The following is a 69821-nucleotide window of genomic DNA, read 5'->3' on the forward strand; positions in this document are numbered from 1 at the left end:
GCCCCGGGAGCAGCACTATGCGGCCATAGAGAAGGAATGCCTGGCCATGGTGTGGGCCCTTAACAAACTGCAGCCATATCTATTTGGGCGGCGCTTCACCGTGTACACCGACCATTCGCCCCTGACGTGGCTGCACCAAATGAAAGGGGCTAATGCCAAGCTGCTGAGGTGGGCCCTGCTCCTCCAGGGGTATGACATGGAGGTGGTCCATGTGAGGGGGAGCGCCAATGTTATAGCGGATGCTTTATCGCGGGGCGGGGACCCTGAACTTCCCCAGGTCACTGGCTAAGTGACCCTGCTCCGTTCAGCCCCGAAGGGGGGAGAGATGTGACGAAGTGGGGGTTTTTCCTGTTTTCTGTGGGGTTTCAATGGTTTGCATGCAGAGGGGGTGGGACTCAGTTTCCCTGGGTGTTACTGGTTTAACGAGGTGAGGGGAGAGGGAGTGTGTTTTGCAGAGGACCGGAGAGAGGATGTGGGGACCCAGACGGTGGCCGGGAGGATGGATACCCCAGCGACCAGTGACCTGGCGACCTGGTGACCCAGAGGCCCAGCTGAGGAGACGCAGCCGGTTCTGGCCAGTGGGAGGACAATGGGCTGCAGAGTGAGGACCCAGTGACCTAACCAACCGGTTCCAGCCAGAGGGAGAAGCTGGAGAGGAGGCCCCGGTTTACGACCCTGTTTACCTGGAGGGAAGACAATGGACAGAGGCGGGGCCTGGGGCCGGTGATCTGAGATGCCCAGCTGGGAGCAGGGGGGCTCCGGGCTGGAGAGGGGAAGCAGGCAGAGCCCACCGGGATGCAGAGAGACTGGGATGTGCTGGGCTGAGGGAGGCCAGGCCTGAGGGTCAGAGAGGTTCCTGTGCTGTGTTCAACTCTCAATAAACCCTTCTGTTTCATGCTGGCTGAGAGTCACTCCGGTCTAGAGAACAGGGTTGCATCAACCCCTTCGGGGGTGGAGGCCCCGGGGGTCCAGAGCGCGTGGACTCCCTGAGGGGGCCCACGGCAGAGACAGACGTGCTAAGGCTCAGAGAGGTGCGGATCCAGGAGGTGGAGGGGCCGGACCCCGAGAGAGAGTGGACCCCCGAGAAGGGCTGTCTCACTAAAAGGGGCATCCCCCACGGACCGCACGGGGCCAAGAGTGGGCACGATCTGTGAGTCCGTGACAGCCTCTCGGCGGGGTCGTTTTGTTACAGCGCAGCTAAGTGGCTTTGCCATGTGTGCACCTCGCTAGTTACACCGCAGAAAGTTGCTTTACTGCGCAGAAACTTGGCAGTATAGACAAGGCCTAAGGGGCAGGAGAACTGGACTTTAATATTTGGGGAATAGGAAGTGATCCTGTATTGAAAGACGGTATTGTCCTGTGTACAGCCAGGGGGCAGTCACAAAAAGGCATTTCTCCTTCTCTTTGCCTGGGCCTGGCTTCTGTAACGATAACATTACACTAACAGACCTAGTGTAAGTGGTTTGAGCATTGGCTTGCTAAACCCAGGGTTGTGAGTTCAATCCTTGAGGGGGCCATTTAGGGATTTGGGGCAAAAATCTGTCTGGGGATTGGTCCTGCTTTGAGCAGGGGGTTAGACTAGATGACCTCCTGAGGTCCCTTCCAACCCTGATATTCTATGATTCTAGTGGTATTTAATTCCTGTTGCTGGTGACGTTTATGGGGGAGCTAGTAGCAACTCCTATATTTTGGCTACCTGACCCTTTCCATGATAAAATTGTCTCTCAGTCTTTTCTTTGAGATGCTCTCACCCCGCCTTTGTTTAAGATGGGTCTTTGATATTCGGCCCTCAGGCTGGAGAGTTGTCTTTTCTTTGTTCCATCAGATTCCATTCAGATATTGCCTAGATAGCAACCAGCCCCCGTTTGTCCTCAGGCCACAGGTGGAGAGAGAATCACTGACATAAACTGTTCAGAACAATCCCCATTTCCCCTCCGGCACTTGTGTTCCTGCCTGAATATCACTGAGCTCGAACCTCCCACAGTGCCGCCTCCTGCTGCCACCCCCAAAGCAGCAGCTCCAGCTCCTGTCCTGGAAACAAGTGGGAGCTGCTCTAGCAAGAGGTGTGGGCTTCCCTCACTGGGCACAGAACATGGCTCCAGCGGCCCATGGCACCTCTGGGCGATCACATGGAGCAGGACCTCCGTCCCACCCAGCCCACTGAGCCAAATAGCCCATCACCCACCCAGGACAACAACCTGCTCCTGCTGCCACTGAACATAATGCCGTGGCGCAAGGAGTAGCAGCCTGTGCTGAAGGTTCAAACACACAGAGGGACGTTGCACACTCAGCACATACTGGACGCCCTAAGCAGTGTGGGAACTAAACCTGCCAACCCTCAGGGAGCAGCAGTGGGGCTGCTCTGGACAGTCCATGGTGCGCTCTGTCTCTCAGGCCAGCGCTGTGTCGCTGTGACCCACACTCACTGAGTGCCCCACTCCCCCCTGCCACTCGTTTGGGCCCTCACCGGACATCATAGAGCGTGGCTCCCCGTCATCTCCCCAGCAGTGATGGGCTCACGCTCGGCACCGCAAGGCGTTTCCTCATCCTGAGAGCCATTCGCCTGGTCATCAGGGGGCGCTGCAGACCCACCCCCTGAGTCATTTCAATCCAGCGCTGGGAAAACCCTGCACTGACCTGGGACAGGGGGAGGGGGGGGGCGAATGCTGCTCTGGGAGACGCTTCCGCAGCTGTGCCCAGACCACACTGGGGCTGCGGAGCCTGTTTGGGTCGTTGGCTGGGTCTGTCTCGGGATGCCCATCTGTGACCCAGGGCAGAATTGGGCTCTGTGATGCCAGGACTGGCCGTGAGAGAGACCTGAGCCGTTCCATGGACGCCGATCTAAGGGATACGGACCCCAGGCCTGATGCCTGACACTCACCCACCTCCTGAATCGCTCTCCCCTGGGCAGAGGCCTCCCACCCCACCCCCGGCTTCACCCGCCCCAAAGAGCCATGTTTGCCTGGTGGGACTGAAATCCGTTACCTTTGAACCATCCCTGAGGGCAGGTAAATATTTGAGGGTAAACCAGCAAGGGGCAGTGACCTGGGGCCAGATCTCTGCATCCCTGGAGCTGACACCAAGCCGGCGGCAGCCTCACTGTGTAGGTGTCTGCAGTGCCTCTGTGTGTGTGTGTGTGTGTGTGTGTGTGTGTGTGTGTGACAGACTAGCCCTCTCTCCTCCCCCTCTTCCCAAACCCAGAGCTCCCTTGTGAGTCTCCCTGCAGGATCCAGCCAGTCCCAATCATTGCATATTCAGTGTGGATGGAAGAGACCAGGGCTGGAGCATGCTCAGCACAGATGCAATATACGGAGACTTTAGCGGCAAATATTCATAGCCTGATATTTTCCAAGGACAGAAGGGACCATTGTGGTCATCTAGTCTAACCTCCTGTATAACCCAGGCCTGAAAACTCCCCCAAAATAATTCCTAGACCAGATTTTATAGGAAAACATCCAAACTTGATTTCAAAATTGCCAGTGATGGAGAATTCATCACTCATGTTAAAAATGCTCATTGTATTTCCAGTCTCAATTTGTCTGCTTCAACTTCCAGCCATTGGATCATATTATGCCTTTCTCAGCTAAATTGAAGAGTCTGTTATCCAATATTTGTCCCCCGAGTAGGTGCTTATAGACTTACTGCTGGGGGAATTCTGCACCAAAAAATCCAAACTTCTGCACCAAAAAATCCAAAATTCTGCATATTTTTTGTCAAAATAATGCAATATAATCACACCAGTTTCATTTATTTGGTTAATTTATTTAAACTACTATACAGAAAAAAAATCACAAGAACTGTTCAGCATTTCCTAAACACATGAAAGTGAAGTTACAAATACTTGGTAATCAAGACCCTGCATTCCAGTTATAATCCTGGATTTTCATTTAAATTATCCGACTTTTATTTTGGTGTTTGGTGTTCTGTAAAGTAGAATGTCGCTTTAAATTGGTCAGACTTTCACACATAAAAGTCAGACAGTTTTGCTAATCACTGTCCTGCATTTTTTTTAACTGGATAAGTGAAATAGATCCTGAGCCGTAATCTAACCCCTTGTGCCCCTCTGGCTCAGGAAAAAAGCGAGAAAGCCCAGAGACCTTCCTAGCTGAGGATTCCGTTACTGTCATTTACAATAAGGCTCCTTTGCACCACTCTGGCAAGGGAAAGGAGCCTTAATTGACTAAGAATGGGAACAAACCATGGGAACATTAGCAGCCTGCCTGCTTAGTTGTTACATTTCTGCTCTGCCTCAGGGCCAGAGCCTGCTTCACACAGCCCTACGCCTCCCAGCCCGGGATGCAGCAACAGTGAGCAAGAGGGACCGAGTGTGTCTCTCACACTTGTTCGCATGCAGGCAGATGCCTAGCCTCACCCCCTTAATGCCTCTCCACGGACCCACGCCCAGCCTCCCTCCTGCCCCTGTGGTGATCTTCTCTCTGCTGCCGGCTGCTCCCAGCAGATGCGCCCAGGCTGCGGGGGAAGGGACACGTGTTCCACACAGATGTCTTTGCTCCCCCATTTTTCTGCGGGGGAGCCAAGAAATCTGCGGAAGGCATGAATTCTGCACCCCCGCAGAGGCACAGAATTCCCCCAGGAGTATAAACTGTAATCAAATCTCTCCTTAGCCATCTCTGTGGTAAGCTAAATAAATTGAGCTCTTGAGGATATCACTATAACGCAAAAAGAACAGGAGTACTTGTGGCACCTTAGAGACTAACAAATTTATTTCAGCATAAGTTTTCGTGGGCTACAGCCCACTTCATCGGATGCATGTTTCTAATCCTTTAGTCATTCTCGTGGCTCTTTTCTGAACTCTCTCCAGTTTGTCCACATCCTTCTTGAACGATGGACACTGGAACTGGACACCGTATTCCAGCAGTGGTCGCACCAGTGCAAATACTGTACAGAGATAAAATCACCTCTCTGCTCCTACTCCAGATTCCCCTGTTTATGCATCCAAGAATCACATTAACCCTTTGGGCCACAGCATCACATTGGAAATTCATATTCAGCTGATTATCCCCCACCACCCCCAAATCTGCTTCAGAGTCATCACTGCACAGAATCGAGTCCTCCATCCTGTAAATACGGCCGACAGTCTTTGTTCCGAGATGTGAACATTTACATTTTGTCACATTGAAACACATATTGTGTGCTTGCTCTCAGCTTCCCAAGTTATCCATAACTTATCAGTAACCTGCCTTCTTTGTTATTTACCACTCCCTCCATGTTTGTGTTGTCTGCAGTCTTTATCACTGATGATTTTAGGTTTTCTTCCAGGTCATTGATAACAATGTTAACTAGCAAAGGGCCAGGAACTGATCCCTATGCGATCCCCTGGAAACTCATCTGATCAATGATGATTCCCCATTTACAGTTACATTTTGAGATCTATCAGTTAGCCAGTTTTAAATCCATTTCATGTGTGCCACGTTAATTTTATATCATTCTTGCTTTTTTAATCAAAATGTCATGTGGTATCAAGTCAAACGCCTTATGGAAATCTCAGTACATTATATTGACAGTATTACCTTTAGCTACAAAACTTATAATCTCATAAAAACATTAAATTAGTTTGACAACATCTGTTTTCCATAAGCCCATTGCTAATTGGCATTAATCATGAGAGTCTCTTCTAATTCTTTATTAACCAAGTCCCGTATCAGCCACTCCATTATTGTGCCAGGGATCCATGTCAGACCGACAGGCCTCTAATTACCCAGGTCATCCCATTTACCTTTTTCAAGTATTGGCACAACATTAACTTTCTTCCAGTCTTCTGGAATTTCCCCGGTATGCAAGACTTACTGAGAATCAACATTAAGGGTTCAACGAGGTCCTCAGCCAGCTCTTTTAAATCTCTTAGATATAAGATCTCTGGACCTGTTGATTTAAAAATGTCTATCTTTAGTAACTCGTGTTTAACATTCTCCCCAGATACTAGTGGAATGTAATGAGTGTTCTCCCCTTCATATGATATGACAAATTCATCATTTTTTTCTCAAATGCAGAACAGAAATATTTATTGAACAGTTTTGCCTTTTTTGTATTCAGGAGTGGTGGCTGCTCCCTAAAAGTGGATGGGCCACCGGCACCGAACCATGGCCCCACCCCCACGCTTCCCCTTCCTCCTGAGATCCCACCCCCACACTGCCCCTTCTCCCTGAGGCCATGCCCTCATACTGCCATTCCTCACAAGGTCCCACCCCTGTGCTGCTGTTCCCCCTAAGACCACATGTCTTCTCGCTCCTCTCTGCCCCCTTCTCCCCCGTCGCTTGCCCTTACGGACAGTAAAAAGTGGGAGGGCATAGCTCTCCTACTTTTAAAAGTGATGGGGCCATGGCTCCCTGGGCCCCCCCCCTTTTCTGGCACCCCTGTCTGCTTTATTATTGATAATTCCACCATTTCATCTAGTAATGGACCAATACAATTTTTAGGGTTCATTTTATTCCTAATATACTTTAAAAATTCCTTCTTGTTGTCCTTACTGGCCATAGATTTCTTCATGTGTCACTTTGCTTCCCTTATCAATTTTCTACAGTTCCTAGTGTCTGATTTATATTCATTAATGTCAACTTCTGCTTTCTTCCCTTTGATATACATCATTTAAAAAAAATTATAGTTGCTTTCATGTGCCCTCTAAGCCAGGTCAGTTTTTTTTAACTAGTATGCTGCCTTCCTTGATTGTTGCTTCAGGGGCATCTAATGAAGTGTTCTTAAACAATTCCCAATTATCAGTCAGATTTTTCTAATTAAATTCTTCCTCCCAGCTGGCTTGGCTCATAATTGTTTTCAGTTTTGTGAAACAGGCCCTTTCAAAGCACCAAGTAGAAATATTACTGGTCTGGACTTTACTCTCTTGGCATATTGTAAATGTGATCAAGTAATAATCAGTTGTACATAGGCTACAGTTCATGGTTAGTTCTATGATCAGTTCCTCTTATCTCTCAAGGCGAGGGCTCATATAGAACACTCCAATGGCGGATGCAACACTTTTGAGTTAGGAAAATGTCATCAATGAGAAATTCCAAGGATGTTTTAGTACTAGTAGCATCAGACCTCCAGCATGTGTCACTCACATTGAAATTCCCCAGGATCACGCAGCTTTTTTTCCTACACTCTATCAACAGCTGCATAAGGAGCTGCTCATCCTGTTCCTTAGTGTGATTTGATGATCTGCCCCTGACATCAGCTAACCCCCCATCTTGTGCTGTATCGGTTAGGACAGGGATCCATAACCATAAAAGATCATTTTCTTCCAAGTTGTCAGAGACTCAGAAACAAGTCAGAGACACTCTACTGACCATGTGCAAATGGCAATTGTCTGTACTTTATAAACTAGCCAGATTTACATGGATTTTCATGGCAATAGGGGAAAAAATTCTCTTCCCCTAGCACAATCCCCCTGCCAAATTTTAATTCCAGGCTCCAAAGCATAGAAGTGCTAGAGCTCTTCAAAGAAATGGTCAGGAAAATGGATTACCCGTGTTAATGCTAACCGTGTTCTCAGAAATGCCTCAACTCGTTTTTGCTGAAAGTTACAAAAACATTCAACCCACAGCACAGCCTGAGCATGGAAATTTCATCCCTGGCAGTCCCAGTGTGGGAACGTTAGAAGCGATCGTGAATGGGGTTTTCATGACACATGCTCAGCAACCCCAACCTTCTTCTCATTTGCATTGCAGTAGTGGGGTCACTGCCAGAATCATAGGCGCCGACTCCATGGGTGCTGTGAGGCTGGATCACCCATGGAAAAATCAGCACCCACCAGCCGATCAGTTCCTCCCCCCTCCCTCAGTGCCTCCCACTCGCTGCCGATCAGGTGTTCAGCGGTGGGTGGGAGGTGCTGGGGAGAGGGGGAGGAGCAGGGGCGGGAAGAGGCAGAGCAAGGGGGCACGCTCGTGCGAGGAACAGAGGCAGAAAGAGGCGTGGGCATGGGCAGAGCCTCAGGGAGGGGGTGGAGTGGGGCGGGAAGAGTCAGAGTGAGGGTGGGGCCTTGGGGTAAGGGGTGGAGTGGGGGTGGGGCCTTGGGGCCGAGCGGGGGTTGAGCACTCCTGGGGAAAGCTGAAGGTCGGCCCCTATGGCTAGAACTCACTTTAACGAACTTGTGAGCAGGGTCTGACTGAGTTCTCCCCTAACAGCTTCCTGGGACGGGGAGAGACTTCAGGAGCAAACTGATTTTCCATGAACACACCTACTCTGCCCAGCTACCCAGCAGATAGAGCGGTGTTGCTCCAAGCCATCAACTCGGCTGGTGTTAGGTTAGAACTCACATTAGTACTGAATGCAGGGGTGTGAAATGCTGTTATCAGTGTGTTGTCATTATTGTATGAATAAAGGGCAGGAGAACTGTGCTTAACCTGTCTCCAATGAGGGGGTGCCCTCCGCTGAAAGGGCCTCGTTAAGCCAGGAGCTTGAATGCCAGACCCTGGAGAAAGTAAGAGGGGAGGGGACAGGTATCCCAGCCAGGAGATGTGAACTCTCCCTAAGGGTCCCCAGTCTGGTTTCAGCTGTTCCTCCCACCCTTCAAAGACAGAGCTAAATAGGCTCCATTAAGAGCCTTTTCTTATGTTAAAGTGCAGAAATGAGAGCTGAAATCACTTGTCATGAGACAGCATTTCTGCCCAGCCTGCAAAGAGCTGAAACTCACTAAGAGACTGACCAGAAGAGGTCACAGCAGACAGGCAGGTGACTGACAGTTGGCCGGGGAGCAGTGAGCCGGTGAATGAGCGGAACGAGCAGCTGGCGAGGCGGCCAGCCAGCACAAGTTCTCACATGGCAGAGCAAGCAAGGTGCCTTCTTCACGGGGTGGCAGGTGAACTCACACAGCTGCACCTCTGAACCCTGGGTCCTCACTGACCCGGACAACCACTGTGAGTGGGGTGGGGTGAGGGAGCAGAGAGGGGCACAGAACAGGAGCTGTGGCTGTAGAACTCAGGAACATGAGGCAGAAGGCAGAAGACTCTGCCCCAGGGACTCTGGGGTCGGCGTCCTGCTCACAGTTCTATGTCTATGAATCCTGCTTGTGGCATTTCCCCTAATTATTGTCAGGTGACTTCATTCATTAAACGTTTCCTTTCTACACTCAGACTCTGTGCTTGCGAGTGGGGCAGTATTGCCTCCCAGAGGCACCCAGGGGTGGGGTGTAATTTCCCCAGGTTACTGGGTGGGGGCTCGAGCCGGTTCTGCGTTGTTTTGTTGAAAAGGAACCTCTAGATATTGAACCCGGCCCTGGTTCCTGCCGGCCCCACCTGGCAGAGGGGTTACAAACTCATTTCTCAGCAAGCTCCTCCCCCCTGCTCCTCCCAGGGCTTTCCCAGCATCCTGGCTTCTGCACAACCACCGACCCCCAGAGGGGTCCCACCCCCTGCCGTGTAACCAATGTGAGGGGCCTCCTGGCCCACCTGAGCCTTTGCCAGGCAGCATCCTCTGACTCAAGCTGCAAGAACCTGTCAGAGCCTCGAATCCAGCAGCTGGGGGTGGAGGGTAAATATTGTCCTGGCTGCGTCCCCAGCCCCAGCCAGAGACCTGACACGACCCTTGTTTACCCTGGATCAAAGCGAAGCTCCAGCTCCAGAGTCTGTATCAGGGCAGAGCAGGCTGGTCTCCAGCACAGAGCGGGGGAGAGAGGGAGGAAGAAGGACCCAGAGGGGGGTGACGTGTGTGTGTCCCCTTGTGCCTGCCCGTCTGCCACCCCAGGAATGGGGGCCCCGGTAACCCCGGCCTGCCTGCTGCTCCTCCTGCACCTCACAGCTGGGACGTCTGCAGAGCCGTAAGCCCTGTCCGTGTCTGTCTGTCTGTCCACGTGGTGGGCGGTGCAGGGGGGTTGGAAGCAGCCGAGGGCACCGATGAGGGGGCTGCTCGATCCGAAACTGACGGGACAGGTCCATTCTCCCCTGGGAGCTCAGTCCCTGATGCTAGGTCCCTCCTGGGCCCCCCTGGTCCAGCCCCTCCCAGCGGCGGGGGAGGTTGGCTCTGGTTAAGGCAGTGACTTGGGGTGTGGAGAGCTGGGTTCAGTGCCGGCTCTGCTACAGACGCCCTGTGTACCCCCGGCCAGACACCGACCCTCTGACCCTCAGCTCCCCTCTGTACCATGGGGTGATGATCTGCTGCGGCCGCCTGCTCCCGTCAGCCTGTCACCTCCTCGGGCCACGGCCTGTCTCTGCCTGCGGGTCTGTCCAGTCCCAGCGCAGGGGGCCAAGGCTGGGCTGGGCCTCTAGGCACCAGTGAAATAGAACAGTAATTACCAACGAACCCAGTGCATTAAACGAACGTCTCAGCCAGAACCTGGGAGTGCCCCGAAGGTGCAAACACCGAAGGGTTCCTGCGAGAGCGGGTGGAGGCCCCAGGGTGCAAACTGGGTGGGGGTGGGGGTGGGGTTGTATCTAAGCCTGTTACTGCCTGCAAAGGGCTCAGGTGCTCAGTACAGCCCCAGACTAGCCAGCCCCCCCCCCCCCCCCCCGCGCCGTGCACAGGGGTCTCTGCTCACTCTCAGCGCCAGTAGCTGCTCCCTTCTGGGCAGACCGAGCAGCCGAGAGGCCGGGGATGGAGGGGGACTGAGCCCCTCTCTGTGCCCCGGGGGCACTTCCAGCTCCGCGGGAGGCAGACTGGGGCGGGGGATGGAAGGGGGGCCTTGCCCTGCCACTGACCTGTGCCCGTCGACTGAGCTCTGTCCCAGCAGAAGGGACACTCAGAAATCGGGAGTCAACCCCGGTCCTGGGGGAGGCTCTTGTCTGTCCCCTCCCCCACTGCCCCCAGTGCTTTCCCCTCCTCAGGCACTATGTGGTGGTGAGCCCAGCCGTACTCTACCACCCGCACACGGGGACGGTGTCAGTTGATCTCAGCGACCTCAACAAGACCGTCCGGGTGAGCGTCCGACTGAAGAGGGGGGATGGGCTCAGCGCTATCACCCTGCTGGAGAGAGAGGTCCAGGAGCCCCGTCTGCACGAAAACGTGCGCTTCCAGGTGAGCCCCCGCTTGCAACCATCGGCACGGCCCCGGGCACTGGCCATGGGCACGGAGCCCGTCAGCCCCGGGTCTGCAGCCCCAGCCCAGCCTCAGGCCCCGGGCACAGCAGGGCTCAGGGGACTGGCCATGGGCACGGAGCTGGTCACTCAATGGGCAGCTGTAGCCACAGAACTCGAGCCCATCCCTCAGCAGCGACAGGCAGGAGGGAGCGGGGATGGGGTGGGGGGTACAGAGAGCACCCTGGCTTCCAACTCCATCGAGCGCCCCAGGTTCATGCTTCCTCCCATTCAGGGCCCCCAGGCTGGGGAGGGGGTTTCCTGTGTTTGGGGGGCGGGAACAGGGACTCACAAACACCACTGCCCCCCCATGCGATAGCGGGTCTGCACCACGACCGGCCCGTTACCGGCTGTTGTGGCCTTGCTGGGGTTTCCCATCTGCAGGTTCCAGCCCCGTCCGGGGGGCAGCAGGAAGTGGCAGAGCTGCACGTCTCGATCCGGGGAGATGCCCTGCAGTTCTCTGAGCGGAAGAAAGTGCTGCTGCGGGCGCTGCAGCCCGGGACCTTTGTGCAGACGGACAAGGCCGTCTACAAGCCGGGACAGACAGGTGAGAGGGCAGGAGCTGCTGGAGGGAGTTTCCTGGGGCCCCATGCCCTTGGGATGGATTCCCGGGCTCTGGGGTCGGGCTGGGGGCCTAGTGAGGGATTCGGGACTGTCACTTGTAGGCCTCTGTCTGCACCCGGCCCCAGGGGAGAAGAGGCCCAAAGCCTGAGGCCTGTTTGGGGGCCTGTATGGAACCATGTGGGGGTCTCAGCCCGTCCTTGACGATGGCACAGACACTGCAGGGGGCACCGATCGGCCTCCCCGGGCAGCCTCCAGCCGACCAGGGCAGGGCCGTGACTTATTGGCAGAGGGCAGCGGGGGGAAGCTGGTGCTGCGCTGCCCGGGCTGGGCCCATTCTGTGGGTTCACAGAGGCCGTCAGTGCCCAGGGCATCCGGCTGGCACCTTCCCCAGCTGGGAATTCACAAAGACAAACCAAGCCGGGGCTGATTCCCGCCTCTGCCTCTGCTCCTTTCCAGTGAAGTTTCGAATCGTCAGTTTGGACAAAGATTTCGTTCCCAGTACCCGGAAGGTGAGAGCTGGGGGTGGGGGGCAGGTAACAGGGCCCTGGAGCACTGGCCACGTTAGGTTTGTCTACACCAGGCAGGCCATTAATCCGGTTTGAAATTGGACAGTCCTCTTCTTGGGTGATTTGCCCTCGTCCAGTGCTTGTGTCTGGTATTGGATGGGGGGTGCCATTTGGAAGAGCGCACTGCTCCGCCCCTGCTGGTGTGAACTCACACACACCGAGTGTGCGAGGTCACGCCAGCGGGGACAGGTCCACGCCAATCCTGGAAATCCCGGGATCTCTGGTATTCTGGGAATGCCTCAGCCGCCACCCTGGTCTTCACTGCTGCAGGGGGCGAGTCTCCCAGGGCAGGTTAACAGCCTTGCAGTAGCAGGGCTTGTGCTGGCCTGCTGAAAACAGCCGTGTGGAGCAGCCCCCTGGGCTACAGACCTAGCGCCTTGGGCAGTGGCCTCTGTTGTTTGCAGTCTCTTTACTGCGCAGAGAGTGTTGATTTCCCATTGCATGGAGCCGGAATGAGGGCGCTGGGCACCCACTGGCGTTAGTGCAGTCTGTGATTGGCTGTGGATGCCAGCCCCCTCCCCCCCCCCCCGGGGTGACAGTCATTAGCACCTTTCAGCCTAACCGTGCTGTGCGCTCTGAGTGAGGTGGCAGAATCGGGCCCAGTGTGGAAATACAGATTGACAGCTCCCCTCCCAGCCGCCTCGCCCGGGCACTGGCTGCAACGCAGACCCCCGGCCCTTAGACTGCCCCTTGGCAGAGACCCCAGCATCTCGCCCTGCTCCTCCACGCACACACCAGCCACCCACTGCCCTGTATCCGCCAACGCAGGGAGGGGGGCATGGGAGGGGCGAGGGCTCCAGCCTCAAGGGCTCCCCTTCCTGTCCCTGCTCTCTCGGTCACCCCCGCTGCTGTCCGCATGATCCCCCATGGCCCCAGAGACACCCCGGCCCTGGGGAGGTCACAGGCAGACCCGTGGGCAGTGGGGGGTGTTTCCTGTCCCTCTAACCAGCCATCTCCTGTCTGTTTGCTTTGCAGCTGCCCCTGGTGACCGTGCAGGTCAGTCTGTGCCTCTCCAGCCTCCTCCTCTTCCTGTCCGGCTCATCCGAGGGCCCCCAGGGGTGTTCAGTCGTGGGGATCCCAGAGGAGTCTGGGCTGTGACCACAGTGTCCAGCAATCCAGCGCTAGACCCCTCTGCCCTGCTGTGGGGGTGCAAAGGGTCCCAGAGCATAGGGCGTTTCTGGGCTGGGCCCCATGGAGGGCAGGGAGGGGACATTTGTGCCATCAGGTTACGTCCTCCCCACCCCGAGTTTGCAGCATCTGGGGCTGTCTGTCCGGGAGGCAGGTGTGTTTGAGCCTGGCTGGGATCCCTGCCTGAGTCGCTCAACCCGAATGTTCCCAGCCCCCGAACTCTGGGTCAGGCAGTGACTTGATCAGGCCAGTGGGGAACTCAGCGGGGAGCTCCCTTGGGAGCCTGAATGGGGGAAGGGCGGGGAGGAGGGAGGGTCTCTAGGAGCGGCTGGGGCAGAGGGGAGGGGTGGAGGTTTGGGGAGGCTGCGTGGGGAGAGGGGGGCAGGAAACATACCCACAGAGGCCTAGCACTGAGATGGAAACGGTCCCTACGGCAAGTTCCCTGGGCTTTGTCCAGGCTGGAGATGGGGTGTCCCTCGGGAGCCTGTTCCCCCCCAGAGGCGGTGCCCTTGGGTCAGGGCTGAGGGGCGCTGGCAGGGGCCCCCTTACCCAGCGGCTGCCTGATGGTGCCTGCTCCAGGCTAAGGAGAAGGATTTGAGCCCCGGGCATCGATCCAGCCCTGTCGGCAGCACGAGGTACTCGGGGGCTGCCGGGGAGAAGCCGTATGTGGGAGCAGCAGCTGAGCAGGCCGTGTTCTTGTGCCAGGATCCCAGTGAGAACCGCATCGCCCAGTGGCAAGATGTGACTCCACAGCAGGGCATCGTGGATCTGTCCCTCCCGCTGTCTGCAGAGCCGGCCCTGGGGACGTACACCATCAACGTGCAGAGGACGAGGTACTCGTTCAGCGTGGAGGAATACGGTGCGTAGTGGGTCCCAGGTCAGCGACCCAGGCCGTGGCTCCAGCACGTGGTGGGGGAGGGGGATTCCTGAGTCTCCCTGGGGCGAGGTGTCCGTGGGTCCCTGTCAGAGGGTCCCTGGGAGCTCATAGCCCTGGGACTGGCCCAGCCAGCTGCAAGCTCTCCTGGGCCTCAGCCACCCCATGCCCACTCCTCCCACAATAGGGCCCTGGGGGAGGGGGAATTCAGTCTCCCTCCCCTGCCCCAGTCCTGCCCCACTTTGCTCTAGGGCCCTGGGGGAGGCCTCAGGTCAGCGCGGCTGGGGAGATACAGAGCTGGGGATTTCACTATGGCTGGCCCCAGACACACCAACATCATGAGTCAGAACCATGGCTGTTCCATGTTTTTGGTCTGACTTAGGATTTCTGCAGCCCCCGGCCCCCGCCTCCCCCCAGTGTGTGTGGGAGGTGGATGGGGGCAGTTACCATGTCACCAAAGTTATCGTGGGAGCTGATCCTGGCTCCTGCTGCAGGAGCTCGCTGGCTGCTGGATGGGACGAAGCTTCCAGCTTCTCACCAACCCCCAGCATCTAACTCTGTCCCCCCAGCCCCACCTCAGCACCCACCCACATCGGCCCTGTGCCCTCCAGCCCCACCTCTGCCCAGCCTAGCACCTACCCACCCACATCTGCCCTGTGATGGGGGGAGGGATAGCTCAGTGGTTTGAGCATTGGCCTGCTAAACCCAGGGCTGTGAGTTCAATCTTCAAGGGGCCGTTTGGGGATTTAGTTGGGGATTGGTCCTGCTTTGAGCAGGGGGTTGGACTAGGGTCTCTTCCAACCCTAATATTCTATGATTCTAAGGTACTCAGAGCATCACAGCTAAATACATGGTGGAACAGATTGTTTAGCATAAGTAGGTAACCCACACTGTGAGAGACCATTCCAACCCTGATATTCTATGATTCTGTGCCCCCCAGCCCCACCTCTGCTCCTCCTGGAGCACAAGGGGCTCTTCACACAATTCCCCCACACCCTTCCCAGAGCGGGTGTTGCAGGGAGGGGGAGGGAAATGTCAGCGGCCCCCTCTCCATCCCCCCCCAAAAAAACCCTCCTCTGGCTCCTGCGGGGAAGGGGAGAGAAGAGCTCTGATGTCTCCCTTCAAACAGCTGCCACCTGCCCCTAAGCCCCCAACCGCCCCTCGCCCGAGACACCTGCCCCAGACCCTCCAACTGCCTCCCACCCCCACCCTCACCTCAGATACCTGCCCCTGAGCCCCTCCCCCCCCCATACTCCCACCCTTCCCCTACTGGCCAGTCCCCCATCCCCTGAGCAGGAGTGAAAAATGAAGCACCCCCAAACACCCCCCCTCCTTCACTGGCCCATCCCTGGGCTGCACATTCACCCAGCCCCAACAAATGGTCCCCTCCTGGGGCTTCTGGGCCTCGGAGCTGCCCAGCCAGCTCCTGTCAGTGTCCCAGGATGACCCAGACCCTGAGGGACAAACTGCCCTGGAGCAGCCCCCCGGCTCCTCTGGCCTGAGCCCAGGTGTGAATTTGGCCCTGTCTGGCCAGGCTGCCTGGCGGGGCCCTTCTGGGGACGAGGTCCCAGCCGAACACCAGCTCCCGGAGGGGAACAGCCGGGACCTCATCAGCTGGGAGAAACGCCCACGGCCCCTGGGCCCCCGTGGTCCCTGACATGTCCCCACTCTCAGCCCCACATGGACCAAGGCCCAAACCCAGGTCTCTAGCCCATGTCGTCCACTGCGGCCAGGCAGTGGGGGACAGAGGCTGTTTTTAAGTTTTATTGTCAGTGGGGTTGAAAAGACTCCTACCAGCTGAGGCTCCTGCTGCAGCCTCTTCCCAGCCCTGCTCCATTTCCGGACCCTTCCCCTTCCCAGCCCGGCCGGCAGGTTGGTGGGGGGGGGGCTGCAAGACCCGGGGAGAAGCTCCAAGGCCGAGGATCGCGATGAAGTCCCCGATCCAGGGCTGCAGGTCGGTTTCACCCCGACCCTCTCTGCCCCCCAGTGCTGCCCAAGTTCAAAGTGACCCTGGAGCTGCCCCCCGTGGTGACGGTGCTGGATGAGATGCTCCTGCTGCGGGTGTGCGGCCGGTGAGTGTGAAACCAGCCCTGCCGGGCCAATAAAGGGGGGGCAGGTACCGCCCTGGGCCTGACTCCCCTCCCCGGCCCCCTAGGCCAGGATCTGACCTGCTCCTTCCCTGCCTGCACCCCGCTCTGCCCCATGCTCATGGCCAGGCAGGGCTCCCTGGGGCTCTCACTCCCAGCCACATGACCAGCCTCACCCCAGCAGGGACCCCCCCCATGGGCAGGGGCGTTGGCCCCTTCCCCTCCCACTTACCCTCTCCCTCCCCTCTGCTAAACAGATACACCTCCGGGAAGCCCGTCCTGGGGAGGGTCCAGGCCAGCCTGTGTTCGGAGACACACCCATCATATCGCTGGTCTCCATCCGGTTTTTTTAAGGAGCCAAGCTTGACTCTGTGCACGGAGCTTACTGGTCAGGTGAGTGCGACTGGGGAGAGGGGAGGTACATGACATGCTGCTGGAGGAGGCTCCTCTCCATGTTTTTCTTACACTGGCCAGAGGGGGGCTGTGATTTCCCTTGGTGATGTTGGTGACATTGATGTAAAGCTGGTGTAAGTGCAGACGAATCAGGCCCTGGCTCCGTCAGGGTCCCCATCTGGCAGGCTGGGGGTGGGGACTGGCAGCTGTGTAGCAGGGCTTAGGGACTTATATGGCCCCCCTCACCACAATATCTCAGTGCCTCACTGATCCTCCTAGTCCCCGGGAGGCAGGGCAAGCTCCTGTCCCCATTGTACAGATGGGGAACTGAGGCACAGAGATGCTCGGGGTCCGTCTGCGCAGCAAGAACCCTGCGGCAGCATCTCCGAGCCCAGCTCTGCTGCCTGGGGCTTGCGCCGCGGGGCTAAAGGAACAGTGTAGACGCTTGGCTGGAGCCTGGGCTCCGAGACCCTCCCCCATACCCAGGTCTAGAGCCTGGACCTGACCGTCGACCTGCTGGTTTTAGCCCCGCAGCACAAGCGGGGTCAGCAGGGCTGGGCTCTGAGACTCGCGGCTGCAGGGTGTTTCTGCTGGAGCCGTACTCAGAGGGACTTGCAGGCAGCCTGTGGCAGAGCAGGGACTTGCCCCAAGGTCTCTCCAGACCTAGGCTAGTGCCCCAGGTTATGGGGCCGCCCTTCCTCATCATCAGCTCTCGTTAGGCGGGGGCAATGGAACGATACAGATCTCCCCGAATGCTCTCAGTCCCTGGGGGGTTAGTGGGGCGATTGGAATTAGCCAGCGTTACCACGACGATGGGGGACAAGCACCAGGGGATCTGTGATGGGCACAAGTGGCCAGGGCCTGTTTTACGTCTCATCCCACCCACAGCAGCTCCAGCTACACAGCGCCCCCTAGCGCCGTGCTGGGGTACTGGTGTCAGGGCTGACTCCAAGGTGAGAGCGCCCCCTGCTGCTGACTTCAGCCCCCAGATTTTCTTTGAGTGTCTCCCGGCCCAGCACTAACCAGGCCAAGCCCGATTAGAGACCTGCTGAGCTGACACCTGCGGGGCCTGGTGCAGAGCTGCTGCTAACGGGCTGTGATTCTCTCCCTCCAGACTAAGAGAAACGGCTGCTTTTCCAGAAAGGTGGGGACGGATCCTTTGGAGCTGTCCCACTCTGGCTACAGGATGAGCCTCCAGGCCAAGGCGTCTCTCGTGGAGGAGGGGACAGGTGGGATTGAAATCAAGCACACATGCACGCCCCCAGGCAGCCCCCAGCACTGAACCCCCAGGGGCAGAGGGGTCTCACTTGCACATGTGGTCATGTCATTCGTAGCCCAGCTGCTTTAGAGACAGGCCCAGAGGTAGCGCTGGGGGGTTGGATCTGGGGTTCTGGTTCAGCCCATCACTGGGATCGATCCCTCATGAGGAGCTCAGACCTGGGCACATTCACGCAAAGACTAAACACCCTCCCGCGAGTGGCCTCTGGCTGTGGACTGAGCTGGCAGAGCGGAGTGAAGGCCCAGCCTGTGTCGCTGGGTCCTCAGTCACGGCCTCAGTGACGTTAGCGCTTAGCGTTCAAAACTGCAAGTGCTAATCGCTTAGTAACGAACCCAGATAACTCCACATTTAACCCAGAAGAATCCTGATTTCCAGAGCGGCCGACATCCGTTTGGCTGAAAACTGTAACTGTGGGGTGGATACAACGTTACCCTCGGGTGCTGGCATCCTCGGGTGCTGGCATCAGCGATGGTGAAGTGGCTGGAGGAGAGCGGGTCCAGAATGGCAACGGGTCACTGGGCACTGCTGAAAACGGCCCTTTCTGGGGGCAGGCCCTGTGCCGAGAGGCCTGTGCACGGGGTCAGCTCTGGGGCCGTTCAGTAAGGAGCTCTCTGCTGGGGAAAGGGCCACAGAGCCAGGAGACTGCTGGCAAATGTCAAGTGGCTGGTTTGGGATTAAGCCCCAGGGGAAGGTGGATCTAAATTTTCTAGTTTCCAGATTCCCCAGGAAAATCCTTCTCCGCCCCCAGCCAAACCTCCCAAATTCTCCCCCAAATCACACCCTCCAGTCCATAGCGAGAGGGGGTAGAAATGGCTGTGCAGATTGTTATGGAGAGAAACTTGGGACGTAGTCTGAACTCTGGTGTCGCTCCCAGCACCTTCCTCCTATCGTCCCTCCCTCTCCTGCTAGGGGTGGAGCTCAACGTGACCAAGAGCTGTGACATCATGTCTGAAATCGCTACGGTGACCTTTGAGGACGCTGAAGCTACCTACAAGGCTGGAATGCCCTACACTGGCAAGGTAACGGGATTACTGGTGTGACAGAGTGGGATATGTCTGTACCAAACTGTAACCTCCACTCATGTTGACTGCTTGCTGGATGTGCTGCACTTCTGGTGTCCATGTGCCCCATGCACTGGAGTTCGGATGCTTTAGCTGTGCTCTCCGTGTCCTCAAGCCCCCCCTTACCGAGGGCACAATGGGGGTTGAGCAACCAGCCAACCCTCAGTTCCTTCTCACGGCCTCTGGCTGAGAGACAGAGCCAGCAGCAGTGTCCGGTCTCCTGCTCCGCTGAAGATTTTCTCTTTAAGTTTTGTAAAAAGTCATTTTGATAGTTAATAATTGTTACTGGAGATAGTGGTTTAGTTAGTTTAGCTGAACTCTCCTGTTGTAGGGAGGATTTCAGTCTTAGACTCCCTCTCCTCGGAGCAAAGAATGTCGGCCATACGTACAGGGTGGGGGAGTCTAGCCTGGGAAGCAGGGACTCTGCAAAACACTTGGGGGTCGTGGTGGATAATCAGCTGAACATGAGCTCCCAGTGCGACGCTGTGGCCAAAAGCGCTAATGCGATTCTGGGATGTATAAACAGGGGACTCTCGAGTCGGATACTCTGTATTTGGCAGGGGTGCAACTGATGCTGGAACCCCGTGTCCAGTTCCGGTGCCCACAATTCAACAAGGATATTGATAAATTGAAGAGGGTTCAGAGAAGAACCCCAAGAATGGTGAAAGGATTAGACAAGATGCCTTATAGTGATAGACTCAAAGAGCTCGATCTATTTAGCTTAAGAAAGAGAAGGTTAAAGGGTGACTTGATTACAATTTGTGAATATCGGGGAACAAATATCCAGTCTAGCAGAGAAAGGCCAAACACGATCCAACGGCTGGAAGTTGAAGCTACACAAATTGAAACTGGAAATAAGGTGTAAATTTTAAACACTTTACCGAGGTTCGTGGTGGATTCTCCATCCCTGACAATGTGTAAATGAAGACGGGATGTTCTTCTAACAGGTCGGCTCTGGGCATTATTTTGGGGCAGGTCTCTGCACTGTGCTATGCAGGAGGTCAGACTGGATGATGACAATGGTCCCTTCTACGCTTGGACTCTATGAATCCTGGGGGGGGGGGGGGGGGCTCTGAGGTGAGCAGTTCCTGTCTTCTCCAGGTACAGGGAGATTTAATCCCCAGGATTTAAATTATGTCCCTCATGTGGCTCTGCCATGCCCGGAACGACAGACACTCTAAGTATCTGTATTGTCTGGGTTCACAGACACACATTAGAGAGCAGTGCAGGGACTTCAGAGTCCTCCCCAAACAGGCTGTGAAATCCAGGGAGACTAGAGTGAAGGGATTTCTCCTGGAGAAGTCTAGGAGGCCAGGCTCAGTCCCTGAAGAGATGCAGGATCCTCCTAGGACCAATCACCCTTCAGTAAAAAGTACCCTGGCAGCCATCTCTTCCGCCTCTAAGGCTGTGCCTGCCCCGGTTAGCGACCTCGAGTGTGATGGACGCCATCCTGCCAAGGAGCACGGGAGTAGATCTCCTCCTCAGGTGCCTGCTACGTCACCTCTTTCTGTGTCACTTGAGAAGGGCAGCTCGAGGCCAATCCCTGGTCCCTCTGGCGCCCAGAGAGCAGGCGTCCTGAGTCCTTGGTTCTGGTGCTGGCTCATCCCTTGGCGCCCAGAGAGGATTTCACTTGGTGGTGGCCTCTCAGCACCACTGCTTGCGGCACAGTCATTGCTGCTGGTGCTGCTGCGGGTGCTTTCGGCACCACTGTTTGCCGCACCGACGCATCACCCCGGAGCTCTCGCCTTCGTTGCACCAGGTGCCGCTCTCCTCAGTGCCTCTGTTACCCGCACCTGTGGCACGGACGTCCCATTTCCTGCACTCAGCATCCATCGTACGGGTCCTTCCGCGCCGCTGCTGACAGTGCTGGATCTCGTTTCGCGTCCCGCACCGACAGGCACAGCACCAGGCAATTGGACCATTTCTGAACTCCCAGACGCCCCTTTGTTGGCTCCTTGAGGCACAATAGGGGAGATTTTAAAGGCCCCAGTAAGAAAAGCCACATCTAGCAGTCAGGGTTACCGGCCTAGTGGGTGGGGGGAAGCAGTAGACTCGATATATCCTGTTTGTAGTAAGGCGTTTGACATCCTCATAAGCAAACTAGGGAAACATGGTCTACGTCGGGGTCTCAACCTTTTCCTTTCTGAGCCCCACCCACCCCAACATGCTGTAAAAACTCCACAGCCCACCTGTGCCACAGCAACTGGTTTTCTGCATATAAAAGCCAGGGCCGGCGTTAAGGGGTAGCAAGCAGGGCAATTGCCCCATGTGGTGGGGCTTCAGCCCTCTGGCCTGGGCCCCAGCATGTCTCACACTGGCCCTGCTTGGTGGACCCCCTGAAACCTGCTCACGGCCCCCAGGAGGCCCTGGCCCCCTGGCTGAAAATCACTTGTCTAAATGAAATTACTGCAAGGCTGGTGCACAACTGGTTGAAAACCCCATACTCAAGGGGTAGTTATCAATAGTTTGCTGCACTCTGGGAAGACGTGTCTAGTGGGGTCCCACAGGGGTCAGTCCAGGGTCCGGTACCACTCAGTATTGTCATTAAAGACTTGGATAATGGAATGGAGAGTGTGCTTCTAAAATGTGTGGATGACACCACGCAGAGAGGGGTTCCTAGCACTTTGGAGGACAGGATTAGAATTCATAATGACTTTGACAAATTAAAGAATTGGTTTAAAATCAACAAGATGAAATTAATTAAAGACCAGTGTGAGGAACTACACTTAGGAAAACAACGAGGAGTCCGATGGCACCTTAACGACTAACAGATTTATTTGGGCATAAGCTTTCATGGGTAATAAACCCACTTCTTCAGATGCGTGGAGTGAAAATGACAGATGCAGGCATTATTATACTGACACATGAAGAGAAGGGAGTTGCCTTACAAGTGGAGAAGCAGTGTTGACAGGGCCAATTCAATCAGGGTGGATATGGTCCACTCCCAATAATTGAGGAGGAGGTGTCAATACCAAGAGAGGAAAAGTTGCTTTTGTAGTGAGCCAGCCACTCCCAGTCCCTATTCAAGCCCAAATTAATGGTGTTAAATTTGCAAATGAATTGTAGCTCTGCAGTTTCTCTTTGAAGTCTTTTTTTGAAGTTTGTTGAAGTATGGATACTCTTACAGAATATCCAGGGAGATTGAACTATTCTCCTACTGGCTTTTGTTTTGTGTCCATTTATTCTTTTACATAGGGACTGTCCCGTTTGGCCAATATACATGGCAGAGGGGCATTGCTGGCACATGATGGCATATATCATATTAGTAGATGTGCAGATGAATGAGCCCTTGATGGTGTGGCTGATGTGGTTGGATCCTCTGATGGTGTCGCTAGAGTAGATATGAGAACAGAGTAGGCATAAGAACATAAGAACGGCCGTACCGGGTCAGACCAAAGGTCCATCTAGCCCAGTATCCTGTCTACCGACAGTGGCCAATGCCAGGTGCCCCAGAGGGAGTGGACCAACAGGCAATGATCAAGTGATCTCTCTCCTGCCATCCATCTCCATCCTCTGATAAACAGAGGCTAGGGACACCATTCCTTACCCATCCTGGCTAATAGCCATTAATGGACTTAACCACCAGGAATTTATCCAGTTCTCTTTTAAACGCTGTTATAGTCCTAGCCTTCACAACCTCCTCAGGTAAGGAGTTCCATAAGTTGACTGTGCGCTGCGTGAAGAAGAACTTCCTTGTATTTGTTTTAAACCTACTGCCTATTAATTTCATTTGGTGACCCCTAGTTCTTGTATTATGGGAATGTAACCCTTCTGGCCATCTAAGTTGGCAGCAACAAGGGCCGGGTTCTGTATCTAGGGGTTCCGTTTCAATAACGCAATGCAAAACCGGCTCTAGCCCCCACCCAGTGACCTGGGACAATTACATACCACCCCCTGGGCGCCTCTAAGAGGCAATACTTCCCCTCTCGCAAGCACGGAGTCTGAGTGTAGCAGAAAATGTTTAATAACATGAGGTAAACGACATCAGCATTAAATTGGAAAAAACAACACAAACAGGATTCCTAACACAAACCATGAGCAAAAGACCCACCCCAGCAAATTGGGCCGTGTCCTTTCCCTTTGGTTCTTGAATCCAGCAACCCAAAAATCACCCAGAGTCCCCAAAGTCCAACACCCCCAAAGTCTCTTGGGTCCAGCAACCACCCAAAGTCCAACAACCCCCAAAGTCTCTGTCCCTGGTCAGTGCAGCCCCAGAGTAAAGGGGGGGCACACAGGGTGTTAAGGGGCACCTTACGTGATCTGAGGCCGACCGGCCATCTCTCCGTGGGGTTCCGCCGCAGCCTTCACCACGAGCCAGTCCACTTCCTGCCATCCCACAAACTGCTCTGCTCTACGAGCTGCTCCGCTCCGCTCACCGACCTGTGAGCCGCTCCAGCCATCCCCGCAAACAGCTCCACTTGCCGTTCCTTGGGCCACTTCAACCATCCCCGCAAGGCTCCGCGCTGCTCCGCCAGCCGCTTAGCAATGTAGCTTCAGGCTCCCCCACTAGTTAACACAGCACTCAGTGATCTCAGCTCTTAGTAACTTTAGCTCTTTTGTGATTTCAGCTCATAGTAGGGGAGCCCCAGTGCTGGTGCACCATTGGCCCAAAGCAAATTCAGCTCAGCAGCCTGTAATTAGACTCCTAATGGAATCAAAGTTAGCTCTGACATTCAACAGTGGAGAGAGGAAGGTGGTGCAATTGGTGTTGCAGGCCCTCAAAGGGCAGCCCATACCATTAGGTACAAACACCTGCCCCCATCCTTTCTCAAGTCACTGGGTTGTGGAACCCATGTCCCTTGTCTAGCAAGTGCTACTTAGGTGATGGTGAGATCCTCTGTCATAAAACAGTTTCATCGTCCTTGATTCACATAATCAGGGTAACAACACTTTATTCCTCCTGCCCCAATAACAGAGAAACTGGGGATCCCACCCCATCCAAAGTAACCACTATCAGTTGCTGTTGTCTCATGCCAGGCGGGTGGGTGTGCCTATGCAAACAAGATCAGCCCCTGGAGTTCTTTTCCACACTCGCCATAATTCACCACCAGATGTCAGGGTAGAGCTCATCCTGACTCTGCTTACAGGAATAAGTAAATAACTTTTCCTTATCCACTTTCTCCACATCACTCATGATTTTATATACCTCTATCATATCCTTAGTCTCCTCTTTTCCAAGCTGAAGAGTCCTAGCCTCTTTAATCTCTCCTCATATGGGACCCGTTCCAAACCCCTAATCATTTTAGTTGCCCTTTTCTGAACCTTTTCTAGTGCCAGTATATCTTTTTTTAGATGAGGAGACCACATCTGTACGCAGTATTCGAGATGTGGGCGTACCATCGATTTATATAAGGGCAATAATATATTCTCAGTCTTATTCTCTATCTCCTTTTTAATGATCCCTAACATCCTGTTTGCTTTTTTGACCGCCTCTGCACACTGCTCGGACATCTTCAGAGAACTATCCACGATGACTCCAAGATCTTTTTCCTGACTTGTTGTAGCTAAATTAGCCCCCATCATATTGTATGTACAGTTGGGGTTATTTTTTCCAATGTGCATTACTTTACATTTATCCACATTAAATTTCATTTGCCATTTTGTTGCCCAATCACTTAGTTTTGTGAGATCTTTTTGAAGTTCATCACAGTCTGCTTTGGTCTTAACTATCTTGAGCAGTTTAGTATCATCTGCAAACTTTGCCACCTCACTGTTTACCCCTTTCTCCAGATCATTTATAAATAAGTTGAATAGGATTGGTCCGAGGACTGACCCTTGGGGAACACCACTAGTTACCCCTCTCCATTCTGAGAATTTACCATGAATTCCTACCCTTTGTTCCCGGTCTTTTAACCAGTTCTCAATCCATGAAAGGACCTTCCCTTTTATCCCTTGACAACTTAATTTACGTAAGAGCCTTTGGTGAGGGACCTTGTCAAAGGCTTTCTGGAAATCTAAGTAGACTATGTCCACTGGATCCCCCTTGTCCACATGTTTGTTGACCCCTTCAAAGAACTGTAATAGATTAGTAAGACACGATTTCCCTTTACAGAAACCATGTTGACTATTGCTCAACAGTTTATGTTTTTCTATGTGTCTGACAATTTCATTCTTAACTAGTAAAAAGCAACAGAGGGTCCTGTGGCACCTTTAAGACTAACAGAAGTATTGGAGCATAAGCTTTCGTGGGTGAATGCCCACTTCATCAGACGCAAGTAATGGAAATTTCCAGAGGCAGGTATAAATCAGTATGGAGATAACGAGGTTAGTTCAATCAGGGAGGGTGAGGTGCTCTGCTAGCAGTTGAGGTGTGAACACCAAGGGAGGAGAAACTGCTTCTGTAGTTGGATAGCCATTCACAGTCTTTGTTTAATCCTGATCTGATGGTGTCAAATTTGCAAATGAACTGGAGCTTACTGTTTCTCTTTGGAGTCTGGTCCTGAAGTTTTTTTGCTGTAGGATGGCTACCTTTACATCTGCTATTGTGTGGCCAGGGAGGTTGAAGTGTTCTCCTACAGGTTTTTGTATATTGCCATTCCTGATATCTGACTTGTGTCCATTTATCCTCTTGCGTAGTAGCTGTCCAGTTTGGCCAATGTACATAGCAGAGGGGCATTGCTGGCACATGATGGCATATATAACATTGGTGGACGTGCAGGTGAATGAGCCGGTGATGTTGTAGCTGATCTGGTTAGGTCCTGTGATGGTGTTGCTGGTGTAGATATGTGGGCAGAGTTGGCATCAAGGTTTGTTGCATGGGTTGGTTCCTGAGTTAGAGTTGTTATGGTGCGGTGCATGGTTGCTGGTGAGAATATGCTTAAGGTGCCGTGACATGCCTAAATTTACCCAAGGCAGATTATCATATTGTATTCTTGACAGGTGCCCAGCCTAGAAAAGGTGTGTGATACTTTGTTGAAGGACTATCATGGAGAAGATCTCAGGATGGCAATCTAGTGCCATCAATTTTGATTGTCTCTCAACTACTGGTGTTATGCTTATGCTTATAAAAAGCACACAGGATCTTTTTCAGGGGAAAAGGCAATAAGCTGTGTTTATTGAAGATATACAATTAGCATATGCATTCAATCACACCACACACACACACACTGTCCCGCCAGTTGATGTTATAGTTACCAGTCCAGAGTCCGGATCAACCTAGTAGCCAGCTATGTTGATCACAGGTAGGGAGGAGCCGGCTTCTGTTGTTCGCGACATGATGCTCCGGGGAAGTCTTGGCAGGACGAACCCAAAGTTTCATGGCAAGGCACCCTGTTTATATAGTGATTTTTCTGCATTGGGACCAATGAGTTTTGCACCGTCATGCTGTAATCAATTGTTGTTTGATGAGTGCTTGTTTTCTTAAATTGTCCTTCTCATTCTTTATCACAGCTATCTTGTCCCCAGTGATAGGTGCCTGTCTCATCTTTAGAGTCGTCAATCTGCCCATTTCAACAGGGGCGTGTTGCAGCCTCCTGGCGCCCTTGCGTCTGTCTCCGGTTCCTCCCTGTACATCTGGCTCAGCGATGGCCTTCACGCTTATCTCTTAACACACACATTCCTCATTCACTCGCAAAACCGAATTAATTTCACAGAACATTTTGAACAGGAACATCAAATTGAAATGCAAAAGAAAAACAATCACCGCATTCTTTTACTTATTTTAAAATGCTAAACCTACAACAAATTGGTGACCCGCAAAAGACTGTCACTGCCTTGAAATCAGCACAGACACAGATTCTGGCTGATGTATCTCTACCAATAGCCCATTAGGCCATTCCTTTCTGCTATTCAAAAAGGGTGCCTGGCAAATCATACACCAATATATTTAATACATGCTACATTATTATTCTTTATCCTTCATTCTAAATTATATAAAATACAAACATAAAATCCTACTACTACACTGGCCCACCCCCGCAGAACAATGTTATTTCTACACAAGGGCCCACAGGTGGGGTGAGCACGTCTGGGGGAGGGGGAAGGAGTTTTCCAGCTGAGCACATAGCAGAAGGGTCTAGAGAGGCTCTACTTAAGAAGGGGCGCTGCTCTGTGCAGCCGTGCCGACCATCACCACATGCCAGAAGGACTGGCTGGAGAGAGACAAGGCGGGAGGGATTCTGCCCAGCCTGAACTGTTGACAAACCCCAGAAGTCACAGGCAGGGTGAGATCAGACTAGAGAAGGGTGCTCATCAGGACATTTGTTCTTTGGCAAAGATCTGTAATTCTTGAGCTGTCTAAGTGACTGTGGTTTAGAAATTCCTTAGTTAACCCCGGGTTCCTTGCTTGCTTACCACATTATCCCTAAGGGGTTAATCTTAAAGCCCAGTGTGGCCACAGCCCAGATGGGACTCAGAGGGAATGTGTGTAAGCAAAACAACGGAGCTGGGAGATCTGAGGCCCTGGTTTCAGGGCCTGGGGGCGGCTAGACTGCAGTGTCCCACATCCCAATGGAGGGCTCAGTCAAGGGGTCAGACAACTTGTCACTCCTCAGTGCTCACCCCAGCACCCCCAGCTATTCCAGTCCTGCCCCAACTTCTTCCCAGATCTGCTAATGCCCCTCAGTCCTCACCCCAACACCCCATCCCAGCCCTGGGCTTTCCCAGTGCATCTCAGGGCTGGATTGCATTGTCCCTTTCTGCACCCAGCCAGCTCTTTAGTACCTAGTGGGCAACACTCTCCCAGGAGTCTGCTCCCTTGAGCTGTGCGTCTCCCCGTTTCTCTCCCGGCTCAGATGCTTCTGGAGACAGCAGATGGCTCTGTGCTGAAGAATGAGAAGCTGCAGCTCTTTGTTAGCTATGGAGATAAGAATAAGAACCAGACCTTCCTGACCGACGAGTCTGGCAGAGCCTCCTTCGAGCTGGACACCTCCGGCTGGACCGGGAGCGTCAATCTGAGGGTAAGTGACGGGCCTCCGAGTCCCAGTGGGGCCCCTGCACTCTGCCTCTGTTACTGTGTCTGTGATTGTTGATGTTTATTACGGTGGTGCCTAAGGAGCAGCCAGGATCGGGGCCCCATGGTGCTGGGTGCTGCACACACTCAGCGTAGCAAACACCCCCTGCCCAAAGCACCTGCAGGCTGAATAGCCAAGACAGATGGTGGGAGGGGAAGGTGCAGAACCCACCAGCAGAGCCATCAATGGGGTGGTGCAAACGGCATCTTAGTGCCGCCACTTGTCTTCTCATTAATATTTGGGGTGGAGTTTAGTTAGGAAGGTCGCCCCCTTCGGGCAGCTCAGCTCAGGGGCTGCCCTATTGCTGCTGTTGGGCTGCCCCATTCGAACCGCTGGGGTTTTCCATGTCACTTTTACGGACGCAGGGCGAGGGGCCATGGGGGTGAGCTCAGCCGGCAACATCAGAGCCTGGCCTGCCCCAGCTGCATTCCTGTCCTGTGCTGGGTGCTCTGCACCCCGGTGAGCCCCATCGCTCTCTCTATCCCCCAGGGGCACTTCAAGCAGGTGGATGTCAGCTCTTTGAATGGGAGAGACTATCCCAGTTACCGGGATGCCGATCGTCACCTGGAGCCCTTCTACTCCAAGAGCCAGAGTTTCCTGAAGATCCGCTCGCTGGGAGGGGTGCTTCCCTGCGACCAGGCCCAGCAGCTCCAGGTGGATTACGTCATTGCTAAGGAGGCCCTGGGGAAGGGGTCCAGGAGCCTGGATTTCATCTTCCTGGTGAGCCCGTCCTGAGAGACTAAAGCATATGCGTGTGTGTGTGTGTGTGTGTGCGTGTGTGTGTGTGTGTGTGTGTGTGTGTGTGTGTGTGTGTGTTTGAGCAGGAGGTGTGGAATCAGCGCTGTGTCCCCACAGCAGAGCAGTGGGGAATCAAACGTTTCCTTTGAATTACCAGGGCTGGGCTAGATCAGGACGGGGCTTTTCCCCTTTCCCCACTAGGGGCTCTGGTTCCAATCTGGCCCCAAAGCGGGGGCTGGCTGGCCGGGGGGGGGCTGGGGAATGGGATACCTGCCTGAATGTTCTTCCTTGCACCCGCACCTCTGCTGGCTCAGTCCGTGGGGAGGAGAGGCCTCACCCTGCCCTGACTCCAGCCTGCGTGGCCACCCCCATGTCAGGGGTCAGCTCCCTGTACAGCATCAGCTTGTGACCAAGTGCGCCTGCGGCAGCCCTCACTGGAAATGCCAAGGTCAGGGCAGGCTGCAAAAACAAGAGCAGATTCTCCCAAAACTGGTGGTTCACACTGAAGTTAGACTCACCAACCAGTCGCAAACTGCTCCTGATCCCCCCCCCCCCCCCCCGCCACGTTGGTTATCTAGAAGCTAAAAAAGAAATCACACAGCCCCCTCTACTGCATTCCAGTTCTCTGGCCTCCAATCAGCACCTAGGTCCAGTACAGTGAATAGTCATTTAAAACCTCTGCTCACTATACAAAATGTTCTTCTGACCCCAAAGGGTCAGCCACATCACCAGGCCAATATTAGTTTGGATTTTACCCAGAATACCACGCTGCCAGCCAATCCTTTAGTGTCTGAAACAAAACGTTTATTATAAGGAAAAAAGAAAGAACAAGAAGAGAGTTGTTAAATGGTAAAACCATCACATACAAACAGAGACTTCAAAGTCCATATATCAGGTTCTGAGCAGTATTGGTGAGTTTGCTGGCTTGAAAGTCCCTCTGGAACAGATCCACAGCTTGGATGGGTCGTTCAGTCCTTTGTTCAGAGCTTTGTTTGTAGAAAAGTTACTCCAGAGGTAAGAAGCAGGAATGAAGACAAAATGGAGACGATGCAGCTGCCCTTTATATTCCTTTTGCCATGTGGTTTACTTTGTCCCAAACACAAGCTGCACAGCACATGGCATGGAAGAGTCAGCTTTAGACTTCTCTGTCCACCAGCCTGCCCCTACATGCCTTGCTGGCTCATAAGCTGTATCTCCTTTCAATGGGCTCACTGTCGGGCTGATGACCCGTGATGGGCCATCGAACAGGCTCGGCAGTGCTGATGCCAATCTGTCTGGGGGTGTCACCCAGAACCACAGCCTGAGTTTTGAAATACAGATGTACCACACAGACCTAGCACACAATACAAAGGTGATACAAACATATAAACAAGATCCTCATACTTGGCAAATCACACGATGTTCACAGACACCTTCCATGGCATATCTGGTCAGATTCCCTGCAATTTTATAATGTTGGTATCAACAATACCATAAAGTGTCTCCCAGATTCCACACAGCGTCACACAGCTCAGTGACTCCCGTCTCCTCCTCTGCAGGTCGTGGCCAAGGGAGCCATCGCCAGGATCCTCCACAAGGGGCTGGACCTCAGGGAGGGGGCTGGTAAGTGTGGGGGGAGGGGTCTGTGCAGATGGGGGGCACCCAGGGGGCTACTGGGGTTTGAGCCCCAAAGCAGAGGCCGGGCTGGGGGAGGGGGCTCTGCTGGCTGGGCCTGACTTCCCCTGGGTGTTTCCCACCATCCCTAGGGCTGAAGGGCTCCTTCTCCGTGGAGCTGCCCGTCGGCGCTGAGCTGGCGCCTGCTGCCAAGGTGCTGGGTTACACGGTGCTGCCCGATGGAGAGTTGGCTGCCGACCGCACCCGGCTGCACGTGCCCAAGTGCCTCCCCAACAAGGTGAGCCTGGGGCTCGGGCGGAGGAGCCTCTGGGGTAGGGGAATCGCTCCCTGCCCCATAACAGGAGCCCTGAGCAGGGGCAATGCTGGGTGCCCTCAGCCCCTCCCTTCCCCGGCCTTACAGCAGCGCCAGGGTCATTGCGGTAGTGCCAGCTCTGGTGAATTGATCACTAGCCATTTCGCCCCCGCCTGCAGGCATTCCCGCGGTGACGGGAAGAGCTCCGGCCCTCGCACAATATAGGAGCAAGTGCCTTCCTTCCTCCCCTCCCATTCCCTTCTCCCTGGCCCCAGCAAGTACCTGCTCCCCCAAACCCTTCCTGCCTCCCAAAGCCCACCCTGCTTCCCCCGCGGACTCAGCCTCTCACTCTGGGCCCAGCAAGTACCTGCTCCCACAAACCCTTCCTGCCTCCCCCAGCCCACCCTGCTTCCCCCGCGGACTCAGCCTCTCACTCCGGGCCCAGCAGGTACCTGCTGCCTGTCCCTGAGTTCCCGGGCGATACTCTGGAACTGCTCCCTACGAAGCCAGGCAGGACTCTGGTGAAGTCTCCTCTCTGTGAGCAGACTGTCTCCAGGGCAAGAAGCTCACACGGCTTCCACCTTCCTGGGTCTGACCTTGGAGCATTCAGCATATGCCCTCCGTGCGCTTCCCACAGTGAGTCCGCCCAGGCGGGGTCCTGGGGAAGCCAGAGGGTCCTGCCCCCCCACTTCACAGTCAGACGTGACTCTCAGCCAGCCAGTAAAACAGAGGTTTATTAGATGACAGGAACACGGTCTAAAACAGAGCTTGTAGGTACAGAGAACAGGACCCCTCAGCCGGGTCCATTTTGGGGGGCAGTGAGCCAGTCAGCCACGTCTGCACTCACTCCACGTCCCTAGCCAGCTCCAAACTGACTCCCCCTCCAGCCCCTCCTTCTCTGGACTTTGTCCCTTTCCTGGGCCAGGAGGTCACCTGATTCCTTTGTTCGCCAACACCTTTAGCTATCACCTTGCAGGGAGGAAGGGCCCCGGCCATTAGTTGTCAGGAGACAGAGTGTCGGCCATTTATGTACACCGGCCCTCCGCTCTGCAACAATTACACCCCCTTATCCCACCACCTAGAGACTTAAGAGATGCATAGGGGAAACTGTGGCACCCCAACAGTATTCAGAGGAAACATTAAGAACAGTCCCACTTCGTCACACTGCCTGCCTGCACTCTCCTGCCCCACCCCTCACTCTCCCTGTACCCAGCTCCCCAGAGCTCCTGCTTCTGTCCCTCCCATCCCACTGACCAGGACCCGGCCCCTCCCCGTCCCACGCTGGGCTCCCCGGCAGGTACCTGCTGCCCTGAGCCCTCCCCACTCCCCAGTCTCCGCAGCCACTTGCTCCCCCAACCCCCCAGAACTTCTGTCACCTCAATCCTACCCACTGCCCATCCTACAACCCGCGCCTGGCCCTGCTCACCCTGGGAGATTCCTGGGGTGGGGGGCAGGATATGATGGTCTGAGCCCCCTTCCCCTCTGGAGGCTTGCGGGGTGGCCAGCTGGCCATATTTCTTTAGAGGGCTTCTAAGGGGGCTGCTGCCCCTCCAGTTGACTGGGGCACAAGTGTCATGAGGGGAGGGGCCCCTCTCCTCCTCTGGGCCGGCAGCCGGCTCCCACTCTTAGCCAGTAGAAACTTCCCACCGTGAAGGCTGGGGCTCCCCTCTCTTGGTAGCCGGCAGGGGGACATCCCTGTCATTGAGAAAAAGCTTTTGCCAGGGACCAGCCGTCAGCCCCCTCCCCACTGCACATAGAGGTCAGTTGGGGGGAAGGCCCTTCCCCTCTGGGAGTCGGGAGGTAAAGATATAGAATTCCTCCTCTACCTCTCCCCTCCATCTTGTGGGGTCTGGCTGAGTCCTTCTGCCCCCCCCACTTCACCCCACTGGCCTGGGGGTAAGTGTGACCCTTCTGCCCCCCCCCCCGCCCCAATGCATTGTTACCTGGGGGCATTTCAATGCCCTCCTCGGCAATGCGGCTGCCCCCCCGGCAACTGGCATCTGCTTGATATTGGCATCATTGCTCAGCCTTACGCCGACCCCCCCAGGCAGTGCTGTGCACGTACAGACACACTCGGGGTGGGGGGCGGGGAGCGGAGAAGCCAGAGGACAGACTGCAGCCCAAGGCTTCGTCCTCGTCAAGAATCTCAGGACTTTTTGGGGGTCTGACTCATGAGTTTTTTCTGGTGGGGCTGGCGATCCTGTCGTATCCCTACCCCCCTGCACCTCCTATCTCCCCCCCCCCCGGGTGTCTATGAATAACTGCAGCTCCCTGAGCCGTCCCACGGGGCGCTGAATGAGCCTGGGCTGCCTGGACCCCTCACCCCCAGCACGGACTCCCAAAGCCCCAGCCCTTCAGCCAGCGGGGCCTGGGGCCAGAGTGACACTCGGTGCCTGCCCCCGCCCCTGCCCCTGCCCGGGCCTGTCTCCTCCTGCCCCTGGGGGTCTCTCTCCCCCTCCCCTGTGACGCGCTGTGCCTTGCCAGGTGAAGCTGGCCTTCTCGCAGGACCGGGCCCTGCCGGGCTCAGAGCTCCAGCTGCGGGTGCAGGCTGCCCCCGGGTCCCTGTGCGCCGTCCGCGCCGTGGATCAGAGCGTGCTGCTCATGAAGCCCGAGGCCGAGCTCAGCGTCGACACGGTGAGTCCAGAGCCCCTCGTCCGGCCCCTCCCCCGACGAGTCCTCCCCCCTCGCAGGGAGGGGCGATGCACGGCCGCTGGGGGACACCCCTCGAGGCCACCTCTCCCCGGTCTGGGGGCTGCTCCCATGGCACTTGTCACCCCCTAACTCTGGGGGGTCCCCGCTTGCCTTGCCAGTTCTCCCATCAGCCCTTGCAGTGCCCCCCTCCCGGCACCCCCTCCCCCCGGCTCTGGCTGGGAACATGGAGCTTGGAGCTGAGATAATGGCCGGGGTAACCAGAGCTTGCTCTTCAGGGCAGAGCTGGTCCCCAGGGGCGGGAGCAGGAGAATCCCCTCCCCTCCATGTACAGCAGGGGACATCTGGCCAGGTGCACTGTGGGAGTTGTCCCTGCCCGGGTGATGGAATCGCACTCGGCCCGTCACTGGCGCCTGCCGTCCAGGAGCTCACGGGCTCTGCACACGGCGAGTGGAGCCTCCCAAGCCCCTTTGGGCAGCAGGAGACGGGACTCGATGGGCCAGGGGCTGAGTCACGTGTCCCTGTGAGCCATGGTCCCAGGGCCAGCCCCCGATGCGGCCCCTCTCTGATCTGGACAGAGTGGGGGAGGGGCGCTAAGAGCCATTCGCTGCCCCACAGAGAGAAGCGGCACCTGCTCCTACCAGGTTCTCCCAGGGTGTTGGGAGCCGCGGGTCCCTCTCCTAGGGCTGTGGGGGGAGGTGCAGGGACAGACGCCCATGTGGGGGATGGGCAGGGTGGAGGGAGGTTTCCAGGCTAGAGATGAGGCTGGGGTGAGAGCGGAGGTTTGTGGGGTGATGTGTTAGTGGGAGGAGGGGCAGGAGCTGGCTCTGGGGTAGCTCGTGTCTTGGTTTCATGGCTGATGTTGTCTGTGTTTGTCTTTAGGTCTATAACCTGCTCCCCGATTTTCCCCAAGGAGACTATCCCGATGCAGTGCGAGAGCCTGAGTCATGTTATCATGGGTACCCAGGTAGCTCCGGTGCGGTTCTTAACTGCCGCGTTGGCAGGAGGAGGCGTCGCAGAGGGACTAGCAGCTGGACTCCCCCACTGCCTAATGTCTACAGCCTGTTTAAGGTAGGATTGGGCCTCACACTCCTCTAGCCTGAAAGGACTAAACTGGCTCCGATGTGCCCAGAGCTGCTGGTAACCAGGGGCAACATCCCACCAAACGGTCCGGCTTGTTCCAATGAATCCCCAGGGATGCTCCTAGCAAACTCAGGCCTGGGATACACCTCCCCAGCCACCTTCAGACACGGCCCAGGCCCTGAGACAGATCCCTGGCGTATCCAGGGAGCAGGAACGCCCCATCTCGCCCCACTCCTGGGCACAGGGATATTACATGTGGGGCTGGCAGCGCCACCTCCAGTTACAGTTCTCTGGCACTTCCAGTTAGAAGTTTTCAGTTCTTGTAACTTTGTCAGACTGAAACGGTTGGGGCCGAAATTTCCCCAGCCAGGGGTCGGCCTCAGGTTGAACTTTCTGTGGGGTTTCAGCTAACACAGCTCAGCAGTTGCTCAGAAGGGGAGGTGGGGAAAATACTCGGTTTTCCCATGATAAAATGAAGCTGTTTAATTGAGAAGCTCCCTGCCTCAGAGCAGAGACTTGACCCTAGGCCGGGAGGTCGCCCTGGGGTCAGGGAGGTGCCCTTTGCCTTTCCCATGACATGCAGCCCCCATTCGGCTGAATGGGAAGCTCCTGGGAATGGCAGGTCCCACATGCCCATCAGAGGCTTGGAGTTTGGCAGCATTATTCTGCGAGGAATCCCTCTGCACCGCGCCTGCTCCATCCCCTCCTACGTACCGACCGGCCTGCGCGCGCCTTCATCACAGAGCGACTGAGCCTGCTCCAGCCCGGGCCACGGGGGCAGAGCAGGGTTTTCCTGAAATGGCTCCTCCCGGCCAGCAGGACCTGTGGTGGCCCTGGGTGTGGGAACGGAGCTCCCGGAGACGGTGCCTCTGGTGCTCCCAGTGCTCCCCTGCCGGTCCCAGGCAGCCTGGAGGAGGAGGAAGCCACCTGAGTGAAATGTGCAGGGGGGCAAGGAGGGGGTGGGGGATGGATGCAGATGGGGCAAGGAGGAGTTGGGGGGATGGGTGCGGAGGGGGAAAGGAGGGGGTGGAGGATGGGTGCGGAGGGTGATGTCATCTTGCCCCGCCAGAGGGAGGGATGGACCATGTGCTCCCAAAACTCTCCGGGGGCTGGGAGTCAGGAGACTGGGGCTCTGTCCCAGCTGGGGCTGCTCTGAGTGCTGGCAGCCTCCCCAGGGCGTGGGAGCCCAGTCAGACGGCCATAGTGGAATGGGCCAGGACCTGCCCTCCCCCTGCCAGCGCCCGTACAGTGAGCGTGCTGCCCATGGCACCCAGCACCGTGCGCACCGCAGCATCTAGGGGCTGCCCAGTGGCCAAGTCACTCCCCAGAACTGTTCCCCAGGCGGGTGGGGGCGTTGGGTTCTGGGCACCAGGGGACCAGACAGATGCTGCCGCGGGGGGAGCTCGGGGAGCGCGGCCGGCCCCATGGGCGGGTGCTGCACATTGCAGGGGGGCGGCAGCTCTGCTCGAGCAGAGGTTGAGTATCGCTGGCTGTTTAAAGAGGAGTGTCTGAGTGCTCTGACATCCACAGCCTGGCCTGAGATTTGCTGTGCCTCATGGCAGTGCAGGGAGGGGCTAGTGGGCCACATGTGGGGTCATTTGAGTGGGGGGGGCCAAGATACAGCCCCCCCCATAAAATGGGTTTACACGACCACCCTGTTCTCATCATGCTCTTTGCCCTGATTGGGGGGGGGGTGACCTGAACGGAGGCCCCAGAGAGTGGGAGGCGCATGTGCAGCCAGGCTGGGGCTCCGTGGAGCCAGCGGGTTTGCAGGCAGTCTGGTGTCACAGTGACCGAGGGGCGCCAGGGGATGTGCTGTGGCCTGTGGATCGCCGGGGTGCCCACGGGCTGTGAGTTCAGGCCCCACCCAGGGCAGGTTTGGGAGGCTGCAGGTTGCACCCCCCATAGCCTCCGCTCTGCAGCGGCTCCGTTGGGCAGTTTTGCCTGAGACCGAAATCTGGGGTTGAAGGCGACGTTTTCAAGGGCTGTAAGAGCCACGTGCAGACGCTGCTGTTCCTGCAGAGGGTTGCCAAGGGAATGAGCATTGAGCAGAGGGAAGGGCAAAGCCTCCAGCACCCGGTTAGGAGAATCCAAGCAGGCTGCTCAGGGCTGGACTGAGGCAGACTGGACCCTTCGAGGTTCACGTGCCCCTCTCCTCCTTTCGCAGGCACAGCTCTGTGTGATGGGATCCCCGGTACACCCTGGAACTGGGATACTGCTGTGCCCCCTTCACTCTCCAGCCTGGGCTGTCTCTCACAGTGCTTTGCTAGTGACAAGCAGCAAACCCCTCCAGGCGCTGTGATCACTCAGCACAACCGCATGTGGAGCCCCCCACCCAGCTAGATTGCGTGAATGCTCCCAGAGCCACATACGAATCACACAGAGAAAGGCACCAGCCAATCTCCCAAGCCCCCTGCCTTGCACCCCGGAACTGTACCGTCTTGCCCTGGTCAGAAGCCTGGCCAGTGTAAGTTTATTACCCAGCCCACCCCTCCCTCGATGTGGAGAGGGGACACACCAGCCTTTGTAGCCCTCAGCTGAGATTTCCCAAGACTTCAACCAAAACACCCTGTTTTCTGTAAAATATAAAACAGATTTATTAACTACAGAAAGATAGTGATTAAGTGATTATAAGTGGTGGGCACAAAAGCTCAGAGATCGTTACCAAAGAAAATAAAAGGTAAGTGCACAGTCTAAATCTTAAACCTTATTACTCCAGGCAGTATTTGGATCAAGCAGTTTTCTCACCCCACTAGAGGTTACAGTTCTTAACACACAGGCTTCCCCTTTTAAGCCTGTGTGACGATGCAGTTCTGGCGGAACCCAACTGAGAGTGCCAACTCAGGACAAATTGCTCAAACAGGGCAGTGACAGCCCAAGGCTGGGTTTTTTTTCCACCTCTAAGGCAAACCAAACCAGCCAGACTAAGGGGACTTCGGTCTCACCCCACTGGCTAACCGCAAGTCTCACAAGCAATCTCCTTAGACACTCCAGTTTCCCAGTATTACCACCAGTGCCACTCGTTATGGGGACAAATGGTTATGAAAACCAAGACCCCAGTAAAAGAAAAAGGTTCTCCTGATCCCAAAGGACCAAGCCCCAGACCCAGGTCAATATACAAATCAGATCTTACCCACAAATCACGCTGTTGCCAATCCTTTAGAATCTAAAATCTAAAGGTTTATTCATAAGAGGGAAAAAGATAGAGATGAGAGTTAGAATTAGTTAAATGGAATCAATTACATACAGTAATGGCAAAGTTCTTGGTTCAGGCTTGCAGCAGCGATAGAATAAACTGCAGGTTCCAATCAAGTCTCTGGAATACATCCCCCGCTGGGATGGGTCCTCAGTCCTTTGTTCAAAGCTTCAGCTTGTAGCAAAGTCCCTCCAGAGGTAAGAAGCAGGATTGAAGACAAGATGGAGATGAGGAATCAGCCTTATATAGTCTTTTCCAGGTGTAAGAACACCTCTTTGTTCTTACTGTGGAAAATTACAGCAAAATGGAGCCTGCAGTCACATGGGCCAGTTCCTGCATACTTTGCTGAGTCTGAAGGCATATTTGCCTTCTCTCAATGGGTCAATTGTATAGCTGATGGTCCTTAATGGGCCATCAAGCAGGCTGGGCAGAGCTAACACCAACTTGTCTGGGATGTCACCCAGAAGCATAGCATAAGTTTGTCATACAGACAGTATAGAGCCAATATTCATAACTTCAACTACAAAACTGATACACACATATAGACAGCATAATCATAACCAGCAAACCCTAACCTTGTCTTAGACACCCCATTTGACCCCCTTTATACAAGATTTGGGTGCCACTACAGGACCTTGGTTGCAACAATGATCTATATGGTCCCAGTTTATGTCAATAACGTCACAGCCTGGGACCAGTCTCCTCAGCTGAAGTCTTTGTCCTCCCAGTGTTCTTGTTGTTTCCAGGGTAGGTGGGGGAGGAGAAACGAGAAAGTATGATGCCACAGTCCCCTATTTTAGCAGCTCCGGATGCTTTTTCCTCTGTCTTCCTTCTCACATAGGATGTGGCTTTGAAAATTCTCACCAACACCAACACCAAGGAGCCCTGTGAACATAAACGCTTTATAACACGTCGTGCTGTCCTAACCTCGGCTGTCGGGCGGGGCCCCGCATTGTCCTCACTAGGTCAGTGGACTGGGCACTTCCATCTCTCTTGATCAGCAATTCCAAATGCCCTCTCTGCCCTCTGAGCGGAGACGGCCCTGTGGGCTCATAGATCGGGCCTGGGACCTGGGTTCTGATCCTGGGTGGGGTTTCTCCATTGTTCTCAATGGGGCCAGGGTGGGAGGGTTCTCCAGTGTTCTCAGTGGGAGCTGGGCACACGTGATCATCTGACCCTTCCAATTCAGCTCTGCTCCTCCCCCTTCGGCTGGAGGCTCTTTGAGGCAGGGCCTGCAGCTGCCTGTGGAGGGACGGTACCCGACCTCCTGCGGGCACCACCCCAATACACATGCTAATCACACTGTGCCAAGTGGTGGTGACCACGGCATCGGCCGGCTCCTTGCCTGTCTCTCTGTGACTCCAGCCCAGATACACTCACTTCACACGGAGACCGATGGCTTTTCTAGCTCCAGCCTCACGCGCTGCCCTGGGATCTGAGAGTCAAGCTGGCTGTTATGGAGATGATCACATCGAGTCTTGCAATGCCCACTCATACTCAGTGGTTGCGGTAGAAACGCACTGAGCCTTTCTAGGCCTCCATGTCCCAGCTGCTCAGTGAGGCTAATGATGTGACCTGCCTGGCTAGCGGCTCTTTGTGAAGGGCTCTGGGAGTGCAACGTACCCTTAACACTGCTCAGGGCAGAGCTGAGACTGAGCTCAGGACTCCCTGGCTCCTGCCCACGTGCTGAGTCCACCAGTGTGTGCTGCACGTAGGACACCCCCAGCCCGACACCTCCAGCCCCAGCCCTGCCAGCAGGGGTCAGTTCTCAGAGCTCCCGGGGGCCACGTGCAGCCCCCGAAATGTCCCCAAACATCAAGACTTTGCAGGTGCAAACACACGTGAATCATCGTCTGGATTTGCCCGCAAACCAGCGTGGGGCTCCCTCAACCCCCCTTTGTATCTTTTCTAGACATGATCCCTGGGGCAGAAATGGTGGATATTGCAGCAGGGAGCCCAGTGAGCAATATCCAGCCTGTGCCAGAACGCTGCACCCAGGAGGAGCCAGTGCCACATGCGTACTTCACAGAGACGTGGCTGTGGGACCTGGTGCCTGTGGGGTGAGTGAGGAGGTGTCACAAACCGTCCCTGAGGAGTGGCCTCCAGGCCATTCCTTGGATCCCGTCGTGGTCGGCAGGGTGTTTATCATCCCGACCCCATTGTCCTTCGTGGGGTTTTCATTCCCACGCGGTGCCCGGGAGCTCCGACGCTGAGAACATGGGAGGGGTTTGAACCCCCCGGAGGGGGGCATGGAGGGTGGCACATGTGGAACAAGTGGGAGGGGCCGGGCATCCCGAGCAGGGGGAATTGAGGCAGAGACCCAGGAATAGCCCCCTGACAGGGAGACGTGTCTGGCTGCGGAAGGGGGGATCCCCATCCCGTGGGACATTGAGCCCAGCCCAGAGAGTTCCGGGGCAGGGAAGGATTCTGCGCTAGCCGGCGTGGGGCGGAGGAGGGGATGAGATGGGAGCACTGACAGCTCTTCTCCTCTCTGCTGTCCGGGATTGGCCTGTTTCTGTGCCACTGCCTAGGCTCCAGCCCAGCGGAGGGTCGGGCAGGGACGTCTCCGGTGGCTGTGCTCGTGGGCGCTTCCCAGGGGGCGGCCGCGTGTCTGACGCTCTGTTTGTGTCCGTCCCGGTCCAGGGAGGGGGGCTCCAAGGACGTCCCAGTCTCGGTGCCCGACACCATCACGGAGTGGAAAGCTGGGATGTTCTGCACGGCGGAGGTCGGCTTTGGGCTCTCGCCCACGGCCACCTTCACGGCCTTCAAACCCTTCTTTGTGGAGCTGGCCTTGCCGTACTCCGTGCTCCGGGGAGAGACCTTCACCCTAAAGGCCACCGTCTTAAACTACCTGCGGCAGTGCATCAAGGTGAGCGCCGCCAGGGGCTGACCGGCTGGGTCTGCTGGGGCCGGTGAACTGGGGATGGGGAGCTGGGCAGCGGCGCAGGCCGGCGAGTGGCACCGGCAGTCACTGGCTGTGATCCTGTGACCACTGGGGTCAGCACATCGCGGTGAGGGGGCCTGAGCCCCAGAGGGGTCACGTCTCGGCTGGAGCTGTGTGTGTGAGCGCGTCCCCCACAGCCCTAAGGGGGCTCTCGTGTTGGCCCCACAGGTGCGAGTGACGCTGGCAGAGTCTGTGCAGTTCCAGGTGCAGGCGGGTGAGGACAGTGCCTACACCAGCTGCCTCTGTGCAGACGAAGGGAAAACCTTCCAGTGGGAGGTGACAGCGAGCAGCCTGGGTAAGGGGCGCTGGGGGCTCTGTGCCGGAGGGGAGGGGAGGGGCAGGGAAGGGGTGGGGGGCTCTGCAAGGGGGGGCAGTGAAGGGGTGCTGGAGCCTTTACAATTGGGAGGCAGGTAAGGGCCTATGGAGGCTCTGCGTGGGGGACAGACCGGTAAGGGGCATTGGAGGCTCTGTGCTGGGAGTGAGGAGGAGGGCACAGAACAGGGTCACTTGGGCTTGGTGCCGAGGGGAAGGGGAGGGGACAGGAAGAGCTGCGGGGAGGGGGGCCGAGGACACCCCAGCAGAAAATCCCCTTTCACGTTAACCCCTCTGCCAGGTGGAGCTGGCAGCAACAAGGGTCGGGTTCAATATCTGGGACTTCCCCTTAGCAGCATAGCACAGAGCCAGCTCAGCCCCACTCACTGGCAACGCCTCCACTGCTGCTGTCCGCAGCTGGCTCCCAGCTGCCGCTGTCTCTCTGCCGCTGAGCCACTGCGCCATAGCAGGGCACAATCCAGACTAATGAGCAGCTCTGTCACCCCTGCCTGGCCCCCTTGGGTGACTTCAGTAGCTCCCACCTGGGCCGCTCACACACAGCCCCAGTGTGCAAGCCGCACCCTGAGTGTCTGTGTGTGACTGCAGCCTGCCTGCCACTCCCCGGTTACACTCTGGCTCTTGCCACCCTGGGTTATACTGCAGGGCGACCCCAACGCCCCCAGTCCCAGATCTTCCTCCAGAACGGTCTGTCCTGTCTCCCCAGCCCTCTCCTGGCAATACAAGTTACATTGCGGCCGATATTCCTTTACAAGAATACCATGCACTCGTCCTGTCACCCCACATGGAGTTGCCCAGACACTTGGATTTAAACACACTGGATTAGATAAAACAATCAAACACATTCATGAACCACAAAGAGAGAGATTTTAAGTGTGTACAAGGAATGGGGCATAACAGTCAGAAATGGTTACAAGAAAAATAAAGAGAAGACGTTTACTCCTGGGTAAGAGGATCGGCTGCTGCTGGAAGTGGTGCGAGGGGCGCCGGGAGCTGGGAATACTGGTGCCGTGTTTAAAGACCCCGGACCACACCATCGTCACCCCGACCGCCAGAGCTATGCTGGAAAGGACCCTGAAGGACACCATCTGCTGCCACTATGCCGAGAATCTCAAGCGGAAGCCGGACCAGGGCAAGGTGTTTGAGGTGTCCAGCAAGTGGGACGCCAGCAACCACTTCCTCCCCGGGGCAGCTTCACCAGGTTCGCCGACTGGCCGTTAGTCCACAAGGCCTGACTCAACTGCGTCCCCCTCAATGGAGCCATCCGCCACGGCAACTGGGACAAGCGCTGCAGGAAATGTGGCTACGCAAACGAGACCCTGCCCCACGTCCTGTGTGGATGCAAACAGCACTCCGGAGTCTGGCGGCACCGACACAACGCCATCCAGAACCGGCTGGTGAAAGCCATCCCGCCGTCCCTGGGGAAGATCACCCTCGACTCCGCCATCCACGGGACAGACAGTGGACTGCGACCCGACATCGTCATGACGGACGCAGAAAAGAAGAAGGTCCTCATCGTAGACGTCACGGTGCCTTTTGAAAACCGGTCACCGGTCCTCAACGAGGCCCGAGCACGGAAGGCATCAAAGTACACCCTGCTGGCCGAGACTCTGAGAGCCCAGGGCTCGAGGTCCAAATACACGCCCTGATCATGGGAGCCCTGGGCTCGTGGGACCCCCACAACGAGTCGGTTCTGAGAGCGTGCGGAGTCAGTCGACGCTATGCCCGGCTCATGAGACAGCTCATGGTGTCCGACATCATCAGGTGGTCCAGAGACATTTATATGGAACACATCACAGGACACCGTCAATACCACACTGAGTAACTGAGACCGCCGACCAGGGAAATAACCCACTTCCTTCCCTGACGGATCCAGGGACGCACCCCACCCATGTACTTATCCGCTACACCGATACTGACTTGGACTCCTTATTCATTCCATGGGTGGCGTACCCGAGCCCACTTATCCACTGACACTTTAAAAACCCTTGCACCCCAATCTGGGTCTATGCCGGTTATGCGATATGTATGTATCTTTTCATCCTTGCAACCGATACCTGTAATCCCTCATAACCCAAGCCTGACCCAGATGTACAGTACCTTCCCTCTTAACTCGTGTATATTTAATTTAAACATTAACTTTAATAAAAATTTTAAATCTGTTCTTACCTGCCTTAACAAACTACATCAGATTCAAGCAAAGTTTCTCCTCACACGCTTCCAGCAGTCTGACTTACCGAGCCCTGTAGGTCAGGACCCCTCTGCCGTCCCGCTGGCCTCTGCTGCTTCGTGCTGCGATGTGACATTCTGAGGTTCCCCCCCTGAACGCAGCTGTCAGTGATTTCAGCGGGGAGGGGGCAGGTTCTGGGTGGCCATTCGCTGTTCCCACACAAGGGCTAAGGCAGAGAAACCCATTACACTCCACTCATCACTTCCCTCCGTCCTTCCCTTCCCCCCTTTCCTTCTCTCTCTTTTCTACCCCATTCTCTTGCTCTCCATTTCCTCTGCTTTGCTCTCCCTTCTTCACTACCCTCCCCCTTCTCCTTCCACTATTCTGCCCCCTCGGACATGGGCTCCTCTCTGCCTCGGGCAGGGGTGTTGGTCTGTCTAACGGGGGCGCTAACGGGGGCGTCTGCCGCCTTGCTCGGCAGGGGAGGTGAACTTCACCGTCAGCACCGAGGCTCTGCGCACCGAGGAGCTGTGCGGCACAGAGGTGGCCGTGGTGCCGGCCCAGGGGCGAGTGGACTCCGTGATAAAGCCCCTGCTGGTCCAGGTCAGTGTCTGGTCGGGGCCTCTGGGCAGAGCGGAGGGAGATCCGGAGCCTGGGTCTCACCCCCTGGGGGCCGTGGGCCAAGTCTGCACTTGTGATTGTTCTTTGTCCTGCCACAGAAAATAATGCCCCAGCACCGCACTGTCCGCGTCCCGGACCCCGACCTGCACTGCCCCATCACGCGGCCCCATCCCAGCGAGATCAGGGAGCTGGCGGGAGAGTCCTGGGACAGACAGAGATGGGGGTTAGCCCCAAGGGGGGTGGCTGAGTGTGACACATGGAAGAGCTCAAGGGGGCGGAGGGAACTAGCAGAGGGAAGCTCCGCGCTGAAGAGGAGGAAGCCGCGAGATCTGCTGGGCTGGGAACAGTCTCCCCGGGGAAGGGACGAGAGCCCCATCGCTGGGGCGCTGAGAGCTGGATGTGCCCGAGCCCCACAGCACGGGCTGTAGGGAATGATCCTGCCCTGGATAGGGGCACTGGCTGACCCAGCAAGCCCTGTCAGGCTGTGACGTGCGCGGTCCCGTCTCCTGACCTTCTGTCTGATGCTCCTTCCCCACAGCCGGGGGGGATCCTGGAGGAGAAGGCGCACAGCTCCCTGCTCTGCCAGGAAGGTAGGATCCCAGCGCCTGTGCGGGGCTCAGTGGGTGTCACTAACGCGGGGAGTCTCTTGGCTGCGGCACGTCAGTGATGGCTTGGCCACTGGATGGCCCAGCTAGGGGCCCGGGAGCCGCCAGGCCGGACCAGACCAGGGGGCATCCAGGCCAATGTCCTGCCTGGGACAGGGTCCAGGTCCAGCTGCTTGGGGAAGTTGCACCCCCAGTGGGCAGTTATGGAACCGTCTGCCATGGGCCGAAGGCTCGAGCATGTCCGGCTCCTCCTCCCGAGTCTCACTGGGCCCATAGATGCTGACTTCGTGGGTGCTCCGGGGCTGGAGCACCCATGGGGAAAAACTGCACCCACCGGCAGCTCCCCGCCCCAGCTCACCTCCGCTCCGCCTCCCCCTCCTCCCCTGAGCCTGCTGCCGCTGCTCCGCTTCTCCCCCCTCCCAGTCTTGCCGCGAAACAGGTGTTTTGCGCGGCAAGCCTGCGAGGGGGGGGAGGAGGGGAAATGCGGCGCGCCCAGGGGAGGAGGCAGGGATGGGGATTTGGGGAAGGGGTTGGAATGGGGGCAGGGTAGGGGTGGAGTTGGAGCGGGGCCAGGGCCGGAGGGGCGCAAGTACCCGCCGGCGCCAGGTAAAGTCGGCGCCTATGACTGGGCCCATGTTGCCCCAGCTCCCCTCCCCTGCAGCCTGGCCCCCGTGTGTACGATGCTCTCTGCAGAGCTCGTCACACCGGCTCTCTGGGGCCAGGAGAAGGACCGAGTCCCACAGGCAGGACCCTCTGCTGAGAACCCCCAGTCCTTGTCCTCAAGGGCACGTATGTGCCATGGTTGGGGGAGCTTGGGGTTGAGAGAGGGGCTGTGACTGGGCGAGAGCCCCAGACGGTGAGGAATGGAGGGATCTGATTGGCTGGAGACGGGCAGGTTCCCAACAGGCCTTTAACGGTGTGTCTTTGCCTTTGTGTTACGCAGACTCCGAAGAAATCTCCTTGCAGCTGCCAGCGAATGTCCTGGCGGGGTCCGAGCAGGCCCACGTGACTGTCCACGGTAAGGAATTCCTCTGCCCCATCCCTGCCAGGGCGCGGTGCCCTTCGCCAGCCAGCCCGTCTGTGGCCCAGCGCTCTGATCAGAGAGGCCGGGGCATCCTGGATGGAAAAGACCAATGAGGTCTAGTGGGTGTCTCGGGCCAGGGCAGGACTGGTCCCTGCAGTCTGTGCTCCAGGGCCTCGTCCGCAGCGAGGGGCAATAGACTCACGCGGTGATGCCATGAAGCTGTGCCAGGGCATTGGCGTCTTGTCCATTCATCACCACGTATCCACGTAACCCCACCAGGCCTGAGTTGAACTGGGGGCTCTGGCCCCCGCGTGCCAGGGCTCCACTGACGTGGTGTTAGGGACGGGGCAGCTGTTGTGCAGCCTGGTAATTCTCTGCTTCCCTGACTCCCTTGGTGCCAGGAGACATAATGGGCACGGCTCTGCAGAACATAGACCACCTGCTGGCCATGCCCTACGGATCCGGAGAGGAGAACATGGTCCGGTTCGCTCACAACATCAACACCCAGCAGTACCTGGAGAAGAGCGGGCAGCTGAGCCTGGAGATCAGAGACAAGGCCAAGGGTTTCCTCTGGAGAGGTGAGTGTCCTCCCGTCCCTGCGCCCCCAGGGCATGGCGGGGCCATGCGAGGGCCCTGTCCATGCCACCTCTGGGGCCCGGGTTCCAATCCAGCTCCAGATCAGGACCCTGGCTGGCTCTGGGGGTCAGGGAATTAGATCCTTGACCTTTCCTTTCTGGGGCACCAGTCCTGAGGCCCAGGTGATAAGGACTGTTTGACTCAGGGTTCAGAGAATGGGAGAGGAGCCCTTTCCCCTCTAGGGGGCGCTGGTTGGGATCCAGCCCCAGGTTGGGGCACTGGAGTTTTGGGGGATCAAGGCCCTATTCAGCCTTAACTTCGTCCCCCAATTCTAACCGACCCCTGGAATCTCTGAGTCTCAGCGTCGTGGGGGAGGGGAGGGCTAGTGGGCCCCACGGGGCGCAGGCTGGGGTGGATTCTAGCCCCTGGGAGTGAGCGGATCCAGGACTCGCTGTCTCTCTCCCATCCCTGCAGGCTATCAGCGCGAGCTGCTCTACAAACACAACGATGGCTCTTACAGCGCCTCTAGGAAGATTGACGCCAGGGGCAACACCTGGTGAGGGGCCGCACGGCACGGGCAAGTCAGGGCTCTGGGTGGGCAGGGCCCACCGGGCTGCAGCCTGACCCCCAGCCCCACTGCTATTCCAGTCCTGCTCCCCACACAGCTCTGCCCCATATACTCACTCGAAATCCCCCCGTTCCCATCCTGGGCTCCCCTGACAGCTCTGCTCACCCCCTACAATGCTGACCTACAGCCCCGTCCCCCACGCACCTCCCTCCTGGCCCGCAGCATCTCCTACAGAGTGTCCCTCTCACGGGGTCTCTCCCCACCCAGGCTGACGGCCTTCGTTCTCAAGTCCTTTGGCCAGGCCAGACCCTACATCTCCATCGACGAGAAGCACCTAGAGGACGCCCTAAGGTGGCTGCAGCGTCACCAACTGGAGAGCGGCTGCTTCCGCAGTGTGGGGAAGCTGTTGAACAACGCCCTGCAGGTGGGAGGCTGGGGTGATGGGGGAGGAGGGGACAAGCTGGGGAAGGGGGTGGGGGCCCCCCATGGCAGCTGGTTGTTGTGACCCGTGTCGGTTTTGGGGATTTCCCTGGGTTTTTGGAATGGCTGAATGGCTGGAACGGCCGGGGCAGCGGGTTATTGCACCGAACGAGGGAGCAGCCCTGGCCCAGCCCCCCTGGCTCCTGCACAGCTCGGTCTCCCCGCAGGCACTGAGCAGACCCCACACCCATTGCCTGGCACGGAGAGCCTGAGGGGCAGGGCCCAGCCCAGCCCTGAAGTCATGTGACTCCCACAACTCCCCATGCGGCTCAGTCAGAAGGGCGGTCGCGGTGCATCATGGGAGATGTAGTCCGGTGGAGCCGAGTCCATGGGGGAATGGGGGCACGAGGCCAGTGCAGCTGAATGTTGAACCGGTTTGCTGTGGAAGGTTTCGGTTCAGGTCACCAACCCGAGAGGCTGCGGTTTGGGCCCCGCTGCCCCACAGCAGAATGTTGCGTTTCTATTTTCCTAACGGAAATCGAAACGTTTCAGCAAATGTAACGTTTTCCTGCAAAGTTTTGGTTTTGTGGAAACTGCATCGTCTGTTGAGAAATCATTTCAGCAGGAAATTCCCACCCAGCGCAAGTCACAGCCCAATTCCTGCCACTGCCCCGGAGTTTGCAGGGAGCCGGGACACTACGGGAGGGGCCGGGGCTGTACCCGGCCGTTTGGGAGCTAGAAGGAGACAAATCTTAGGCAAAGTCCAGATTTCTGCACGGGGGGACGATTTAATGAGCAGGAACTCGCCCAGTGAGGGGCGAATCCCTCAGCCTCTGCAGAAACAGCTCCTGGTCTTCACAGGAAATCTGGCAAATGTCAGTTCAAACCAACTTCCCAGCCTCTGGTTCCAGGGGGGCTCAGATAGGATTTTATACTGAAATTTTATACAGCCTTGACAATGGAGCAGCTACCGCCTCTCCCTATAACAAAGCTGTGGAACTCACTGCCCCCCTGTGGCCTCCCTGGCTGCTATGACTTGGGGCAGCTGCTTGGGACACAGATGGGCCTGACAGGTCCCAGCAGGAGGCAGGACCCAAACCCAGCCACTCAGAGCGCTGGAGCCGGGTCTTGTCTGGCCTAATGGGCCTGTCCTGGGCAGCGGCTCACCTGCTCCGGGCAACGAGCCCTGCAGTTCGGTCTGAGCCGGCTCCCGGTGTCTCTCTCCTCCTCAGGGCGGCGTGGTGGACGAGCTCTCTCTCTCGGCTTACATCACGGCAGCGCTGCTGGAGCTGGGGCAGCCGCTCACGGTGAGGCCAAGCCCGGCTGTCCCAGGGGAGGGGCCGGCAGGATTCGGGCGGGTCAGGGGCTGTGGAGGGGCGGGTTGGTAGGGGGAGGGGAAGTCAAGAGGTCAGTGGGGGGTTGGTATCAAGGCGAGGGTCAGGGTGCTGTGGGGGACAGTGGAGAGGCGGGTTGGTGGGGGGAGGGGAAATTGACAAGTCCGGGGGGGTTGGTACCAAGGTGGGGGTCAGGGAGCTGTGGGGGGCAGTGGAGAGGGGGAAGTGGGGGGAGGGGAAGTTGACAGGTCAGTGGGGGGTTGGTACGAAGGCGGGGGTCAGGGAGCTGTGGGGGACTGTGGAGAGGCGGGTTGGTAGGGGGGAGGGGAAGTTGACAGGTCGGGGGGGTTGGTACCAAGGCGGGGGTCAGGGTGCTGTGGGGAGTTGGGCGGGGGTCAGGGTCGGAGGAAGATTCAGCAGCTTGGGGAGGGGCTGGGCTGTTTTGGTGTCTAGCGCTCGGGGGAGGGGGTCTGGCGAGGCTTGTGGGGTGCAGGGTGCGGGTGGCGGTGGGGGGATGGGTCGGGGGAGGTGACGACAGGCTGGCGGGAGGGGGTATTTGTGCCCCATGGGGTGGTTGCCGGGGGACACACCCAGGCGCGGGGCGTCTCCTCTGGCTGGCTCAGCCTGACGGGGAGTCTGTTCGGTGTCTCCCCCATCCCAGGACCCCATGGTGACCAGGGCCCTCCAATGCCTCCGGGAGTCGAGCACCAGCGACCTCTACACGCAGGCGCTGCTGGCCTACGCCTTCGGGCTGGCGGGGAGCACTGAGTTGCGGGACGCCCTTCTGCAGCGCCTGGCCCAGCACAGCGTCAGCGCCGGTACCGGCAGCACCTCGCTCTAGTGCTCTCCTCGCTGCCGGCCTCTAGACACAGGGCAGGGCCAGCTGCCCCCCACGGCCCTGCCCACCCAGGTGCCCCCTGCCCCGGGGCCTCCTCAGCCTGGCAGGGGAGCTGGGTCTCCGTGTCCCAGTCAGTCCGTGGTTTCTGCTGAGGCTGCCAGCGAGGGGCCGACGCGCTGGGCTCTGTCGTGGGGACACTTCTCCCCTCAGAGCTGGAGTGAGATCGTCCCGCCACTTCCCAGGGCCCAGCGCACGGAACGAAGGGGGACGAGGCTGGGTCGCTGCCAGGCTGGGGGGATCGGAGCTGAGAACCTAGAGGGGCAAAGCCCCATGTCCCAACCCAGCCCTCTCAAGCACCCGCGGCCAGGAGCGTGACGGGGTCCAGTGGGCTCAGAGTCCGTGGCGCAGGGCCTTGCGTAGGCAGCTCCCAAGGGGAACGGGCCATAACCGAGCCCTGGGTAGATGCCAGAGGATCCCAGCCCCATCCTGTGTTGGGGACATCCCAGCTGGGGAGTCCCTGCCCGAGGCTTCTCTCCTTGGCCCGGTTAATACTGGGAGGGGAACGGACTGCACTGGGCCGGGGCCGGGGCCGGGGCTGGGGCCGGCTAGGCCCTGCCGTCTCTGGGAGAGGGGGTTGTACAGGGAAGCAGGTCTCTGGCTGCCCCCTTGTCTGCCCCATGTCCCCCAGCTCCAGTTCCCCTAGCCTTTCCCTGCACAGATGCCCTTGGGTTTGTGCCACTCCTAGCCCAGCCGCGGTGTGAGCGATGCAGCCTGGGGCCAGCTCCCCATAGGGCGGGAGGTCCCATGTGAGGCCTGAGGCCCACTGGGAGCGTGGCTGGGGACCCAGGAGGTGACGCTGCACCGCGTTGGTGCTGAGCTGAGGGAGCCCTCGGCATGATGCCAGGGGGCACTTGGAGTGCCAGGTTGGGTCCCTCACACTCGTCATGAAGCAGCAAAGAGTCCTGTGGCACCTTATAGACTAACAGACGTATTGGAGCATGAGCTTTCGTGGGTGAATACCCACTTCTTCTGATGCACTCGTCATGAACACGCTCCAGTGATCTCTGTACGTCTCCTCGGCGCCATTCGAGCTCAGACTGAGCCGTGCCTGGAGCTGAGGCCTGACGCGCTCGGTTCCTGCCGGGCCCTGGGGAGACATCCCCCCACAGAGGGGAGCCACCTGCGTAGTCCGGGCGGCTCTGTCGTGTCTTGGCTCAGGTGAAAAGTCCCTTCTCTCCAAGCCCCAGCGCGGCAGCTGCAGCTGGTCTGTGCCCGCGAGTTGTGTGTGTCGCCTCCTGCCCCGCCCCGAGGCGTGTAAGAAGTGCTGGGAGCAGCACGTGGCTCCTGCCCCAGGGAGGGGAGAGGTGGGGGCTCTGCTGCTGGGGGCACCGAGGGGCCACCAGGCACTGGGGTAAAACAGCCCTCGGGTAACAGGACCTGTCTCCAAGGTCACAAAGACCCCGTGGAGAGCGGTGTTTACCAGGTGTCAGCGCCATCCATGCCCTTCACCTGGGTCATGCGCCCCTCCTGTCTCAGCCCCGGGGGCCCCTCATTCTGTCAGGGGCTCTCTGCCCCCCTCTAGCAGTGGTGGCACGAGGCATAAGTAGACTAAGCAATTGCTTAGGGCCCCAAGCAGATCATGGGGCGCCCAGTTTGGTATTACCCCCAAAATCCGTTCATCTAATGTAACGTGGCCTGTTTAACAGGGTGTCGGTTTGGGGGGGGGGTTGGGATTGTGATGGATAGGACCCCCCTTCTGGGATACCACCTGATGTACTGGGATTTCACTGAGCCTGCCAGGGTTCCCTCCGTGCGTTGCAGAATTAGGCTCTCCGGCCTCTTGCAGCACACACAGGTAGGGCAACACCCTGCTGCAGACACAGACTGACGTCAGCTCTGTGTGTGATGACTCCCCCAGCACTCACGTGCACACCCCTTTTGGGAGATAAACCCAGAGTAATACTGTCTTGCGCTGTATAGAAAAATCTCCACAGCACAAGCTCATAAAAATCCGCCCTCTTCCTCAATGTGAAGAGAGATGTTCCTGACTTCCTGCCCCCCCACCCCCCAGTTAGAAAGTGTACAAATTGGGTTATATTATAAATAAGAAATAAGTTTATTAACTACAAAAGGTGAATTGTAAGGGAATATAAGAGAGAACAGCTGGAACAAAGCAGATTACTGAGCAAATAAAACAAAGTACACAAGCTAAGCATAATATACTTAAGAAATAGGTTACAAAATGTAATTTCTTATCCTAAATGTTATTTTAGGCAGGTTGCAAAGTTTCTGTGGTTCAGAGTTCCAGTTATATTTCTTTTCAGACTGGACCCCTGTCTCAGTCTGGACTCCCGCCTTGCCTGCCCTCCAGGTGGCTTTAGCAGTCTTTCTTCTTGGGCAGACAGGCCATGGAGAGGAGCCCCACATTTGCCTTCCTCCCCACCCTTAACTAGGATTTACATAAGGCGGGAATCCTTTGTTTCCCAGACTTGACCCCCCTTCCCTTCCAGTGGAAAGTTGCAAGAAGTCCCAGGTAATGTTTAGTATCAGGTGACAAGACCACCTGACCTAGCAGTGTCACAGTTACATCCCTGGACACTTCCCAGGAGGGAGAGAGATTAGTATCTTCATGGTCTTGTTCCTTCCTGACGGCCCATCAAATCTGATGGCCTGTCCTCGGCGGGTGTCTTCCCAATACACACCCACTTGTAATGGTTACAGAGTCCATATGCCTAACTTTAGATACAGAGATGATACATGCATAAGAATTGGATAATCACATTCAGTAAATCAGAACCTTTCCAATGATATCTCACATGAGCCATCTTGCATAACGTGTATCTCAGTGATGTCATATTAGTCTCATAAGCATATTTTCATAAAGAATATGGAGTGCAACGTCACAGGGCTATTTCTTGGTTTGGGGCTATAATGCAGCTAATATTTGTAATGGGCTGGGGGGGGTGGGGGGAATATTCCTGTTAGGGCTCCATTGGGTTAGCACCACCTTTGCCCCCGAGCGGCCGCACCACATAGGTTAAGGGGTCACTTGCAGCCAGTGAGCCACCGGGACTGAGTTTTTAGCTCAGGCAGGAGAGGCTCAGGGGTTTTGAGACAGACATCCAGGGTTCAGTCCCTGCTGATGACCCACCCAGGGGTGTCGTGTTACACTTGTGTAGCCCTCCTGTGCGCTGTGAATCAGCTGCCGTGTCCTGCCCCAGAGGCGGCTGCATTCACTGGGGAGCAGGCGTCCCTCTGGCCCGGGAAGCCCCTGGGGCCCCTTTGGAAAGCAAACAGGTGACCCACTGTGCTGTAACTGCAGCCGTGGGGCTGCCCTTCTCTTGGCCCGTCTCCTAGGGGGACAGCTCTACTGGCAGAGGAAGGTGAAGGCCCTGCCCAGCCCCTATGGGAACCATGCCCCATCGGCGGAGATGACGGCTTACGTGCTCCTGGCCTATCTCTCCCTGCCCAACGTGTCTGCTGCCGACATGGGGACCGCTGTCCAGATCGTCCGCTGGTTCAGCAAGCAGCATTACCCCTACGGGGGCTTTGCCTACACGCAGGTAACACCCCTGCCCTCAGGTAAACCAGCGCTGGGGCCCTGGTGCAGGAAGGGGTTAGGAGCCCCCCGGGGACTGCATCTCAGAAGCTGAGCTGGGGCCCTTCTTGGGAGAGGGAGTCCTGGGTGCAGAGCCTCCTGTTCTCATGGACTGGGGCTGGGGCCGGAGTCACTGCTCTGCTGGGGGCTGGAACATGGGGCACCAAACACCCCCGTGGCCGAGGGGCCTGGCTGCCACCCCCCATGTCAGTCACACTTGAGCACTGGGTGTCTGCTGGAGGAGACCCAGCGGGTCCCGATCCTGCTGCAGTGAGTCTGAGCCGGGCTCCTCTCCCCAGAGCGTGACAGCAGCTCGGTGACTGTCCTCCCCAGGACACGGTGGTGGCCCTGCAGGCCCTGGCCAAATACGCAGCCCTGACGCACAGCGCGAGCGGGGCTGTGTCGGTGACAGTGAGCTCCCAGGCCGGGGCCCGGCAGCAATTCCACGTGGAGAACGCCAACCGGCTGGTGCTGCAGCGAGCAGCCCTGCAGGAGATCCCCGGGCAGTACACGGTGCGGGCCAGCGGCAAGGGCTGTGTCTTTGTGCAGGTGAGTGCAGGAGCCCCTGGGGACCAGCCGGCCCAGCGGTGACTGACTGTGCCTTTGCCCTGCCCCACGGCGCCTGGCTCTGGACCCAGGCTCTGATCTGCTGTGGCGGAGGCAGCAGGCTCTGCCCCAACCCTCTTGCTTGTCTCCCAGCTGACTCTGCGCTACAACGTGCCGCCCCCAAAGAGCGCTGCGACCTTTGACCTGTGGGTGGAGACGGAGCCGAAGGAGTGCACCGAGAGCGCCAGATCCCGCTTCAGCCTCGTGCTGCACGCCCGGTACGAGCCCCAACCCTCCACCCCTGCTGGGTCCGAGCGCCCGGGGGCAGGAGCAGGCCCCAGGCAGTGGGGAAATGGCCGGGGCAGAGCCGCCCCACTGGAGGGCTGGGACGGGGCAGGAATCGATCGTCGGGGGAGCCATCCCCCCACAGGGCTCGGGGCAGAGGCAGGGACCCCTTGGGATGTGCCAGGGACTAAAGGGCTGGTCCCGGGGCTGATCTAATGGACAGTTGGCTCCCAAGGAGCTCCTGGGGCCGGCGCTGCTTCCCTGGGGAGCTCAGGGCTGTCCGGGAGCTAGCGGAGCTCCCAGCCCAGAGCAGGCAGAGGGCGTTAGAGACGCCTGCAGGGCCGAGAAGACAGGAGGTCTCCCCTCCCCCTCCATCCCCCTGGGGTCTGTATCCAGGGCAAACCCCGATCTCAGCGCACGGCTCCTGTTGCAGGTACAGCGGGGAGCGCCCAGCCTCCAACATGGCCATCATCGAGGCCAAGCTGCCGTCCGGCTACACCCCCGTCAAGAGCTCCCTGCGGCAGGTGAGCTTCCCAGGGAGGAGAATAGGCCGGGCCAGTCACACAGCATGAAACCAGGGGCTGATCCATGGGGGAGAGCCAGAGCCCCAGGAGAGCACAGATTGCAGCTCTGACCCCCAGGGGGAGCTCCCCCTGCAGAGCCCTGCCCCCTGCCGTGGGGCACTGTGCAGCCCTGGGTCTCCCATCCAGTCACTGAGCAGGTCCGGACCCTGCTTAGCTCCCCCAACAATACAACGCCCATGTCTAGACTCCCGCCCCTCCCCCAGCAGACACCCAGTGCTCAGGTGTGACTGACATGGGGGGTGGCAGCCAGGCCCCTCAGCCATGGGGGCGTTTGGTGCCCCATGTCCCAGCCCCCAGCAGAGCAGTGACTCCGGCCCCAGCCCCTCCGTTCCTGGCTCAGCCGTTTCCTCCCTCTGCTCCTAGCTGGAGAAGCAGCGTTTGGTGAAGTGGCTGGAGGTGCAGAACGACCAGGTGACGCTCTATCTGGACCAGGTGAGTGCGGGAGGCTCGGGGCTCCGGGGGCCTGATGTGAACGGGGAGGGCGTGGCCTGCCCTGGCTCCACCCCCATTACGGTTGCTCTCGTGGGCTCTGTGTCACACGCCCGGCAGGGGGGTCACTGAAATCTCCCCTGGTTCCAAGTGACCCGTTTCCAGAAAGGACGGGGAGATGGGACCAGACTCAGCCAAACCCCAGGGAGGGCCATGAACGGAGCGACGGGGAGCTCAGGGTTGTGGGGCTGGAGCTGGCCCCTGAGTGTGATGAAAGGAGGTCACATTTTGCAGGGGGGTGGAACAGGGATTCGGGGTGAGCATTTTCTCACTGCTTCAGGCCGCAGGGGCAGGGGGAAGCGGCTGGGCCAGGCCGAGCCTCGGGGAGGAGGGGGTTCAAGCTGGCAGTGCAGACGTTCAGCCCAGGCGCTCGCTCTGTCGCTCTCTTGGCAGCTTACGAAGGAGGTGGCGAGTTTCACCTTCTCCCTGGAGCAGGATTTCCCTGTAAAGAATCTCAGAGCAGCCCCAGTGAGACTGTACGATTACTACGAGACCGGTGAGTCCCGCCCGAGATCCGCCACCTTTACAGACGCTCTCCTGGGCTCTGTGGCACAACCAGTGCCTGGATAGAGGGTGGTGCCATTGCAATCCCCCCTGCTCCGTGTCACCCGTGTCCATGGCTGATCTTAGCCCCCTGCACGGGCCTGGGTGCAGCACTTGGGCAGAGGCTGGCAGCCGACCCGCCGTGGGCCTGCGGGGGTCAAGCTGGAGACACCTGCTGGGGGCGTGTTCCCGGGTTTGATCTGTGGGGTTGGCTCACCTGGCGGGACACGGCAGCCGTGTGCTTGTTGGGCTAGTGGGGCGCATGGGGCTGGTGTAACTGGAGCCATCCCAGCAGGAGCAGGTGAGTCCCCCCTGTTCGGACTCACAGATCGTGCCCACTCTTGGCCCCGTGCGGTCCGTGGGGGGGTGCCCCTTTCAGTGAGACAGCCCTTCTCAGGGGTCAACTCTCTCTCAGGGTCAGGCCCCTCCACCTCCTGGAGCCGCACCTCTCTGAGCCTTAGCACGTCTGTCTCTGCCGTGGGCCCCCTCAGGGAGTCCCCTCGCTCTGGACCTCCGGGGCCTCCACCCCCCGAAGGGGATGATGCCCCCTGTTCTCTAGTCCGGACTGACTGTCAGCCAGCGTAAAACAGGAGGGTTTATTGAGCGTTGAACACAGCACAGGAAACTCTCAGGGCCTCAGATCTGGCCTCCCTCAGCACAGCACATCCCAGTCTCCCCTGTATCCAGGAGGGCTCTGCCTGCTCCCCCTCTCCAGCCCAGAGCCCCCCTGCTTCCCCGCTGGGCCTCTGATATAACCGGCCCCAAGCCCCGCCTCTGTCCATTGTCTTCTCTCCAGGTAAACTGGGTCGTAAACAGGGTCGCCTGGTCCTCCTCTCCTCTCATCTGTCCTCTGGTCCCCTCTGGCTGGAACCAGCTAGTTAGTTCACTGGGGCCCTCTCTTCGCAGCCCATTGTCCTCCCACTGGCCAGAACCGGCTGTGACTCCTGAGCTGGGACTCCGGGTCACCAGGTCACCAGTCGCTGTGGTGTCCATCCTCCAGGCCATTGGCTGGGGTCCCAAGGACCCTCTCCGGTCCTCTGTAACAACAAACTCCCTCTCCCCTCACCTCATTAAACCAGTAACACCCAGGGACACTGAGTCCTACTCCCTCTGCATGCAAACCTTTGGAAAACCAAGGAAAAAACAAGAAAATCCCCCACTTTGTCACACCCCCCCTTTCGGGTTCCCCACATTTCCTCTACCATCCAGCTTCTCAGACGCCCCCAGAACCCTTTGTGCTGGGCCCAGGAGGTGGCAGGATGGTTTCCCTGGGTGCCTGGAGGGGCGAGTGATGAAGCCCATCTGACTTACTTGGAGATGAGGGATGGGAGAGAGCGCACAGCCCCACTCAGACAGCTGGGGGCGACCACTCACTCCCTTCTAGGGTTCAGACATACAGCAGGGTTCCCCTGGGGGAGGGGTAACAGACTTTGCCTGTGTGGGAATAGGGGGAGGGGTTCTCATCCCCCCACTGGGTCTCTCCTCCATTCCTTACATCCCTTGCTGTTGCAGGTGAACACACAGAGGCTGAATACAGCGCCCCCTGCGGCTCAGGTAGGTATGATGCACCCACACACAACTCCAGTCCCCACAGCTTTATGGGTGGGGGGAGTCCGTGGGCTGGAGAGGTCTGTGTATGTTGTAGATGGCAAAGGAGGGGGAGATGGGAGCATGGAACCCACCAGGACCATGTGTGTGTGAGGAGAGACATCTGGGGGGAAGGGTCTATGTGGGGCACAAGGGAATCTGTCTTCAGGCTGGGGGGTGACTCTGAGGGGAGAGTCTTTGTGGGGGTTGGGAAGTTCTAGGGGGCCATGTCTACAGGTGTCTGCTAGGGGGGGTGTGATTTCGGTCCCATCTCAGGGGATGTTTGTGTTTGTTTTAAGCCCCTGACGCCGACATGATGGGAAATTCCCGCTGAAGCCCCCGCCCCTGCTGGGCAGCCCCCTCCCCTTCCGTCCCGAGAGCCCCGCGCCGGCAGCCGACACCCCAGGATCGGGGGGGCACGGACAGGCCTCGTCTCAGCTGCTGCTCTTCCCCGAACCAGCTGCACTATCCCCCTTAGCACCTTCTTCAGCCAACGCCTCCCTGTTCGCTCTGCTAACATCCCACCTGCTCTCCCATCTCTCAGCCTCCGGACCGGCCCACGTGATCCCAGCTGTCACACGCGGGGACCAGCGGCTGCTGTGGGGACCCCTGGGGTTTGCTGCCCGTCCTGCCTGGAGAGGCAGGTTCAGTGTAAAACAAAATAATAAACCCCTTATGTCTTTATGAGGCTGTTTTGTCGCTTTGTGCCTGCCCTGCTGCTGCTCCTCACACGGCTCCTGTGCATCCTTAGAGCAGCCAGATCCTGGGTCTGTGGCTCTGTCCCCTTCCCCAGCCCTTCGGTCATTGCTGTGGGGTTTGGCTTTAACCCTGGGTCGGGCAGCGTCAGTGACAGCCCCCTGGGTTCCAGCCCCACCTGGCAGAGCTGTTCTCGTTACACATGTCTACATGAAAATGAACCAGTTCAACTGAAGTTAGTTTTTTAAACCAGTTTACTTACACGAGTGAAAACCCCGGTGTGGATGCACTTATTGTGGTGTGCCGGAGAGTTATTTTAGTTTAGGTTCAATCAATTAGGAATTGAAGCTAAACCAGAATCAACTCTTCTCTCAGACCGACAGGAGCACCTCTACCGGCTTGCAGGGGTTGGACTAAACTGATTTTAAAAGCGAAGGCCTGAGAGAGGAAGGAATAGCTTGTCCGACTCCTTACAACTCTTGCTTGTTCTGTTTGTGTTTTGTTACCATCTGTTTAATTCCACGGACCAATGAACACTGTGGGGAAAGGCGATCTGTGTGAAAGGTCTATCCCCAATCAACCAAGGTGTGAGAGCCGAATGTACATGCTGTGGGATACCCAGCCAGTCCTCCAGAGACCCCAGGGCAGAGCAGACTCGACATTCCTGATACTTACAGGGTAAATAGGAAACAAGAAAAATAAATCCATAGACTGTTCAGACCCTCCCTATCCATCGTAAAGAAGCAAGAACTCTTCGTAGGCCCCTTTAAAAGCGGGAAGCTCATTTTCCCGTGTGCAGATGTTAAAGGCACCTGATGCAGTTTGTAGGTGCAGGGGCTTTCCTCAAGGCCAGAGTGTGAAAGATTCACCAAAGAGTCACGATCACAAGCTCAGTCTCAGTTGGAAAGGATGGCACAAATACGTCCCAGAGGGCTGCACGTGCCTGTCTAAGGGTATGTCTACACTGGCAGAGTTACATCACCGGCGGTTCCATCGCCGCTCAGAGAGCGCTGAAGGGAAACTGCGGTTGTGTGTTCACACTGTCAGATGCCTGCACAATAGCGTGTTCACACTTGAGGAACTTGCAGCAGTATTCGGAGTGGTGCACTCAGGGCAGCTATTCCCACTGAGCATCTCTTCCTCTTCTGCTGCTAAGAATTGTGGGAAGGCGGAGGGATCGCAGGGCATCCCGGGTCCTGTACCAATGCCCCATAATACATTGCTTCGTGTCCCAGCAATCCCTGTGCTTCCGTCCGCATTTGGCGCCATTTTTCAACGGTTTGTGTTCTGCGTGCCCTGCTTCTTCTGGCTGCAAGAATGGATCCTGCACTGCTGACCAATATGCTACTCGCTCTGAATAACATGTCACGAGTGGCAGTGGAGTTATTCCTTAAACTACAAAGGCAAGAGAAGTGTGACACTGATCTCGCCACGTGTAGTAGCTATGACACGAGATTGCTTGTGGCATTCACGGAGGTGCTGACCACAGTGAAACGCTGCTTTTGGGGTCAGAAAACAAGCACTGAGTGGTGGGATCACATCATCATGCATGTCTAGGATGATGAGCAGGGGTTGCAGAACTTTCGAATGAGGAAACACACATTCATGGGACTGTGTGATGAGCTCGCCCAAGTCCTGCGGTGCAGGGACACGAGAATGAGAGCTGCCCTGTTGTTGGAGAAGCGCGTGGTGATTGCACCATGGAAGCTGGCTAATCCAGACTGTTACCGATTGGTCGCTAACCAGTTGGGAGTGGAAAAGTCGACTGTCGGACTCGTATTGACGGAAGTGTGCAGGGCCATTAATCGCATCCTGCTGGGAAAGTCCGTGACTCTGGGCTACATGCGCTTCCCCAACTGTGGAGGGGCAACAGATGGCACACATATTCCAATTCTGGCAGCAGACCACCTAGCCACGAGTACATTAATCGCAAGGGGTATTTCTCTATGGTTCTCCAGGCGCTTGTGAATCACCATGGGAGTTTCACGGACATTAATGCAGGCTAGTCCAGAAAGGTGCATGACGCACGCATCTTTCAGAACACTGGTCTGTTCAGGAAGATGCAACCTGGGATTTTCTTCCCGGACGAGAAGATCACCATAGGGAAGTCGAAATGTCCATTGTGATCCTGGGAGACCCTGCCTATCCCTTAATGCTGTGGCTTATGAAGCCATACACGGGGAACTTTGACAGCAGCAAGGAGCGGTTCAACAACAGGCGGAGCAAGTGCAGAATGACTGTTGAGTGTGCTTTTGGCGTTTAAAGGCCTGCTGGTGCTGCCTATATGGGAGGCTGGACCTGGCCGATGACAATATTCCTATGCTTATAGCCGTGTGCTGTACGCTCCATAATAGTTGTGAAGGGAAGGGTGAAAGCCTTACTCAGGGCTGGACCGCTGAGGCTGAGTGCCTGGAGGCTGAATTTGAACAGCCAAAGACCAGGGCTATTAGAGGGGCGTAGCGCGGGGCCATAAGGATCAGGGATGCCCTGAGGCAGCAATTTGAATCTGAAAGCCACTAATATTAGTTGCTATGTTCGGGAGTGCAGTGCTTGTAATGCTAGGAGGTGATTGTAACAGGTGCAGACGATGCACTATGAAGGTTTAAGAAAATTGCCTGTTGCTTTGCAGGGCTCTGTTTGCTTTCAATTAATGGAATAAAGATTCTTTTCAAACCAAAACAATTCTTTTTTAAAAAACAACAACCGGAGGAGAGAAACAAACAAAAAACCCACATCAGCACTGTGGGGGATGGGGGAAGGGAGGGTCCCAGGAGGTGGTGGGATCCCAGGATGGTTAAAGGTTTGTGTACATCCAGGTATCATATGCAACCTTGTCCCCTGGAGTACAGTGCAGCGGGTACTGTACTTCAGCAGGGCTAAACTGCAGAGGGACGGGTGTTGAGTGCAGGGGGTACTGGGAGTCCACAGGGCTGGACTGTGATGGGGAGGAGTAGAATGCAGCAGGTACAGACTGGAGCCAGGAGGTTGATAAGTGTGTGTTGGCGGTGTCTGGGGGGAGCATGGGAAAGAGTTTTGCGACAACAGCTGCAGGGGAGGGCGGGCATGGAGCTGCTCTGTTTGCAGTGTGAGTAGTGCCTAGAGCATGTCCGCTTGGTGCTCCACAACGTTTAAGAGCCGCTCCGTGGATTCGTTCTGGCACGCCGCCTTCTCCTTTCGATCCCTCTTCTCGCTGTCCCGCCTCTCCTTCAATTCTTGTTTTTCGGCCGCGGAGTGCATCATGACATCACGCAGAAAGTCCTCTTTAGTTCTTTGTGGCCACTTTCTAATTCTGCGCAGCCGTTCAGCCGGCGATCACAAAGAGGGAGGCTGGGCTCCCAAGGTCATATCTGTGAAGCCAAAATGCAACATTTTACAGAAGCAGTATTGTTTGCAACACACAGACCAGTGATTCAGTGATTTAAAACACAGCCACTATTCACATACCTGTCAGTAACTGGCTGATCCCAGGCAAGCTCACGTGAGCCACAAGACCCCCAAACTGGTGAGTAACCACAGGGGCAGGGGAAATCCGTGTTCCAGGACCGTACTGTCCACTGGGCACGTGGCTCTTGGGGAGAGCCAGCACTGTAGGGGGGGGGCCTTATAATCATTCCTGTGCCCACATTTTCCACAGGCTGTGTTCATTATGGAAGATATCTCGCTGCTGAGGGTGAGCAGGGAATCAAGGGAGGGTCGTCTCCAAGCCCGCAGCTTCCGCCCTGGCCCTTATGCAGCTCGCCTGTGTGAGCAATGTCCCCTTTCCCCCCTGACAGCAGAGTGGTGCGGGAAAGTTACCCTTAATGGGGCAAGAAACAAAGCAGCTCTGCCAAATAACCTGTGGCAGCGGATTGCCCAGTATCTCCATGAGAGTTTCGTGGAGATCTCTGAGGCAGATTCCCATGAAGTGGGCGAGTCAATCAACACCCTGTTCCGCCGCTCAGACTGGGCATGTGGTGGTACATGCATCATACAGACAGAAGCCTGCTTTCTGCAACCCTCCTGCCCCCAACCACTCGCTTCAGCGATTCCCCAAATCAAAGCCACTTACCAGGGGCCTCCTCTCCTGTTTGCGCTTCGCCAAGCTCCGACAGCTGTGACTGGCTAGTCTCCTTTAGGGTAGAGAAGAGCTCCTGGCTGCTTGCACTTCTAACCTCCGAGTCGTCCTCTGCCTTTGGGTCCCCCTCCCCCTCCACATCCTCATCCAAGATTTCCTCCTCCTGACTCAGTGCACTCTCGACTGGCACGCGAGCCACCAAAGTATCCACAGTGGCCTTCACAGTGGAGGTGTGGTTGCCACCAAGTATTGCGTCCAGCTCTTTAAAGAACCGGCAGTTTGTGAGCACAGCACCAGAGCGGCGGTTTGCCTCCCGCACCTTGTGGTAGGCGTTCCGCAGCTCCTTCACTTTGACCCTGCACTGCAGTGTGTCCCGGTCATGGCCCCTTTCTGTCATCATGAAATCTGTCCATAGTGTTAGGCAAAAAGATTCTTTTCCCCAAGAATCAGGCAAGCACAGACAGTACTGGAGGGCTTTATTAATGGCACCGGGAAGACTGGTAAACAGCTTCAAAAGTATGGTGTAATAGTGACCAGTTATATACAATTTTTTATTTATGCATTTACATTTATTTTGTACTTACAGGGGCAAACATGGTTACAAAAAAAAATCTTAACAAATATAACAGTAAAAACAATACATACATATAGACCCATCCTAATTATATCAGTTATCTGTGACTGCTTTCGGGGCGAAGCAGTGGGGTGGGAGGTGGGCAGGGTGGGGAGGCGTAGGGATAAGTGCTTACAAATATCCGGGGGCCTTGAGGGTGGTCAGCATTGTCCTTTCTTACTAATAAGCTGAGGCACTGGGTAAATATTTAAGTACCTAAGTTATCACATATTGACAGAAACTATGTCCTTGCGTCTCAGCATTCTTATTTAATTTGCGGTTTCTGTCTTTTCTGCTGGCTAAATTTTAACTCCTTCCTGACAGTAGGTATCATAATTCCTATGGCTGGAGCACAGCTGGGACTGGACAGCCTCCTCTCCCCAAATGTCGATGAGGTCCAGCAGCTCGGCATTGCTCCAAGCGGGCGATCGCCTGGTGCGTGGAGCAGGCATGGCCACCTGGAAAGATGCGCTGAGACCACTGCACGCGTCACCGAGCAAACAGGAATGGGAGTTTCAAAATTCCCAAGGAATTTAAGGGGTGGGGCTCACAGTTGGTCACCTGAGGGCAGGGTGGTAGAGTTCAAACCGATGACCAGAGAGGTGAGAACAGGCATTGTGGGACACCTCCCAGAGGCCAGTCACAGCGCTGCAATTGACCAGAGTGCCTACAGTGGCACCGCGGCGCTGTAGCCCTGGCGCAGAAAGCTGTACGTCTCTCGGTGGGGTCGTTTTGTTACAGCTCAGCAACTGTGCAGTTCCTGTGCTCTAAATGACTTCGCCATGTGGGCACCTCGCTAATTACACCGCAGAAAGCTGCTTTACTGCACCGAAACTTGCCAGTGTAGACAAGGCCTAAGGGGGCAGGAGAACTGGACTTTAATATTTGGGGAATAGGATGTGCTCTTGTATTGAAAGACGGTATTGTCCTGTGTACAGCCAGGGGGCAGTCACAAAAAGGCATTTCTGTTTCTCTTTGCCTGGGCCTGGCGTAGTTGGGACACTAGCCAAGTCATAGCACGCATGGATGCATGATGTGATCCAGGACGAGATGCGCTGGGTGGAGACTGGGAGGCCCTTCATCCAGTCTGCCACAGCTACAAACAGCTGGGTCGTCCTCCTGACCGGGGACAGGGCCGGGTCGGGAGGGGCAGGACGCGCTGTCCCCAGTCGCTCGGTCCCAGCTCTGATTTCCAGGGGGCGAATGCTGCTCTGGGAGACGCTCCCGCAGCTGTGCCCAGACCACACTGGGGCTGCGGAGCCTGTTTGGGTTATTGGCTGGGGCTGTCTCGGGATGCCCAGCTGTGACCCAGGGCAGAATTGGGCTCTGTGATGCCAGGACTGGCCGTGACAGAGACCTGAGCCGGTCCATGGACGCCGATCTAAGGGATACGGACCCCAGTCCTGATGCCTGATGCTCACCCCCTTCCTGAATCGCTCTCCCCCGGGCAGGGGCCTCCCACCCCACCCCCAGCTTCACCAGCCCCAAAGGGCCCTGACTGCCTGGTGGGACTGAAATCCCTGTTACCTTTGAACCATCCCCGAAGACAGGTAAATATTTGAGGGTAAACCAGCAAGGGGCAGTGACCTGGGGCCAGATCTCTGCATCCCTGGAGCTGACACCGAGCCAGGGCAAGCAGGCTGCAGCCTCACTGTGTAGGTGTCTGCAGTGGGGGGGGGGGGGGAAGGGGGGTGACAGATCAACCCTTTCCTCTGCCTCTCTTCCCAAACCCAGAGCTCCCTTGTGAGTCTCCCTGAGGACCCAGCCAGTCCCAAGGATCCTATATTCAGTGTGGATGGAAGAGACCAGTGCTGGAGCGTGCTCAGCGCAGATGCAATGTACGGAGACTTTGGCAGCAAATATTCATAGCGTAATAGATTCCAAGGACAGAAGGGACCATTGTGATCATCTAGTCTGATCTCCAGCATAACCCAGGCCTGAAAACTCCCCCAAAATAATTCCTAGACCAGATTTTATAGGAAAACATCCAACCTTGATTTTAAAATTGCCAGTGATGGAGAATTCATCACAACGCTCGGTAAATTGTTCCATTGGTTAATTATCCTCCATGTTAAAAATTTTCATCATATTTCCAGTCTCAATGTGTCTAGCTTTAACTTCCAGCTATTGGATTGTATTATGCCTTTCTCAGCTAAATTGATGAGGCTGTTATCCAATATTTGTCCCCCAAGTAGGTGCTTATAGACTTACTCCTGGGGGAATTCTGCACCAAAAATCCAAACTTCTGCATATTTTTTGTCAGAATAATGCAATATAATCACACTAGATTCACTTATTTGGTAATTTATTGAAACTACCATACAGAAAAAAAAATCACAAGAACTGTTCAGCATTTCCTAAACACATGAAAGTTAAGTTACAAACACTTGGTAACCAAGACCCAGCATTCCAGTTATAATCCCGGATTTTCATTTAAATTATATGACTTTTATTTTGGTGTTTGGTGTTCTGTAAAGTAGAATGTTGCCTTAAATTGGTCAGACTTTCACACATAAACGTCATACAGTTTTGCTAATCACTGTCCTGCATTTTTTTTCAACAGGTAAGTGAAATAGATCCTGAGCCGTAATCTAACCCCTTGTGCCCCTCTGGCTCAGGAAAAAAGCGAGAAAGCCCAGAGACCTTCCTAGCTGAGGATTCTGTTACTGTCGTTTACAATAAGGCTCCTTTGCACCACTCTGGCAAGGGAAAGGAGCCTTAATTGACTAAGAATGGGAACAAGTCACTAACCAGGGGAACATTAGCAGCCTGCCTGCTTAGTTGTTACATTTCTGCTCTGCCTCAGGGCCAGAGCCTGCTTCACACAGCCCTACGCCTCCCAGCCCGGGATGAGCAACAGTGAGCAAGAGGGACCGAGTGTGTCTCTCACACTCGTTCGCATGCAGGCAGGTGCCCAGCCTCACCCCCTTAACGCCTCTCCACGGACCCACGCCCAGCCTCCCTCCTGCCCCCCCCGGTGATCTTCTCTCTGCTGCCGGCTGCTCCCAGCAGACGCGCCCAGGCTGCTGTGGAAGGGGGCGTGTGTTCTCCACAGATTTCTTGGCTCCCCCATTTTTCTGCGGGGGAGCCAAGAAATCTGCGGAAGGTATGAATATAATATAAACGGTAATCAAATCACTCCTTAGCCATCTCTGTGGTAAGCTAAATAAATTCAGCTCTTGAGGATATCACTATAACGCAAGTTTCTAATCCTTTCGGTCATTCTCCTGGCTCTTCTCTGAACCCTCTCCAATTTATCAAATCCTTCTTGAACGACGGACATCCTTCTTGAATGAATGACACCAGCAGTGGTCGCACCAGTGCCAAATACTGTACAGAGATAAAATCACCTCTCTGCTCCTACTCCAGATTCCCCTGTTTATGCATCCAAGGATCACATCAACCCTTTGGGCCACAGCATCACATTGGAAGATCATGTTCAGCTGATTATCCACCACCACCCCCAAATCTGCTTCAGAGTCATCACTGCACAGAATCGAGTCCTCCGTCCTGTAAATACGGCCGACAGTCTTTGTTGCGAGATGTGAACATTTACATTTAGTCACATTGAAACACATATTGTGTGCTTGCTCCCAGCTTCCCAAGTTATCCATAACTTATCAGTAACCTGCCCTCTTTTTTATTTACCACTCCCTCCATGTTTGTGTTGTCTGCAGTCTTTATCACTGATGATTTTAGGTTTTCTTTGATAACAATGTTAAATACCATAGGGCCAGGAACTGATCCCTATGTGATCCCCTGGAAACTCATCCGATCAATGATGATTCCCCATTTACAGTTACATTTTGAGATCTATCGGTTAGCCAGTTTTAAATCCATTTCATGTGTGTCATGTTAATTTTATATCATTCTTGATTTTTGAATCAAAATGTCATGTGGTATCAAGTCAAACACCTTACAGAAATCTCAGTACATTATATTAACCATCTTTTGTGACGAAGTGGGACTGTTCTTAATGTTTCCTCCGAATACTGTAGGGGTGCCTCAGTTTCCCCTATGCATTTCTTAAGTCTCTAGGTGGTGGGATAAGAGGGTGTAATTGTTGCAGAGGGAAGGGCCGGTGTGCATAGGTGGCCGACACTCTGTCTCCTGGCAAGTAATTCCTGGGCCCTTCCCCTCTGCAAGGTGATAGCTAAAGGAGTTGGAGAACAATGGAATCAGGTGACCTCCTGGCCCGGGAAAGGAACAAAGCAGAGGAAGAGGGGCTGGAGGGTGAGTCAGTTTGGAGCTGCCTGGGGACGAGGAATGAGTGCAGACGTGGTTGTCTGCCTCATTGCCCCCCAAAATGGACCAGGCTGATGGGTCCTGTTCTCTGTACCTACAAGCTCTGTTTTAGACCATGTTCCTGTCATCTAATAAACCTCCATTTTACTGGCTAGCTAAAAGTCACATCTGACTGTGTAATTGGGGTGCAGGACCCTTTGGCTTCCCCAGGACCCCGCCTGGGCGGACTCGCTGTGGGAAGCGCACGGAGGGCAGAGGATGCTGAATGCTCCAAAGGTCAGACCCAGGAAAGTGGAAGCTGTGTGAGCTTCTTGCCCTGGAGACAGTCTGCTCACAGAGAGGCGACTTCACCAGAGTTCTGACTGGCTTTCTGGGTTTGAGAGCATGGCCCGGGGACTCAGTGACACCTTTAGCTACCAAACTTATAATCTCATAAAAATATTAAATTAGTTTGACAAGATCTGTTTTCCATAAGTCCATGCTAATTGGCATTAATCATGAAAGTCTCTTCTAATTCTTTATTAACCAAGTCCCGTATCAGCCACTCCATTATTGTGCCAAGGATTCATGTCACACTGACAGGCCTCTAATTACCCAGGTCATCCCATTTACCTTTTTAAAGTATTGGCACAACATTAACTTTCTTCCAGTCTCCTGGAATTTCCCCGGTATGCAAGACTTACTGAGAATCAACATTAAGGGTTCAGCGAGCTCCTCAGCCAGCTCTTTTAAAACTCTTAGATATAAGTTCTCTGGACCTGTTGATTTAAAAATGTCTATCTTTGGTAACTTTCTCCCCAGATACTAGTGGACTGTAATGAGAGTTCTCCCCTTCATATGATCTGACAACTTCATCATTTTTTTCTCAAATGCAGAATAGGAATATTTATTGAATAGTTTTGCCTTTTCTGTATTCAGGAGTGGTGGCCGCTCCCTAAAAGTAGGGGGGCCAGTGGCACCGAATCATGGCCCCCCCCCATGCTTCCCCTTTCTCCTGAGATCCCACCCCCACATTGCCCCTTCTCCCTGAGGTCTGCCCTCATACTGCCATTCCTCCCAAGGCCCCACCCCCATGGGGGATCTTCCCCTGAGACAACACCTCGCCTTGCTCCTCTCTACCCCCTTCCCCCTGTCGCTCATGTGACGTTGTGCAGTCTATATGGTTTTATAAAAATATAAGTGAATATAATGTAACTGGAATATGCTTCATGCAAAAGGTCTCTTGTAAGGTATCATTACAAAGCTTATAACCTACTGAGTGTGATCATCCCATTTGTATAAATGTACCACTCTTGTATCTAAAACTGGAAATATAAAATATAACTCTGAGGGCCTATTGTAATTATGTAAAGTGTGGGCCATTAATGATCATAGAATCATAGAATATCAGGGTTGGAAGGGACCTCAGGAGGTCATCTAGTCCAACCCCCTGCTCAAAGCAGGACCAATTCCCAACTAAATCATCCCAGCCAGGGCTTTGTCAAGCCGGGCCTTAAAAACCTCCAAGGAAGGAGACTCCACCACCTCCCTAGGTAACGCATTCCAGTGCTTCACCACCCTCCTAGTGAAATAGTGTTTCCTAATATCCAACCTAGACCTCCCCCACTGCAACTTGAGACAATTGCTCCTTGTTCTGTCATCTGCCACCATTGAGAACAGCCGAGTTCCATCCTCTTTGGAACCCCCCTTCAGGTAGTTGAAGGCTGCTATCAAATCCCCCCTCATTCTTCTCTTCTGGAGACTAAACAATCCCAGTTCCCTCAGCCTCTCCTCATAAGTCATGCGCTCCAGACCCCTAATCATTTTTGTTGCCCTCCACTGGACTCTTTCCAATTTTTCCACATCCTTCTTGTAGTGTGGGGCCCAAAACTGGACACAGTACTCCAGATGAGGCCTCACCAATGTCGAATAAAGGGGAACGATCACGTCCCTCGATCTGCTGGCAATGCCCCTACTTATACAGCCCAAAATGCCGTTAGCCTTCTTGGCAACAAGAGCACACTGTTGACTCATATCCAGCTTCTCGTCCACTGTGACCCCTAGGTCCTTTTCTGCAGAACTGCTACCTAGCCATTCGGTCCCTAGTCTGTAGCTGTGCATGGGATTCTTCCGTCCTAAGTGCAGGACTCTGCACTTGTCCTTGTTGAACCTCATCAGGTTTCTTTTGGCCCAATCCTCTCATTTGTCTAGGTCCCTCTGTATCCGATCCCTACCCTCTAGTGTATCTACCATGCCTCCTAGTTTAGTGTCATCGGCAAACTTGCTGAGAGTGCAGTCCACACCATCCTCCAGATCATTAATAAAGATATTAAACAAAACCGGCCCCAGGACCGGCCCTTGGGGCACTCCGCTTGAAACTGGCTGCCAACTAGACATGGAGCCATTGATCACTACCCGTTGAGCCCGACGATCTAGCCAGCTTTCTATCCACCTTACAGTCCATTCATCCAGCCCATACTTCTTTAACTTGGCAGCAAGAATACTGTGGGAGACCGTATCAAAAGCTTTGCTAAAGTCAAGGAATAACACATCCACTGCTTTCCCCTCATCCACAGAGCCAGTTATCTCATCATAGAAGGCAATTAGGTTAGTCAGGCATGACTTCCCCTTGGTGAATCCATGCTGACTGTTCCTGATCACTTTCCTCTCCTCTAAGTGTTTCATAATTGATTCCTTGAGGACCTGCTCCATGATTTTTCCAGGGACTGAGGTGAGGCTGACTGGCCTGTAGTTCCCCGGATCCTCCTTCTTCCCTTTTTTAAAGATGGGCACTACATTAGCCTTTTTCCAGTCATCCGGGACCTCCCCCGATCGCCATGAGTTTTCAAAAATAATGGCTAATGGCTCTGCAATCTCATCCGCCAACTCCTTTAGCACCCTCGGATGCAGCGCATCCGGCCCCATGGACTTGTGCACGTCCAGTTTTTCTAAATAGTCCCGAACCACTTCTTTCTCCACAGAGGGCTGGTCACCTTCTCCCCATATTGTGCTGCCCAGTGCAGCAGTCTGGGAGCTGACCTTGTTTGTGAAGACAGAGGCAAAAAAAGCATTGAGTACATGATGGTTTGGAATCTTGATGACTCCCATTAACGAGGACCATTGTCTGCAGATGGCTATGTTTACCTGTTAGTCTTCCTGTATATGTGTGTGCTGACAAGTGGGCAATGAAGTCTTGCAGTGACATGTGATCATGTCACCAGAACTGGAATCCATCTTTAACCCGGTGCTTTTCCAGTGAGGGGGGGTGGAAACCCAGAGGGACAAAGGGTTCCCGCCTTATGCAAAAGATATATAAAGGGGTGGAAGAGAACAGAGAGAGAGAGAGAGGAGCCATCATGAAGAATCCCCTAGCTATCACCTGAGCTGCAACAAGAGCTGTACCAGGGGAAAGAATTGTGCCCAGGCCTGGAAGGTGTCCAGTCTGAGAAAAAACTGAGATTATCTGTATTCAGTTTGATTAGGCATAGATATGCGCATTTTATTTTACTTGGTGACTTACTTTGTTCTGTCTGTTACTACTTTGAACCACTTAAATCCTACTGTCTGTATTTAATAAAATCACTTTTTATTTAGTAATTTACTCAGAGTATGTATTAATACCTGGGGGAGCAAACAACTGTGCATATCTCTCTATCAGTGTTATAGAGGGTGA

At 55.8% G+C, this 69821-nt stretch overlaps 1 protein-coding gene across 1 annotated transcript; it reads left to right on the forward strand.

Moving 5' to 3' along the window:
- Positions 1–9701: 9701 nt before the first annotated feature.
- LOC135894374 (alpha-2-macroglobulin-like protein 1) lies at positions 9702–56895 on the forward strand. The gene is made up of 36 exons (XM_065422433.1): positions 9702–9772; positions 10776–10965; positions 11409–11571; positions 12045–12097; positions 13130–13150; positions 13988–14141; positions 16144–16228; positions 16501–16636; positions 17751–17865; positions 18825–18934; positions 27709–27873; positions 28417–28647; positions 30204–30267; positions 30411–30556; positions 33056–33205; positions 34103–34291; positions 38341–38464; positions 39430–39559; positions 40143–40368; positions 40612–40738; positions 43425–43546; positions 44103–44154; positions 45113–45187; positions 45595–45771; positions 46244–46325; positions 46605–46761; positions 47990–48064; positions 48753–48909; positions 52287–52492; positions 52861–53076; positions 53227–53351; positions 53792–53882; positions 54306–54374; positions 54825–54927; positions 56487–56528; positions 56861–56895. Exons 1-36 carry the CDS (start codon positions 9702–9704, stop codon positions 56893–56895), a joined length of 4434 nt encoding a protein of 1477 aa, XP_065278505.1.
- Positions 56896–69821: the final 12926 nt, after the last annotated feature.

The sequence above is a fragment of the Emys orbicularis genome, chromosome 25 (genome assembly GCF_028017835.1).
Source record: "Emys orbicularis isolate rEmyOrb1 chromosome 25, rEmyOrb1.hap1, whole genome shotgun sequence".
NCBI classification, from domain to species: domain Eukaryota; kingdom Metazoa; phylum Chordata; order Testudines; family Emydidae; genus Emys; species Emys orbicularis.

Bases quoted from the DNA above. Each gene is read 5' to 3' on its own strand.
- LOC135894374 (XM_065422433.1), top strand. From the start codon at position 9,702: ATGGGGGCCCCGGTAACCCCGGCCTGCCTGCTGCTCCTCCTGCACCTC. The intron at 16,229-16,500 runs GTGAGTGTGAAA...TCTGCTAAACAG, and splicing joins CTGCTGCGGGTGTGCGGCCG to ATACACCTCCGGGAAGCCCG. The intron at 48,910-52,286 runs GTACCGGCAGCA...CCCGTCTCCTAG, and splicing joins CCAGCACAGCGTCAGCGCCG to GGGGACAGCTCTACTGGCAG.